General features: G+C 32.1%; 3 protein-coding genes across 3 annotated transcripts; 1 reads left to right on the forward strand and 2 right to left on the reverse strand.

Annotated features, from left to right (window-relative positions):
- The first annotated feature begins 5,665 nt into the window (after window positions 1-5,665).
- LOC120081471 (omega-3 fatty acid desaturase, chloroplastic) lies at window positions 5,666-8,548 on the forward strand. Its single transcript, XM_039036359.1, has 8 exons — window positions 5,666-6,524; window positions 6,641-6,730; window positions 6,846-6,912; window positions 7,004-7,096; window positions 7,197-7,382; window positions 7,515-7,595; window positions 7,694-7,831; window positions 7,931-8,548. Exons 1-8 carry the CDS (start codon window positions 6,010-6,012, stop codon window positions 8,096-8,098), a joined length of 1,338 nt encoding a protein of 445 aa, XP_038892287.1. The 5' UTR covers window positions 5,666-6,009; the 3' UTR covers window positions 8,099-8,548.
- A 483-nt stretch (window positions 8,549-9,031) lies between these two features.
- Window positions 9,032-11,816, reverse strand: LOC120081472 (N-(5'-phosphoribosyl)anthranilate isomerase 1, chloroplastic-like). Its single transcript, XM_039036360.1, has 6 exons — window positions 11,658-11,816; window positions 11,427-11,573; window positions 10,952-11,017; window positions 10,400-10,764; window positions 10,163-10,326; window positions 9,032-9,486 (listed from the first exon to the last, which is right to left on the reverse strand). Exons 2-6 carry the CDS (start codon window positions 11,434-11,436, stop codon window positions 9,261-9,263), a joined length of 831 nt encoding a protein of 276 aa, XP_038892288.1. The 5' UTR covers window positions 11,437-11,573; window positions 11,658-11,816; the 3' UTR covers window positions 9,032-9,260.
- A 23,827-nt stretch (window positions 11,817-35,643) lies between these two features.
- On the reverse strand, window positions 35,644-38,564 carry LOC120081351 (zinc finger CCCH domain-containing protein 29). Its single transcript, XM_039036139.1, has 2 exons — window positions 38,406-38,564; window positions 35,644-38,062 (listed from the first exon to the last, which is right to left on the reverse strand). Exon 2 carries the CDS (start codon window positions 38,051-38,053, stop codon window positions 35,993-35,995), a length of 2,061 nt encoding a protein of 686 aa, XP_038892067.1. The 5' UTR covers window positions 38,054-38,062; window positions 38,406-38,564; the 3' UTR covers window positions 35,644-35,992.
- Window positions 38,565-72,089: the final 33,525 nt, after the last annotated feature.

Genomic DNA, 72,089 nt, shown 5'->3' on the forward strand with positions numbered 1-72,089 from the left:
AAATGTTTTTATTTTTAGTTCTATGTTTTTAAATCTATGTTTGTTTTCTTCCAATTTTCTTGTCAAGAAATTTTTTATTAGTTTTTTAGAAAATGTGAATTCTTAATCAATATTTTTAATTTACGAAACTTGGCTTGATTTTTGAAAAAATTAGTAGGAAAGTTGTTAAAATATACTAGCATGTATCAGAGGTTTCTTAACAATATACCTTTGATGAATTCTCCCATCCCAACTTCAAGCCGCTCTTCACATAATTCCAGCTCCAATTCAGGAGATCTTTTCTACTATTCTCAACCTTGAATTTTAGTGGTAGAACTCCAATTAGAGTGAATTTGTGAAGGGTGTTAGTATGGGTTTTCGGTGAAGATAATTTCTACCGCAGTCTTCTAAAGAACTCATAAAATTTGCATGCAAGCACTAAAACTCAGATCAATGCCAGCAGCAACTTCATGAAGAAGTGAGATTTGTGTGTAAATTTGGGAGGAACACCTCTTACTTGGTGTAAATGTGGGAAAAACCTATTCAAATCAAGTTTTCATATTTTTGTATTTTCAATTTCAAATTTTAATTAATACCAAAATTAAATAAAATTTTATTTAATTAATTAAATCTAAAACATCAAAATTCAATTTCCTAAATTGAATTGAAATTGAAAACTAATTTGATTTTTATTTAATTAAATAAATAATTTAATATCAAATATTAAATTACTCATACACCCAATTTTAATCCTTAATCTTATTTATGTAATTAATATTTAAATCATTATTATAAACTCTCCTATTTCATTTAATTTCAATAAATTAAACGTTAATTATATCAATCAAACCCTAATTTGAATTTTGAACTTTCAAATTTAAACCCTAATTTCAATTTGAACATTTTCAAACTGAAATTCAATTTGAACAATTCAAATTGATATCATTCCAAATTCACTCAATTTATTAATTCGAGGTATTCATGTTTTACAAGCTAGTAGAGGGACCTTATGGACCTACAGCTCCAACGATTTAAGATTAATTGGCTAAAACTCTTTGACCAAATTAATCAGTATTCGTTAATTATCAAGTCACACCACTATCACTCGATAGTTGCACTCTCCTCACTATAGATATATTTGTATCTACTTGATTTAACCATAATTAGTAAGTCGACCCTTCATAGGTTGTTCGTAATAACGGCTGAGTCAATGCGCTGTTTTACCCCCGATATTACATCTTGCTCCTTAAGTTCGGTTGATTCTCTAATGAACAATTGGTTTGTGATCCAATCACTAAATCAGATCTCTCTTGGGCCAATGAGAGGGTGAGGTCCCTTGTTCAAGACCTAGATTCAGTACTTAAGAGAACAATCTTTCTTCTATCCCTAAATCGGGTAGGCGTGAATTCCTTATTGCACCCTATGTCCCCAGCTATGTACCTGGTCTTACCTCTGAAATGGGAGGCTTATTGAGCTGGTGCTGTTGAGTCATCCCTCACCTATGCAAATCTAAGGATAATCCTAAATAAATAGGAATTCATAGTTAGCTCAGAATTAAGATCGAGTTACCTAGGTCATCCAAACGCAATAGTCAGTCTTAAATAGTAAACAATGTTATAAAGTAAGAGTGACTTATTTTTTGGTAGAGTGACTTATTTCTTGGTCCGATCTTACACAAACTTATTGCATAGGATGCCCCTACTCCTCATGTCAATACATGAATGAATCAGGATAACTTCGTTTGTAGCACCTTCACACTAAATTGTAACAACTACATAGTAGGTTGCATCCGATAGTGTTACTAGAATAAGACACCCAACCCTATTTATATATTATAGACCGTTTTGGCTATTTACTCGAACTTGATCCATCTTTATGTCTCTACATAAAGTTTAAATATTCTAATAATAGTCTTGGATTTAGTTTAGTGGATTTAGGCTTTACAAATGCAATTTATTGACTCAATAACAACTTTATTGAAGAAATGTTGAATAACATCTTTATTGATTATAGAATATGTTTAACTTTACCAACTGCGAGTTTTAGGACATACAACCTAACAAAAGTAAATTACACAGTAAAAAAATTTAGAGGTGAAGATAGTGTTCATTATCTTAATTTTAAAAAATCAAATGACTATTAAATATTAATAGGATCTTAAGATATAAGTAATACTTGGGTGAATATTGAGCTGCACCCATCTTTTTTGCAACTATTCACATTAACTACTCAACAGAAAAAAAAGAAAAATATTTGAAAAAAAGGAAATGGTAAATTGTTGTTGAAAAATTGAGTAAACAAAACAACAAAAAAAAAATGATGCATCCATTTTTTTTTTTTTCTAAAATACTATATCATTTATTTAAAGGTTTAGAAATTCAAATCCAACCTAGAAGGTAAAGTGTTAAAGGTGTGGGGACAAAAATGAACTTACAAAAGAGAATTTGTTATGGGGTGAATTAAGACAAAAGTCATTCAACCCAATCCACGACATACGAGAGCGTGAGCGCTAAAAGGTGGAAGTCCAGGGCTCTCGAGCAAAAGAGAAACCTAACCCTAAAAAAAAGAGATAGTGAAACTTCGAAAAAGTGTCCTATCGTGCAACTGACCCTGCTGATCCCCCTCACACAGATGATGCTTGTGTAAAAACTCCATCGCGGTATCAAACCATTCAATCATATAAATAAAGAGATACTTCATTGAAGTAATCGAATTTCTCAGCTGAAGTGCATCAACCCGTATGCCTTTGAATTCATTTTGGAACATATGAAAAATAGAGAAAAAACAAACAAAGGAAAAACATTCCATAAACAACATGTTCTTACAGGGATGAGAAGATTTACCTTGCGTACAACTATGAACAGTCACAAGCAAACACCAAGATACTATCAACGGGTCTTTCTTGTTACCTTATTATTCTTTAGACAAGAATCATGGTTTGTGGGAATCTTTAGAAAGGAAGAGATTTATAGAACAATGTTTCTGTAAAAATGTATAGAGCGAGAAAGAGATTTTTCATTTCATTATAGAGAGAAAACAATTATAGAGGACTTCTCCAAAAAAGAAAAAAAAAATTGGTCCAATATCACTTTGAAAAAACTCTCAATAACTTGATATTAAGAAAGGGAGTTTGGTTGGAGAGAGAGTTTCAATTGCCCTCCACTAACTCACACAAAACTTCCATGGGAGTTATTTTTAATAAATTTATTTAATATATATTAAATTAAATTTAATATATAATTAAATGAATATTAATTTAATAATTAATTATAATTATATTTAATTTAATTGGAATCATATTCAAACAACATCCTCTCACATAAGTATAGTTTTAATATGAATCTCTTTCATATTATCTTATAGTTTTTATATAAATCTCATTCATATAAAGAATATTTAAATATTATTCAAAATTAATCTCTCTCATATAATAAAGTATAAATTTGAATATAATTCAAAATTATTTTATTTATAATGTATCCACATACATTATATTAATTGTAAACTCATACAATAATTTTCCTATTTTAATTTGAAACATTCAAATTAACCCAAATGATTCTTGTTTTATCCTAGTAAGGGGACCTAATGAAATCTATAGATTAGAAATTGCAATGATATGAGATTAATTAATTAATTAAACTCTTTAATTAAATTAACCAACATTCATTACAGCATGTCACTCAATCTAAAGACCTATAACTACATTCTTCGCATGGTATAAATATATTTTGTATCCACGGATATAACTAATCTAACAGTAAGTCAACACTTTATGAATAGGATTGGCGACGGGGCCGGGCCGGGCCGGGACAGAGGAGGGTTCCTCGTCCCCATTCTCCATTTGGGGATTTTATCCCATCCCCGTCATCTGAAGGCGGGATCGGGGCGCGGCGATTTTCCGTCGGGAAACAAATCATGTAGGACCCATTCCCCATTTTCCCTTTTGTTTCCCATGGGGACTTATTTTTTTAAAAAAAATCCTAAAAATATATTTGGTTTGGGCTTGGACACTTTAGTTGGGCTTAGATTGGGCTAAATTAAAAACTAGAAAGGTAAAAGTTAAATACCTAATATATATATATATATATATATATAATATAATATATATATAATATATATTAAAAAACTAATTGGGGTAGGGATTACCCTCTTTTTATCCCCGCCCCGTCCCCGATTTAATCCCATCCCTAGTCAAACCTGGGTTGGGGTGGGTCTCCGGAGACTCGACCCCGTAGAGCATTTTGCCAACCCTATTCACGAATTGCTCGTTATTATATCTAACTCCTTGAGTACCACTAATCCCTCTAAAGAACAATCAACTTATAGTCCAACTATAAACTAAATCTCTCTTGGGCCATTGGGTGGGTGGGGTCTCATTGTGACCCGAAAATAGCACCCTTATAGAGAAATTCATCTACTTACCCTAAAGATGAGAATGAGTGAATTCCATCTTGTGTAGCTATGTTCCCAGCTCTCTCCTCGGACAAATCTCCAAAATGGTAAGCATATTGAGTCGGTGATACTGGTCATTCTTACATCAAAGGACTGCCCTCATAGACAAGAGCTCACTCAAGATTGAGGTCGGGTCACCTGTGGACATCCTATGAAATGTTCATCTCTTTAATTAACGGTGTTAGAAAGAGAAATTAATCATTTCGCGGTCCGATCTTATACAAACTCTCTGTAAAGATACCCCACTTGTATGTCTCCACATGAAAGATTAGGATCACACAGTTGGTATTACTTTACAACTCTTGTAATATTTACAAAGTGAGCTATATCTGTAGTGTCACCCGAATAAGACACCTAATGTTATCTATATACTACAGACTATTTAGGTTATTACTTAGACGTGATCCACTTGTATGTCGACCACATACATGTTTAAGTAACCTTGTATTTTAGTTTATTGAATCAAGTTAATGTAATCTAAATTTTGAATAAAATAACATCTTATTTTATTAAATAAATAATTCATATATAGTTTACAAACTACAAGATTTAAGGCATCAACCTCAACATTCACTCCATTAGATATGCAATATCACTCATCTTGACACCAATTAGATCCGTTATTAACTAAATTTTTAAAGTGCGTCGAGCTGAATACCATATAGGTATGGAGGATTCTATCTTGTAAGTTCACGTGCAGACTTAAAACACTGTTATGAGAATCTTGTATCGACAAAATTTATTAATAAATCTAAGAAAGTTGTCATGATCCAAACTAGCAAAATTGTCTTTTTCAAAGAAACAAGGCACAAAAACTAAACGAAATTGCACGTAAATGTACTAATCTTAGGACTCATTAAATTAATCAATCCTAAACCTATCATTAATGAGGAGATTAGAGCCTTTAAAAAAATAATAATAATGATAAGGAGATTAGAGGAGTGGTCGGACAAAAGGGAATCTTCCCTTTGAGCAGAGTCAATCAAATTCAAAACTAAATTGCCTAGACGTGTTCAAGCAAAAAAGATCATAATTCCAAATTCAACGATGTGAAAATTGACCTCAGACTACAAATCACAAAAACATGCGAATTTTTTTTAGAATTCTAAATTCCCACTTTCTACGTCTTCGATTTGACCACGTCACCTTCCTTCTCCCTTCGTTGATTTCCTCCAATTTCACTTAATTTTGGTGTTTATTTCAAGTTTTATAAGTGGGTATGGCGAATTATGAAATCTGAACCCTACCCATTTTCTTGGAATATCCAACAAGCGTCTAAAAAGTTGCTCTATAGACTGTGTAGACGGAGGAACAGTCATTGTTATGAATGGTGGATTATAAATAGACAGAAAAAGAGAGAGGGTGCCAAGTTAGAGGACAATCAACAAGAAACACAAGTTGGGTTTTATGGTTGTAAGTGAATGAGGAGATTTCTGGCTGTGTTATCTCATATCTGCTTCTGATTTCCTTTTATTTTAGGGTTTTGTTTATTACCCATATTTTCTTTTTCTTTATCTTAAGCTGTTAGAGCCTTGGAAACTTGAGGCTACTTGTTTTTTCTCATCTGGGTTTCTAATGGCGAGGTGGGTTTTATCTGAATGTGGTGTTAAACCACTCCCTAGGATCTATCCTCAGCCATCTAGGAACGGGATTGCTTCTAAAACTTTTATGGTTTCTGAGATTAGGCAGCCATTGTTGGCCTCTAAAGCTCATGTTCTTCGGTCTTCTTTGGGACTTTCTACTAGAGGGAAGAGTTGGGCATTGAATGTGAGTGCTCCTGTGAGAGTTGCTTCTATTGATGAGGATAATGAGAAGGAGAGAGTTGATGGGATTAATGGGGTTGAGGATGAGGGGGATTTCGACCCGGCTGCTGCTCCGCCGTTTCGGCTGGCCGATATTCGGGCTGCCATTCCGAAGCATTGTTGGGTTAAGGATCCTTGGAAATCAATGAGCTATGTTGTGAGGGATGTAGTTGTGGTGTTTGGATTGGCTGCTGTTGCTGCTTACTTCAACAATTGGGTTGTTTGGCCTCTTTACTGGTTTGCTCAAGGAACAATGTTTTGGGCTCTTTTTGTTCTTGGTCATGATTGGTAATTCTCTCTCTGTTGAAGCCATTGAATATCTTTACCTGCTTTTTGTCTTGGAATTCCTTTGCCTGATTTGTGTTTGCTTAATGGTTTTTTTGATTTGGTTGGTGAATGTGCAGTGGCCATGGAAGTTTCTCTAATGACCCAAAATTGAATAGTGTTGTTGGCCATATTCTTCATTCTTCAATCCTAGTTCCATATCATGGATGGTTAGTTTCTGATTGTCTTTCTGAATCTTGTTTGGTCAATTATTCTTCTCTGTAGCTTTTACTTTCTATGACAATATATACTGTAGTTTTATATCATGTTGTTTCTTAAACTCAGGAGAATTAGCCATAGAACTCATCACCAGAATCACGGCCATGTGGAAAATGATGAATCATGGCATCCTGTAAGTTCTTTGTTCTTTCCCTTCCGAAACAGAGAAATGATCATTTTGTTGAGTCTCATTCAATAGCAATATGTTCATGTCTGTTTTGCAGTTGTCTGAGAAGATTTATAGGAGTTTGGATAAAGCAACAAGAACACTAAGGTTCACTCTGCCATTCCCCATGCTTGCATACCCTGTGTATCTGGTTAGTGCACTCCGTTCTTTCGTCATCCTTCTGTATGAATCTTCAATGTTATGCCAATTTTTTTTATGGATTCTAATGAATCATGTTGGTGATATTACAGTGGAGTAGAAGTCCTGGAAAGAAGGGCTCTCATTTCGACCCTAACAGCGATTTGTTCGTACCAAGTGAGCGAAACGATATCATTACATCCACTGCTTGTTGGACTGCAATGCTTGCGCTGCTTGGATGTCTATCTGTAGTGATGGGTCCCCTCCAAATCCTCAAACTCTATGGCATTCCTTACCTGGTGAGTTTGGCTTTGATGACGAATTCACGCTGATTACTTCTTAGTTTTTCGTCCGACTGCTATGCTCGATTAACTTCTTTTTTCAGTACCATCGTTCTTTGGTGCACTGCTCTGAATGTTTTCCTTATGTAGATGTTTGTCATGTGGCTGGACGCGGTCACGTACTTGCATCATCACGGTCACGAAGATAAACTTCCTTGGTATCGTGGAGAGGTATGCCAATCAAATCTTTCCAAGTGTTTGGTGTGGAATTTCAAGAACAACACACCATAAAGTGATGTGTTTGACACAATTTTTTGATGATCAAACAGGAATGGAGTTACCTAAGAGGTGGATTAACGACTCTCGATCGCGATTACGGATGGATCAACAACATCCATCATGACATTGGAACTCATGTCATTCACCATCTCTTCCCTCAGATCCCACACTATCACTTAATAGAAGCAGTGAGTATCCTTCTCAGCCCTGCATCTAAAGTTCAAACTTATCTTTGTTCTGTAGATTTGAAATTCTCATCGCTAACAACTGCAATCTTATCGTCTTAGACCGAGGCAACAAAGCCGGTGCTCGGGAAGTATTATCGAGAACCAGAGAAATCTTGGCCTCTCCCATTTCACTTATTGGGAGTTCTTGTAAAAAGCCTGAGAAAAGATCACTTTGTGAGCGATTCTGGGGACATCGTATATTATCAGACCGACCCCGACCTGTCTTGATCAAATCAACAGGACCAATATCTGCTCATTGTCTTTCAACTAGTATACACCAAAATTCTTTGCGAATAGCTTGTGAGCCATTCAAGTTTAAAATATGATCAACTGCCGAGAAAACTTCAAGGGAGAAGCTGTTCATGACGATAGTATTCATGCTTTTAGGGTATTAGAGTTGCATATTATTATTATAGCCACATGAAAGAAAAATTTGGCATTGATTTTTGCTTGAAGTATGTTTAATAAACCATTAGTGAACCACAATGCTATCAATTTATATGGGAGGAGTCTATTTATTTTTGTAATTGTTCTAAAATTTGGGCTCCTCCCCAAGTTCAAGTCCCAATAGGCTTTGTTAAAATGGATGGGCAATTTCTTAATCACTGAAATGGCGAGGTCTGTGATGTGGTTTTGAAATACCAAGTAAATGCTACCTCCTCAAGTAGAAGCAGAAAATCAACTAAATGGAATGTTATGGCAATTGTTTTCAAAATAGTGCATCATAAATTAAGAAGAGTATTTAAATGCAACTTTTTAAGTTGTATTTAAGGGTATAATACTGATAATTGATACTTAAATGTTGATTTAGATACTATTTTGACTCCATATCTTTAACTTTTAAAATATCTATTGTACATGTTTAGTTTATATGTACTTTTAAAAAGTGTCCATTTTAGTTTCTATTTGCAAAATTTTTAATAAATCTTATGAAAATGAAATCTTATAATTAAAATGTATGCCCACATTTAAAAAATGAAAATAAAATAACTAAAATGATCACTTTTTTAAAGTATATGGACTAAAATGAACCAAAAATCAAAAGGTATTTAAACCATTTATGTTTAAATGGGTGATTGTCTGTCATTGGATGTGAAACATGGGATCATCACAATTTTTTTTAGAGTATTACATCATATTTGGATTTAAATACAACTCAAGAAGGAAATCCCCAAATTTTGATGTCATATTATTAAATGGAAACAAAAGGGAATGGATTATTAGCCATGTCGAATGAAATAAAGAAAGCAAAATAGAGTTGGCCTGTGGTTAGACAAAATGATTGTTATAAGACTAAATTACTCAACAGTTCCACATGAAACAAAATCAGTATTCTTTCTCTGGGATTAGTTAAGAAAATTGGATACTTTTGGATACTCAACTTTCTAGATCAATAGTTAACTGAATGAACAACCTTCAAAAAAGACTTGATTCGAATAAGATCCTTCTGTATCCCATCTGAGCCACAGATTCCACTGCTAACATCAACCCCTTGAGGCTTGAGAATAGATAAGGCTTCAGACACGTTTTCTGGATTGATGCCTCCAGCCAAGAGCCAGCCTTGTTTGCTTCTAATTATTGGTACCTCAAACTGGGCCCAGTTGAATCCCTTCCCACTGCATCCAACACAAAAATAATTAAATTATCCCATATCACATACAGGAAGAAGAAAAGCTTAATGGCTGCTGCTACGTAGTCAAAATCAACACTTTTTTTCAAGGTTTGATATGGATTTCTAGCTAATACAACACAAACACGTAGAATTAATTTCAGTAGCTTATGTAGTCGGTTTGTGGAAATAGGAGTCTCTACCTTGTTTATTTTGGTCTCGCTGTCATTTGTAGCTTGTTTTGTTTTGGTTGTATTTTCAAATATTATAATTTAGTTTTCAACATGGCATAAAATTTGATTACCCTCGTTCATAGTTTTTGTTATTTATTATTTTCATTTTTTTGAAACATTTTGTTGTTTGTCTTATATGGGACTATGCAAACTTGTGTGGAAAATTTATCCCCAAGAACTAACCCAAACATTTTAATGCGTAATGACAAACAAAACAAACATTAAAAACTCGAGATTATAATAAAATTTAGGCCAATTAAAATGTAAATTAATTGATTAAGACATATATTATTGATCAAAATATCAAAAGTTTAAATCTCTAAACCCACATGTTATTAAACTCAAAAGAAGGAAAAGTAACCTAAATAAATAAGCATTGTACACCAATTCAAAGGCATTGTACTAGATACCCAACCAAAACCAGCATATTGAGAGGGAATTGTGATGTACCTGCCACCTTTGGCACTGTCAACAAGAACCCAATCGACCAAAGAACAGTCCTCGGTGGAGATCTCATTTAGAAGACTTCCATCTTCATTTGCATTCAGAACATAAATAATTCTATAATCTTTGACTAGAAATGGCAATGCTGCCCGTGAACTGTCTCCATGAAGCTGTGAGAATCCAAATTTAAAGTATGAAAGTTATTTTTGTGGACAAGGTGATGAGAACAACAAAAAGATGTACCTGCACAAGTTCAAGGTCACATGTATCAGCGGCTCGTGATATTGTTTCAACATCGTCATCAACAAACACTCCAACTGGCTGTGCACCATTTTGTCTAGCAATTCTGGATATCTCCTTGGCAACTGAAAGTGAAACAGAACGTTTTGAGTTTGGCCAAATAATCATCCCAATGAAATCAGCACCAGATTCTGCTGCCATAGCAGCATCTCTCGCCGATGCAATACCGCACATCTTAACAAGAATCTTGTCCTTTCTATGATGTTCAAGGCTTGAATATACATTCTCTAGTTCAGAAATGCCACAAGTAATCTTTTTCCTTTGGCAGGGCCAGTTTCTCTCAATGTATGAACTGTCCCTATTCAAACCTACAAAGAAAGAAGGCTATGACCGAAAGTAAAACATTCTTCAACATCCATAAAAGCAATGTCGAAAAGACCAAGTACAAGGCAGAACAGTGATTCCGATATGAGTGAACGTTGTCATATTACGCTTATCCTATTGGGACCTTCAGACGTTGAATTACTGAAATAGATAAATGGAGCAAAGTAATACCATGAAACTGGTGCCTTCCACGCACATGTACAACTTTTGGCCAAAAGCAGCTTCCATTAGTTAAGCCTGGAATCGTGGAAAGAGATTATGATATCAGGGTTTTACACTATAAGGAAAGGAAAATTGTTTATGGAAAAAAATGGTGGGAAATCCCATGATCAAAGAATCAAATAGTTCACTTTTGAAAAGCAAAGAACATAACTAAAACAAAAAGAAAGAAAACAGCTCCACACCATGCTTTTGTTTATCTGGGAAAATCATTAATAGGCATGCATTTTTGTTTTCAACTCCATTTGATAGTAATGAATTAAATATGAACCCTTATAAGACCGCCATGGGGGGATAACTAAAGCGGCGGAGAAGCAGTGAGATGGCAATGCAAATCATTTAGGAAATTCGTCGAACAGTTGGTGGGCATACAGGGAAATGAAGGGGAAAATATCAAACAGTCTCGAATAAAATTGTAGAATCATACCTGCAATCATTTTTCTGCCCTCTTTTCTTTAGATTCTTATTTCTGATCACAAATTGTTTCAGATGAAGTTGAATTGCTAATGAGGAACAAATTTTGTTCAAAATTCTTGGCTTGTTTTTCCGATTAAATTATCCTTCAATGGGTAAACTGAAAAACAAAATTGGCAATTGAATTTTGAACAACCCTCGTTAAAATTAGTGAAATGGATTCTTGATGAGGTGAAAAAGTTACCTGATTTTCAGGCAAACCCATTTTGCAGCACGGAGCTATTCTCCTATTCTTGGTCAGCTGACGCCTCATTTCAAATATTTTTAATTACATTCATTTAACACCAAACACAAAAACAATATTACCGACAGCACACTTTTTTCTTTAGGGAAAATGGTAAAAAATAAACCTTTTTAAGCTTCATTTTTCTCCATCAGACTTTTTGAAAACACAATTTTGTTTCGGTCATTTCGATCAAAGATCGATTACTGAGATTTAAAAAATTAACTTTTTCATCCTATCCATTATTATGGACTTTCTCCAAGAAATTTCACCTAGTATTAAATTGAAATTTTATTACCTTTTAAATATTATATTACTTTTTAAAAATATTGTATAATATTTTCAAATCATATAGATATATTTTCAAATTTTCTCTTATCTTTATCAAATTTTATATCAAATCTTACATTTTTTTTTAAATCGTTTACCCAATTTTTATTTTCACAATTATCTGAATTTCCAATTTTTTAGATAGATTTACCAATTATCAAAATAAATTTTCCAAATGAATTTTAAATGATTACACTTATATTTTTAAATTTTGGAAAAGATCAATTTTTGTGAAAAATTAAGAGATTTGGAAAATACATGGATTCTTAGTGTTAATTCTGCTCAAGATTTTAATGAGAAAATCTAAATATATAGAATTTCAATGTTAATCATGTCCGAGATCTCATCGAGAAAGCCCAATTATATAAAATTTCATGTTATTTTCTACGAGATGAACACCGAAGTCCACATAATTTCACATTATATAATATTTCCAAATCTTATATCAACTCTTATCTCTTTCCAAATTTTCTCATATAATCTTTCCCAAATCTTATCCTATCTTTCAAATCTTAAGTCCAATTTATGTTTCCACAAATTTTCAAAATTAATTTACCAGTTATCTAAATGGATTTATCAATTTTTTTATTTTTTAAATTTCTCCAATTTGTACAATCTCTAGTAGTGTAATTTTTAAATTTTGGAAAGATAAAAAAGGTTAGGTAAGATTTGAAAAAATTATATGAATCTTGGAATCAATTGTTTGAATATAAGATGAACAAAAATTAATTTGTTAACTAAACTTCGGTGGTCAATCTTGATTGAGAGGGATAGAGAAAAAACCTAGTTTAACGAATTTTAAAAAATATGTTAGTTTGAAAAGTGAAACTTAAAAAGGGTTATCTTTTACCATTCTTTTTAGAGAGAGTTTTGAAATCACTGATTATCCATGTTGATAGAAATGTTGAGATTTCAATCTTACAATAATATCTAAAATATCGATAAAATGTTGATGTCAATAAATATTTATAAAAATATTAAAAATAATATTTAAATTAGTAAATAGATATTGGTTAAAACACCATTTTGGTTGGAAAATTGTACAAAATGATCTAAAAAACAAAAACTTTTTTGCGACGAACCTCTTTCTAAAAACTTATTTGTTATTGGCCCTTTTGGCATGGAAAATACCACTAATGTTAAATGATCTCTTCATTTGTTATCTCTTTTGCTCTTCCCTTAACAACGAAAAAACAAAAATTCAAGGTCATTAAAAACTAAATATTCTTTAACATTTTGCTTACTTTATAAGCATGGTTAGAAAGAACGCGAAAAATCGCATGAAAATAAGTGGCCATTTAGTTAAATTGGAGTATCGACAAAGATATGACAAAACAAGTTATTGTTTGTGCAGAAAAAATGTGCGACTGCTGACATCATTGTATGTGATTTCTTACATCAATATATGCGATCGCTAACATCAACGTACGTGATCATTTACATCAACATACGTGGTGGCTTAGTTTTTTTTTTTTTATCATACTTTTGTTGATACAACTTTGTTTTTACTAAATGACCATTCATTTCATACATTTTTTTGTATTCTTTCCAACCATGTACGTAAACGGAATAAAAACTTAAATAATATTTGACTTTATTTCTCCAAAAGTAAATTTTATCTAAGTTTAAATGTCATAGTTCCATTTATATTCATTATTTTTTAGCATTTTTATCAATTTATAAACATAATCAGAAATAAGATGAAAAAATGTATGAAAAGTGGTCATTTAGCTCAAACGGAGTTGAATTGACAAAGATAGCACACAAAAAAGAAAAAAAAAATGCAAAATGATCGCGCTCCTTGATGTAAGCGATCGCCTACCATGACTTCAGCAATTACCCACCGTGATGTATGCGATTGCCCACCATGACATCAGCAATCGCGACCTTCTCTGCATGCACAATAATTTTATTTTTGTCATATCTTTATCGATACAACTTCGTTTTAGCTAAATAACCACTTGTTTTCATACGTTTTTTTCATGTTGTTTCTGTTAAGCTTGTAAATTGAGAAAAATTCTAAATAATAATGAATATAAATGACACTATAACATTTAAACTTAGATAATATTTACTTTTGGAGTAATAAAGTCAAAGTTTTTTTAAGTTTTATTCAGTTTACATGCATGGTTGGAAAGAACATGAAAAACCATATGAAAACAAGTGACTATTTAGCAAAAACGGAGTTATATCGACTAAGATATGACCAAAAAAAAAAAAATTCAAAACGAAAACTGAGCGATCACGTATGCTGATGTAAGCGATTGCGTACACGATAGCATTGATCGCTTACGCTGATGTCATTGATCGCTTACGCTGATGTCATTGATCGCTTACACTGATGTTAATGATGGCATATACTGATGTAAGCGATCTTGTATGCTGATATTGGCGATCGCACAATTTTCCTGTTCAAACGATAATTTTGTTTTTTTCATATCTTTATCGATACAACTCTATTTTAACTAAATGACCACTCACTTTCATACGGTTTTCACGTTCTTTCTAACCATGCTTATAAAACAAGCAAAACGTTAAAGCATCTTTTGTTTTGAATGACTTTGAATTTTCATTTTTTTGTCGTTGGAAGAGAAAACAAAAGAGACATAGGTAACACAAGTGAAAGGGAAAGTTTCACAAAATAACTAAAAAACAAAAAACTTCTCTATGAATGACCTCTTCCTAAAAACTTATCAATAACTATTTTTTGCCCATATGAAATATCAATTTTACCCTCAATTTAAAAAACTCTTCAGACCGCACCATATTCGTGTTCTTTCTTTAATGATTTCTTCATCGATTCATTCAACACATATTCAATGCAACACCAACATTCCACCAAAGCATTGAATAACATTGATATCAAGAATGGAAGATCAATCTTAGTTTTGTATTTTTTGTCGAACTCCCCACGAAGTCCTCCCATTGTTCTTTCAGTGTTTCAGTCTGACATCCTCATTGTCAATCGCTTTCATCTTTGTTCATTTCATTGTGGCTTTAGGTATAGAGCATGATTCGTTTGTCAAATCTAGAAACGAAGAGAATGTAAGTGATATTCTAAAATATTTCTTGTTCTCTTTAATAATAAGTGTCGTTTAGTATTAAACGAAGACCATATAGTAATATATAGACGATCATTCATCACAATATAAACACTCGTTTAGTATTATATAAACAATCGTTTAATATTATATAAACGATCATTTAGTATAATGTAAACGATCGCTTATATAACATAAAAAAAATCGTTTAGTATAATGTAAACGATCGTTTATATAATATTAAACGATCGTTTAGTAATATATACACGATCATGTATACAGTACTAAGCAAACACTTATAAACAGTTAGACAATCTTTTAACAATTATTGGGTGATTTCTTAAAATTTGATAGGATATTGCTTAAAATTTGCTAATCCGATTGCATATCAATGACGCTACTTCACATCTTTGTACGATTTGGTGGGGAATGAGACCAGTCTGGTAACAATTATGTTGGAGGTTATATGAAAGGTCTGAAGGTCAAAAATGATATAATGGTTTGTGAATTGGTGAGTATTATGCACTAATGATTGAATATCGAACTAAATATGTTTGATATACATCAAATGTTGTTACAATTTATTGGTCCCAGCTCCCCTGATTGACATAATTGATAATGAAGACCTTAGTTTTTTTTCTTTCAAGGTAGTGATGCATCCTAGATGTTGTTATTTGTATCAGTTACACTTTGCGAAGGGTCATGGAGTACACATAGAGAATAAGTACTAGCAGTACAATCCAACGAATCAACCCATTCCAACCAGTCAAAACTTTGGATTTGCAACCATGTTAACACGCAATATTCCCACAATGTCTTCACTGGATGATCATATTGAGCCATGTAACTTGGGGGGATGATCGAAGTGAAACTTGGTTTGGTCACAATAATGAACCCATATGTACTCCATAGTTCGATACTGACCATGAATATGGACAATCTTCAGGACCACAAGCTTCTTCAACACCTTACATTCATGTTCCAACCCACCTACTCTCATCCCATTAGTGGTGATGCCTTCGATTCAAATGCATTCCATAATTCCAGCCCAACCATTTTTAGATATACCCAGACCATCAGAGGGCCCATCGTATGACAATCTCATCACAATACCTCATGATTGTCTAAAGAACGAGGATATAAAGGTCGGTCGGATTTTCTTTTCGAAATATGACTTGTCAGTTAAATTATCAATACTTGCAATAACAAAGAACTTCGAATATCGTGTAAAGAAGTCAACAAAGAGCTTGCTAACTGTATGGTTTCAGTGGAGGAATGTAAGTGGAGAGTCAGTGCAAATAAACTAAAAGAAAGTGATTCCTTCAAAGTGACGAAATATCCAAGTGAACATATTCTTGACAAGAGAATGGGTAATCATCAAAAAGCAAAAGAAAATGGGTTATTGGACACTTAATCAAGTCCAAATATGAACAAGGTGGTTGAACATACCACCCAAGGGATATAATTGAGGTTGTTCGACGAGATTTTGGAGTGAATATAAGTTACGGACGGGCTTATCGCGCTAGAGAGTATGGATTGGTGTTCGCACGAGGGTCACCGGAAGGATCATATGCTATTGTTAGGGCATATAGCGAGACACTTAAGCTTGCAAATCCAGGTATGATCTTTGAGGTTGAAGTAGAGGACTGACAATATTTTAAATACGTCTTCATGGCATTTGTTCCATGTATTAAGGGTTTCTTGAACTGCATCCGTCAAATAATCGTTGTTGATGGGACCCATTTGTATGAGAGTTAGAAAAGGTTTGTTGTTAATAGCAACGTGTATTGATGCCAATAACAATATATATCTTGTCGCCTTAAGTATTGTAGATGGTGAGAACGATACATCATAGACTTGGTTCATAACTCATTTGAAGGCTTTAGTAGGAGACATTCCAAATTTAGTGATTATATCAGACGTCACATCTCAATTGCAAAGGCTATCTCAAGTATATTCCCTGATGCATTTCATGCTCTATGTATATACCATATTCGAAACAGTTTGATGGATAGATTTAAGAACAAAGACATAATCCCACATTTCTACCTAGCGGTGAAAGCTTGTAGAATTTTTGAGTTTCATATGTCTTGGGCTAAGCTCCATCAATATCCTGGGGTGATGGCCTATCTTGAGAAGATTGAATTATAATGGTGGGGCAAGGGTTTATCAATACCATTGTAGGTATGACAAGATGACGACAAGTATAGTTGAATGCCTTAATGGAGTGTTGAAAGATGCACGAGAACTATCAATCATGAAGCTATTGGAGAATATCCGTGAGTGGCTATAAGGTTGGATCTATGTCCGACCTACACATGCAATGGCATTCACAAGCATTGTAACTAATTATGCAATGAGTATTCTTAAAGAATCAGAACTGATGTCTAGAACATATCGTGTTTCCTCGATGGACATGCATATAATTAATGTGGACGATGGATATTTGTAGGGAGGGAGGGGTTTGGTTGATCTTCGTGCACTGACATGTACTTGTATGGAGTTCAATTGTATGGAGATCTCATGCTCCCATGCAATATCTTCCGACAACCTTTAGGAACATTAATGTTCAAACATTATGTGCAAAATGGTTTACAGTTGAGTGTGTGCTTGCTATTTATGTAGAATCAATCTTCCTTGTTAAACATAGGCAAGAATAGAATAGAAGATCAAATTTTGAATACTTCAAAATTCTGCCACCACGAAAGGTACCAAGTGTGGGTCAATGTCAAACCATTAGGATACCTTCTACTGAAGAGGGCGCGACGACAAATCCACAGGTGTACACGATGTGGTCAGAGAGCTCATAACAAGAAAACGTACAAACAAATATTAATAACACCTGACACTGGCCCATCTAGGATTAATGATATATAATTTATGGGCGATCGTTTACTTGTTTATGTACGATCGTTTAATTATAAAGTGTGTGATCGTTTACTTATTTGTGGGCAATTGTTTACTTGTTTGTGTCGTTTACTTCAATCATTTGTGGACAATCGTTTAGTTATTAATGGGTGATAGTTTAGTTATTTATGGGCAATTATTTAGTTATTTATTGACGATTGTTTAGTTATTTGTGGACGATCGTTCATTTATATATTTTTTTTCTAGTTTTTTATTGTACTTTTTCTAATATTATTCAGTTGAACATCTATACATTCAAAATTCAATTCAAGAAATTCAGTTATAGATGACCATATATATTGATCAGCCCACAATTGGGCAACGTATTGTTTCCTAAACAATGCCATATTGTTTTGTTCTAAGCTATCCTTATTCATACCCGTTACAATATATTCTACATGTTGGGGATGATGCCCTAAAGTCTCGTGTCCTATAGTTTGTAAACACATTTTGTATGAACACTTGTGATGTATAATATATGATATTTACTTCACTTCTTGACTTTGCACATTGGATGTTTTATTTGCTTTACCACAAAACAATAAACTAAAATCCCTAGTTATCATTATGTAACTTAAGCATGTATGTGGTGACATACAAGTGGATCATGTCTTAAGTGATAACCAAAATAGTCTATAGTATATGGATATAGGAGGGAAACCTTATCCTGGTAACGCTACGGATGTGGCCCACTTTGTGGAATAGTTACAAGTGTTGTGACTTACTATAGATGGTATGATCCTGATCATTCATGTGGGGACGTGCGAGCGGGGGCACCCTATACAAAGAGTTTGTATAAGACCTGACCACAAAGTGCTAATGTCTCGTTATATATCGTCATTTATGATAGAGACTTCATTTCACTAGGATGACCGTAGGTAACATAACCTCAATCTTGAGTGAGTTGGGAACTCCTGTCATTGAGGGCGATCCTTTGATTTACATGGGTGCGAGTGGCCAATTCGCCAACTCAAACCTATCACTTTGGGGATTTGTCTGATTTGGGAGCTGGGAACTCAGCTACAGAAAATGGAATTCACTCATTCCTCGAAGCATGGGTAAGTAGATAGATTTCTTTGTTAAGGGCTGATCCCAGGGCTTGAACGATGTGTCGCCACACACCTTCTCATGGGCCGAGAGGTGTTCATACATAATAGGACTATGTTGTATTGTTCATTAGAGGGATCAGTAGTACTTAAGGAGAAAGATGTAACTACAGGAGCAAAATGGTAAATTGGCCCAGCTGTACTTACGAGCATCTGTGAAGGGTTATCGTACTCATGATTGGTTATATCCGATGGACACATAAATATATCTGTGGTAAGAAGAGTTCAACTATCGGTCTTTAGTGGAATGTCTGGCAGTTAACGGATAGTGAATCTCGTGGCTAAATAGTTTAGTCAGCTATTTACGTACCGTTAGAGCTTCGAGCCATAGGTCCATAAGGTCCCATTGGTAGCTTGGATTCAAGTTGGGAATCAATTTTTTGGGTCAGTTTGAAATGTTCAAAATTGACAAGAGGGAGTTCGATTATATATGATATAATTGAACTGATTAATTATATATGATATGATTGACTAAATATATGAGATACATTAATTTGGAGGAAATTGGATATAAATGTGATTTGTATCAAGTAGGGGAGAAAACACTATGGTTGATATATGATGTAACACCCCACACATTTTTTTAGTAATAATGTAATTTCAGTAACTTTATTATTTGGAATTTTAGTAATTGTTATTAGTTGAAGGGCATTTTTGGAGTTTTGGGCTTCAAGTATAAGTGCAGGAATTTAATTGTTGGCGTGAAATTATTCAATTTGAAAATTAATGGCAGGAATTAATTTTCTTTTGAAAATGAAAGAAATTTAATAGTATAAAATGGAATAAGGAAAGGAATTAAATATAATTATACTTATTTCCTTTTTAAGTTTATTATTATTATTTTTAAAAACCCACATTTCCCTTTCTTCCTCACGCATCCGCCGACACCTGTCTCTTATACACATCTAGATGTGTATAAGAGACAGGCCCAAAGCTGCCGCGTCAGTTTCTTCTTCATGACCTCCGTCCACCACTGCTCAAGCGTCGTTCGCTTTTTCCATCACTGGATCTATCGATTTAGGTAAGATTTCTGCCGTTTGGGTTATTTTCAGTTGATTCTTGAATAATCATTTACTTTTGGCATCAATTGGTTGATACCCATTGTGTTTCAACTTTGGGTTCAAGTTTGTGAAGATATTGAGGTGTTGTTTAGTGAAGTTGGAGTTTATTTTAGCGAGTTTTGGTAAGTTTTATGCTTTGATTACCCTCTTGTGGATTAGTTTTGGTTGTTGAGAAATTTTGGTAAAGTCATTTGGAAGTGATTTTTTTTTTATGAAGCTACATATGGATAATTTATTTGAGACATTGGTAGTGAAGTATGTATTTGATTCAAGCTTTAATCATGTAAGCCTAATTTCAAATTATGATTAGGGGGTTAATTCAAGAATTTCATTCAAGATGAAGAAGAGTTTGGTTTGCTAATTATTTGGACTTAAAATTGGAGGTTTGGAAGGTGAATTCAAATTGGACCACACCTTAGGTAAGGTTATCTGGAAATATTTTGTAATATTTGGTGTTTGGAATTTGGCCATATTAATTTTAAAGCTTGGTTTATGTTTAGGCTTGATTAAGGAATCAAGAATTTCACAAAGATTCAATTGCTTTTTGGGTCGACCTAATATCAAGGTAAGTAATCTTACTACTGGAACTGCCCACGGGCCAGACATTAGATGTATGCTAGCATGATAAATGAATGTTATGGCAAAATGACAGCATGATAGACTGATAGTATAATATGACCAAAGTATGTTCTGGCACGAGATCTGAAATATTTATTTGTGCACATAGACACTTAAATGCTAGTATGAGATGGTATGTGATTCCATATGGATGTATTTGATTGGATGATGTTGAGGTATACGTGTATGTTGTAGAGCCATGATGTTGAGGTATATGTGTATGTTGTAGAGCCATAATGTTGAGGTATATATGTATGTTGTAGAGCCATAATGTTGAGGTATATATGTATGTCATAGATTCATATAGTGATAAATACGATGTTGAGACTGTGCAAGTGTCCTTACTGATTAGTTAGATGCCCATTACATTTTGTGTTTCCTTTGGGATTCATGAGTTTGTGTTTCCTTCGAGATTCACCAGTTTGTGTTTCCTTCGGGATTCACCAGTTTGTGTCTCCTTCGGGATTCACCAGTTTATGTCTCTTTTAGGATACACCATCTTGTGTCTCATTCGGGATTCACCAGTTTGTGTCTCCTTCGGGATACACCAATTTGTGTCTCCTTCGGGATCCACCAGAGGTAGTGGGCATACTTAACTATAGTAGGATAGAACTCAGTCTCCTTTTTGTTTCATGTGTATATGTGTCCCATGAGGACTAGAGCAGTTTATATGTTTCACTAGAGGTGGGTATCTAGAGGACATAAATGCCTAGCCTGACCCCAGTAGTGGGGTTACTTACTGAGTATTTTATACTCATTTTTTCTCATGTTGTTGTTTTAGGTAAGGATAGAGATGCACCGGCGATGGACAAGCGCAATTCGTGATCGAGCCACTGGGATTAGTTTTTACGCTTCTGCTAGAGTTCTTTTCATGTTTCTCTCAACTTTTAGTTTTGATGTTTAAAACTTATTTTTAAGAATCTTTTTTCAGATTTATTTATTATCCTTTATGATTTATGGGTACCCTCCTATTGTTTTAATATTTGAATTTAATGAAAGTCTTTTGAACTTACCTTATCTAATTAGCTTTTATTTCGCCATAACAAATTGTCGTTTTGAGTTCCATGCATACATGTATTTAGTAACGATCTAACTTAAGTCCTAGGGGGTCAAGTCGTTACATATGATATCAAACTATAGGTTATAAATATAATATGATTATGTTTATTATTTTATTATTTGGACGGTTATAGGATAATTGCCCGAAGTTTTCTTCGCAACCATGCGTTAGTGGGAGTACAATTCGGTTTTCGTAACTAAAGAATAAAATGAAAATTGTTTTCATTTTAGAAACACACGCTAAAATTGTTCACGAGGTATTTGCAATCGATTAGTTTACTAAATGACTGTTCACCCCATGCGCTCTTTCCTAAAAGATCGCCCACCTTTTCCTAAGCGATCGCTTAACGCCTGACTAAACGATCATATAGATGATTGCCTAGCTTTTCCTACATGATTGTATACCTCACCTACACGATCAAGCATCTTGACTATATGATAGTTTTTATCTTCTCCCACTTGCTTGATTGTTGTACATGACAGCTTTTCCTCCTCACCTCTACTAAATCTGAACAAAGCCCACACTTTGGATTCTCACTCTGAGAATATTGAGGGCTCAAAGTAGTGGTGTCGTCCCCATCTCCTGCTATTTATGCGAAGCCGTTCGTGGTAGATGACCAGAGTGGTACTGAACGATTACTTGCTGGTCTAGCAAGAGCAATAGGAGTTTTTTTGTGGAGAGAGTGAGTCTTGCCGAGAAGAAAGTCTTCAACTGGTATGTTTACTCGTTCTCTTGTCATTTATCCTTGAAGCATGCCAGTAATTTAGTGTTGTTAATGAAGGAAATCGGATCTCGAGATTTTCATGAGCAGCGGAACAAGACTATTCCAAATTACAATCATGAATCAACAAAGACATTTATAGTTGACTTCAAACAACGGTTATGCGATTATATAGAAAAATTACAGCATGAACAATAGAAATGCATAGAAAGCAAACTCTATGCACATAGGCAGAAACGTCTCCACGCTCCGTTGTGCACTCTGATCACTCGAACAATAGCAACCACGAACGCCCGATCTACACGATCGCAACACCGCAGGAACATAGCATGAACACTTCACGCTCGTTTTCAACGATCTCCTCGGTCACGAACTCTTCCCCAACACAAACGACCTCTACAGCACTACGAACGACATCCAGAAAACCTCGATGGTGTGAGAATCCAAAAGGTGGGCTTTGTTCGGACTTGATATGAGGTAGACGAACGGAGGAAACAATGATCGCGACACGACTGGGAAAGTGAGAGATGGCGGAGATATATTGTATAGGTTGATGTCCAATCGTTTAGATAAAGCTATGTGATCGTCTAGCAAAAGCTATGCGATCGTTTTGTCTATCGTTTAGCTCGGTCTGTCGCCTACAGACACTACACAATCGTGTACCTTGGGCCAACAATCGTCTAGCAAAGCTATGCGATCATTTAGTAAATACTGCACGATCGTTTAGCTCGCATCTGCACAATCGTTTAGCTCGCCCGGTCGTCGTTTAGTAAATCCGAATTACTTGATGACTAACGTGAGTTTCCTTTGTGCGGAGAGAAAACTCAAAATCCTTTTCAATCGTTTTGTAAAAAAGTATTTTTTTTTTTAACAAAAAAAAATAGGAAACCATTTTCTTTTAAACTCACGGTTACCATGATCCAATAACCACCCACTACTTTAGTTATTTAAAAGAAAAAGATTTCAATTATCCAATAATTAATATTATTATAAATATAAATGATAACCAACTTATCATACTATATTTATAACCTATAATTTTAATATTTCATCTCATGAAACATATACACCATAGTTCTTTTTCTATTCCATGGTACTTAATGTAAATCTCATTTACATTAGTCCTCCACTAAATGTATCTTATACATCATACTGATTATATCATATATAATTAAAACACCTCTTATCAATTTGTACATTTCAAATCAACACCAAAAATTGATCCTTAACAGAATCCAAGCTACCAAGGGGATCTCATGGACATGTAGCTCTGAAGCTCCAACGGTATGTGAATAACTGACTAAACTCTTTAGTCACGGGATCCACCATCCGTTAACTGCCAGGCACTCCACTAAAGACCGACAACTGAACTCTCCTTACTACAGATATATTATGTGTCCATCTTAACCAATCAGCAGTGCGACAACCCTTCACAGATCACTCGTAAGTACAGTTGGGCCAATAACCGTTATGCCCCTGTAGTTACATATGTCTCCTTAAGTACCACTGATCCCTCTAATGAACATAAGTCATAATCCTACTATGACTGAGTCTTCTCTTCCAAAGAGAAGTTGTGGCCACTATATTCAAGCCCGGAATCAGCCCTTAAGAGAGCAATCTCTCTACTTATCCCTGCTTCGGGAAAAGAGTGAATTCCATTTTGTAGATTGAGTTCCCAGCTCCCAAATCAGACAAGTCCCCAAAAAGGTAGGCATGTTGAGTTGGCAATATGCCACTCTCACCCATACTAATCAAAGGATCGCCCTCAAAGGCAGGAGTTCCCAAAACATTCAGGATTGAGGTCGTGTCACCTATGGTCGTTTAGGTGAGATGCAAGTCTCTATTATCAACATCGTTATATACAGAGTCTAATCATCTCGTGGTTCAGGTCTTATACAAACTCTTTGTATAGGACACCCTCGCTCCACGTCTCCACATGAATGGTCAGGATCTACCATCTATAGTAGTTTACAATACTTGCAAACCTCTACAAAACTGGCCGTATCCGTAGTGTCACCAGGATCACGTATCCCACCTTAATCCTTATACTACAAATCGATTTAGATTATCACTTAAGGCATGATCCACTTGTATATCACATATACATGCTTAAGTTTATATAAGATAACCAAAGAGCTTTGTTTATTGGATATGAGTAAATGCCAGAATTAAATAACATTTATTTATTCATTGAACAATGTGTATCTTTATAAAACAACGAGACGCTGGAAGAATTAGGACACAAATCCCAACAGTTAATGCATATCTGTATGTGTGAATGTATATGTGGAAATTTTGTCACAATGAATTGAAAAGATTTACTTCCGCTCATAGGTATTCTTGTATAAAAGTTCCTTCACTACAAACTGAGCACAAAAGATGTCACAATTAAGAGACTTGCCCTGTTGGAATGTTTTCTTCGATCTCTTCATTTTCCATGAGCCGTACTTGAATTTTCTATGTCGCTTTTCATATCTGACGAAAATCAACATTGAATATATTGATTTCGCCACTAGCTAAAAATAACCATCAATTATGTTGCTACCGATGTAGTTAGACATGGAGTTAAATACATAGATAGTGCACATTTTAGATTGATGGCAAGCATGAGCCAGTGTTGTTTGATGTTGATTGGCCCAAATTTGAAGTTAACTTCAGTCTATGCCAGTTTGTATTCTTCATGTTGTCCAAACACATAGTCAATAAAGTAAGAAGAGCTTGCCCAAAACCTCATATGTGCTTCCTAATCCAACCAGTCTGCCACTTTTCCATCGTCCATTTCCACACCTTCTGGCCGGATCTTAGAAGCAATTCCTTCTGGCTCCATAATTTCATCTTGGGGAAAAGAAAGACATAAATATAAAGTTGAATGAAGGGTAATTTCAACGACAATGTGAAATTTTACATACCGTTGAAGCTCGAATTAACCACTTTGAATCGATACTTGCATATATTAGATTTTGACTGCAACTTATGATGCACGTGTATTAATAGGAGATCCATATTTTGATCTAAAAAAAGAACAATATAAGTATAAATCAGAATTTAATACAAACCACATCGCTTAGGTTTTTTTAAATGATCATTTGATAATTTCTATACGAACAATATGACCACTTAGAATTTTCTAAACAATCGCCTAGGTTTTCTTAAATGATCATTTGGTAATTTTTATATGATCATTCAGAATTTTCTAAACAATCGTTGGGGAATTTCTATACGATCGATTAGGTTTTCTAAATGATCATTTGGTAATTTCTATACGATCGTTAAGATTATTCTTAGCAATCGTTTAAAATTTTCTAAACGATCGTATAGAATTTTTCTAAGTGAACATTAAGGAATTACTACACGATTATAAATAATATTAGAAATACTCCTATCCCCAATCACCCATGTGTTCTGTTCAAGCGTTTTGAAGAACTCCTTGGTTCGGAATGTATATACCTCTATTCGCTCATCATTTTTAGTTTTTGGATGAGATTTACATTTTTTTTATGCATTCCACCTAACATTCGAGATTGGGAACAACGGGTCATAGGAACTAAAGATCCTCATGGGAGAGTCAGGTTTAGCGACCAAGGGGTTGGGATTGATAACACTTGTAGTTGGTTTCAATTCCATTGCAAATGTTTGTGGTTGGAGATTCATTTATATGTGGTTGAGCTTCTTGATAAGATTTTGAAGGTGATTGAGGTTGAGGATCACTTGAAGGATGTGGTTAAGGATCACTTGAGGTGGTGGATGATCACTTGAAGGATGAAGATCATCTGAAGGAGGTTGAGCTTCTTGATATTCTCCCTCTTTGTTACCAACCATATGTGACTTCCCCCCTTTTCACATCCTCATGTGAAAACTTGGTTGGTTTCTACCTTTTCCAACGCTTGGGGAAGTCATTTTTCTCTTACATTTAAATTATAAATAAGAGACAATATAATGTTAAGATAATTAATTCATACAACGACCTTACCTTGATTTCTATGGCCTCTTTTTGAGTTGCACTTTTCATAGGTTGAATTCAAATCAATGTGGCTCTTAAGATTGAACGGTTGTATCAAGAGTTTAAGTATTTTATCGACTATTACTTCTTCAGTCTTCTTGTGTTCAACAACCACACATTGATCACTGATAACTTGAGATTTGGACTACTCATCATGGGAGGTTCCTTCATTATTATTATTATTACCATCATCACAAGGAGTCCCTTTATTATCCTGAACAAATCACACAAAATATATAATGAATGAAGTGATTATACATGATAATCTAAACAATTGTTTAGGATTATCCAAACCATCATTTAAGATTTTCTAAATGATCAATTAGAATTATTCAAATGATCGTTTAAGATTTTTTAAACGATCGTTTAGGATTATCTAACGATCATTTAGGATTATCAAACGATCGCTTAGGATTTTCTAAACGATCAATCAGGATGATTTAAATACATACCCCATTCAGACGTTGGACTAGCAACTTTATTTCTTTCAGTTGTTGGCTCATCAGATGATGCTGGATAGTAAAGGTATCACCCGTTTGACGGGCTATGGTAGTCAAGTTCACCAAATCTTTGCGAACTTCTTTAATTTCCTCCCTAAGAAATTTGTAGGATTTGGAATGACGATGTTCTAAGGACTTATGTTGCCTATTTAACGAGTCGTCTTGTCTCCTCTTATCCTTCTCATGGTTAGTTTGAACTGGCCTACATGGTTTTGGTTCTATGGAATGATGCTTAGTTACAGGTTGATATGCATGAGGTTCATCTGACAGACGATGTTCGTGCTCCCTAACATGCTGGTCAAATCTATTGTGCCCTCCAAATGACTTATGAATGTCGAGAGAGTGTTCATACCCCTCAACCTCCTCAATCCTTCTTTCTTCAATATCATGAATCACATCAAGTCCTTCCAGTCGGTCCTCTTTATACCTTATCTTCTCTATGCTCCATACAAGTCTCGTCACAACAATAGTCTATACATAAGTGAATGAGCAAGTTAGAATGTATGAAACTATGATAGATGCCAAGATTTACTAAGCGGTCCATTACTTACTTTTTTTTGTTGAAAAAAATTCTTACTCAACGATTTATAAGATAGAGCACGAGAACAAGTCCATCTAAGAATTCCAGGATTGTAATCTTGTTAACTTTGGTGGCTATGAACTTATTTGATGTGGATAGAATTTCGTAAGCCCAAACCTACAATATGGGAGCTTTGTTACACATACATATCACACAGATTCAATGTAGATTAAAGTGAACTGGAAATGAAAGTACATACCTCGACTACAAGTGCAAATATCTTTATACATTAATATGAGGCATGATGAGCATTTTCTGATTCCTTTGTCTCATGTACCTCTTACTTCTCATGCATGATAGTCTTCATGCTATTCAATATACACTTAAAAAAGGCAAACAACCAATCATAATGTCTAAAGATTTCAGGGTCATCAACAATCCCAAATGTCTTCGCATCGGATTGAGTTTTCTTGTCTTTTCCAATCATCATCGTTTCGATGAATAATGTCAATGCAACCTTGACGGGCGTTTTCATCATTTGTAAAAGTGAACTTCTCGAATGTAGTCTCCGCATTCTTGCAAGAACTATCCTTATCATTTGAGTCCTTTGGTCCAAGAATGAGTTGTCGCAGTCTCTCACCACTTGTTTCTCTTTCTACTATTTTCTTGGTCAACCACAACGTAGTTATCAAATTAAAATTGTCTTGGGAGAATGTTACTTTCTTTCTCAATATGTTGAATGATATAACTTCTAGGTCACATCCGTTACCTCTCTTAACAAAAAATAGTGAAAAAGTTACCCATTAAATACAAGATCTGTCCAATAGTGGACCAAAGACTGTTTTCCTATACATTCTCCTCTCTTTTTCTGTCAATTTATTCTTAATCGTCGACGTAGTTTTGTGGACTTGGTAAGAAATTGTAGTAAGAAAATATTTCTCAGTAGGGACAACCATCTTAGCAATCTATAACAAACGTATACATTACCACAATAAGTGTACGATCGTCTGAAAAATAAAAAGATCGCCTAGAAAAACTAAAGGATCGTATAACAAAAACAAAAAGATTGCATAACAAAAACCTAAACGATCGCATAACAATGAACTAAAAGATCACATAACAAAGAACTAAACTATTGCGTAACAAAAACTAAACGATCACACATATTTATCTAAACAATCATTTAAGTTTCTCTAACTGATAGAGATGTCTACGAGGCGGGACCGGGATAGGGAAGGCTTCCACATCCCCATCCCTATCTCCATCCCCACCTCCCTACTTCATTCTCCATCCCCGCGAAATTTTCCGCATGGATCGGGGCGGGGATTCTCCACGGGGAATTCGCGGGGATTGGTTCCCTACAGGAAAAATTTCCTCGTTTGCTTTTTTTAATATATTCATTTTTAGCAATTTTGTTTTCTCAACCAAATAAAATTATATATATTAAATATGTTATTTCCAATAAATTTTTCATTCAAAGAAAATAGTATAAAAATTTATTATAAAAATAATACTATTATATGTGTACAAATATAATTTAATCCTATAATTTCTAAAAGTTAAAATTTAACTATTACGATATTATGGTCAAGCTTTCCATTTAAATACTATAATATTTATGGCGTAAGGTAGAAAGCCTTAAATGTTAAAACAATCTAGAAATGCATTAAAGTACGAAAATGTTGAAATGAAAATTAGAAGATAACTAACTTTTTATATCACAATTTTTATAAAAAGTATATAGATAAAATAATAATAATAATAATAATAATAATAATAATAATAATAATTATTATNATATAATCCCTGTCCCCGTCCCTGTTTAGCCAATGGGAAAAAAATCATCCTCGCTCCCTCCCCCATTCCTCGTCTAATCGGAGATTCCTCGACCCGTTCGGGGCGAGTCTCCGCGGGATAAATGGACATCCCTGCTAACTGATTTTTTAGAAAATACTAAACGCTCACCTAGGATTATCTAAATGATCGATTATGAATGAATACACGATCATTTAACAACAGTTGAGAGATCATTTAACAAAAGATAGATGCGAACCCTAAATTGTGTGAACCCTAAACTGTGAAAGCCCGAATATCAACATGCATTCAAGGAGAAGATTCACATACCTTTCAGATCACGAAGATGGTGGAAAAAGTGCAGAAACGATCGGTGATAAGGTGACCAAATGCTCGGATGAAGATGGGAGACGACGAGAGAAAATGAGAAAAACCTGAGAGCAAAATCGCACAATGAGAGAGGTAAGCGAAAAGTATGAACGATCCTTCATAAAGTATTCGTAAAGGCGTTTGAAGAGTTTTTAAAATTGGAGGTAAAATTGATATTTCACATGGGCAAAAGATCAGTCATAGATAAGTTTTTAGGAAGAGATCATTCCTAGAAAAATTTTTGGCTTTTGGGTCATTTTGTGAAATTTATCCTAGTGAAGAAAGCATTTAATATTGAAGGTAAAAGTGGTATTTCACATACCGAAAGAGTCCATAACAAACAAGTTTTTAGAAACAGGACACCCATAGAAAAGTTTTTGCTTTTTGGATCATTTTGTACAATTTTCCATTTTGGTCCCCATGCATTAAAGTTATTTTAATTTTAGTCCTTATATTTTCAATTTTCCAATTTTAGTCCTATACTTTCAATAAATATTAAATTTAGTCCCTCAAAATTAATTTTACTAAAGTTTATTAATTATTAATAATAAGTTTTATGCAAGAAAATAAAATCTGTGAATATGTTTACAAAATTTATAGTAAAAATGCTATAAGTAATACAAAGTTCTTTTTTTAATTAAAAAAATCAACAATAAACTAGTACTGTGGATTAAATTTAAGATTTATTAAAAGTACAAGAACTAAAATTGGACAATTGAAAGTACATAGACTAAAATTGAACAAATTTCAAAATATGGGGACCAAAATAATATTTTAATGATAGATATTTCACCAAAAAACAAATTAAAATGTTTATTACTCATTCTCTATTCATATTGTGACATTTTGGTGTTTTTGTGTTTCATGAATTACTTTTTACAATATAATGAAAATGTAGATTCATTTTTTATGTCGATGTCGAATTGATGAAAATGTAAAAATATCAATAAAAATTTAATACCCGCACCTATTACTATTATATCTCGTGGGGTGAAAGATCAAACTATCCATCTTCAAAATGGAAATCGGTGTATCATTGAGCTGGTTTGGATTGACTTATACCACTTGCATCACATGTAGTTTGTCATTAAATCTTTTTCTAATTTGTAATTATTGAACTTTTATACCGTACCTGGATATTAGATCATAACACATTAAAAAAAATATCAAAGGGATATACGTCACATTTTCACCCTAAGCTTTTCATTTCATGAAATTATATCTTAAATTTTAATGAGCCTTAATATGTATAATGCATAATCAAGGAGTTTTTTTCCCTTTAAATTCACATTAAAGTTAATATGTAAGTTTATGGTTGAATTTAATGAAACTAAAGGCTTAAGGTGGAAATTTAAGTTCCTCATTTATTCATAATTTTTATTTATTTCATCAAAACTAAAACCTAAACTTTAATAAATAATTAAATTAGGTGTTTTGAGGCAATTAGATTATATATAAAAATAATTGTGGCAACCTCAACATTATACCTATAGTGACAATTAGATTTCTTTTGACTCTATTGAGACAAGCTTACCATCAAAGAAATTGAATTATATCTATGACAATAAGCATCAAAGTGCTAACACACCTACTCAACTTTAATCTAAAAACTTTAATTAGAGAAAAAAGGTTTAAGAAAAATTAATTTACAATGCAAAGTTCTCTTCAAATAGGTTATAATATATGTACTTAGCAACCTAACAATTACATCATAGAATATGATTGTATTTGAATTTCGAAAGTAAGTATAATTTATGTCTACATCACCACAAACAATAGAATCTGGTGAATTTTAAGGGTAAATATAATTCTATGTATAGAATATGCTTAAAGCACAAATTTTTTTAAAATTTCAAAAAATAATAATAATAATAATAATCATGGGGAAAAAGTACTTTGAAGAAGTTCACTATAACTCTAATGATTTTTCTTCCCAAAGAAAAAAGTAACATATTTGATAAAATAAGTAGCATTTGAAAAAGCATCCTCCCAAATGCAAAAAGAAAGAAAGAAAGAAATGAGCCAAAAGAGTTTTCCCAATTTCAAAATCATGACAAACACTTTTGTTTTGTTCCATTACTTTATTTTCTTTTTTCACAAAGTAATCATGAACAATACTTTTGAGTATATTAAAAAAGGGCAAAATGAGGAAAAACCACTCCAATTGTCATTATCTAAAGCTTTAATAATTCTATTTAGAAATTTTCCAATTAATTTTTCAAATTATTAAAGTTGAATGACTCTTAACATAGACCAAAGAAATTTATAAACCCATTTCATGTGAAATACATAATAACAAAATTGAAATCATATTTTAAATCATTATTAAAAAGCAATATGGATAGAATCCAATAGTATAAGATTATATAAGTTCAAGTGGCTTGGAATAAATATTGTATGTTAGATTTGAAAAGCATAGTATATTAAGCTTTCCTACAAGAATAATGGTGGGGAAAAAATGTTATTTATTAATTAAAATATAATTGTTATAAAGAAATCAAAACTAGAGTTGCCTATATATTATTCAAACAATTTCATTCAAATAGATTGAATCAATGTAAGTTCTCATGAACAATCCCATAGAGAAATGATTGGCAACAAGTTTAGTATTTCTTTAATAGCACACAAAGAAGGTTGAAATTCAAAGGGGATATTGACGTGTGTTGTCTTTTACGAATCGAATTGACATACACTAAAAGAAATAAAATTCAAACAAACTGTTATCTTTTGTAAATCGGTAAACAATAAAAAAAATCTTAACGAGTTGTGAGACTTAAAAATAAATTAAGTAAATGAACTCGGAACAAATAATTAAAGAGCTAGATGTAGCAATATTCATTTGTGCATTATTGCATATATGGATTTTGTTAATCTTTGTATGTTTATTACTAATTGATAAGTTACGTGACAAATTAAAACATTTGAATCAAAGTATATCAATTATTATTATTATTGTTGTTAATGACATGTCTGAGAGTGATTCATTAAAATTACTTTTATTATTTTCAAAATCACCTTAGAAATGTTTTGAATTATTCAAAAATAAAAAAGAAAAAAAAAACCATCATTATGTGAAATAGTTAAAATCACAATGATTACCTCCCTAATCTAAACAGTAACACCATTGTTGTTTAAATCCAATTAGATCTTAAACAGACGGTTGATTCCTATGGTATCGTTTGGTAATGATTTTGTTTTCCGAATTTATATTTATTTTCTCTTAAATTTAACACTGCGATTCTCACTATTATTGAAAAAAATACTTGAACTCTTAGACAAATTATAAAAAGAAAAAAAAAATTGACAACTACTATTTTTGGTTTCAAATTTGGTTTTGAAAAATTTAGCAGCTAATAAATAACCAAACAAAGAAATTTATAGGCGAAAGAAATGTTTATAAGCTTTATTTTAAAAGACAAAAAGAAAAAAAAACAAATAGTTGCCAAACTATTTGGTAACAACTTCGTTATGTTCATATACTTTCAAAAAAAAAAAAAAAAAAACTTTCTAATCCCTTCATATTCTTCTTATTTAAAATTTTCTATCCATTTGGTAACAACTTTGTTATTTGTTATTTGTTTTTGAAATTTATACTTATTTTCTCTTTTTTTTTTAATTATTATTTTCATCTTTGCTAAAAAAACCACTCGAATTCATAGTCAAAATTTAAAAACGAAAATGAGTTTTTGAAAGCTATTTTTTTTTTTTTTTAAAAAACATGAATGGGAAGCAAATAACAAAACATAAAAACTTATGGATGTGAGTAGTGTTTATATGCTTAGTTTTAAAAAAAATCAAATAGTTATCAAATGGATCCATAAAAACTAAAGTCAACATTTCGTGTAGCTACTAAAAAAATAACCAAAAGCATAAAAGTCAAAATAACATTTAAACATTTTAATTACATATTAATTTATTCAAAATACTTCTAAACTTTGGAGCGAGCTTCAATTATATCCATTGACTTTTAAAAGTTTCATTTTACCTTTGTACTTTGAAGGGTTTTAAAAGTAAATCCCATAGAGAGTTGTTTTTTCTCATTGGAATATGATGAAAATTGACACAATTACAAATGTCTAAAAATTGGAAAAACCATACGTGACATTATTTATAACATCATTTACATAAATTAATTAACCTAATAGTTGTGTAAAAATTGGTTCTATTAGTGACTTTAACGATATCTTTTGAAATGAAATAAATAGTAATAATGATATTAATCTTCTACATAAGTTAAATAATATCACATACAACTTCTAATTTTTAAACATCAACTGTCAGATGATGAACCTGGTGTTCAGATGGCCGATGACCAGCACTATTCGAAACCAATGGAAGATTAGTTGGTGGTTGTAATGGGAATGGGAGGTTGAATGAGACACGAAAAAACCTTAATATAAATCAGGGTTATAGAAATCATCCCGTTGGTTTCTTGCATTTTGGTGCAGCCAATTGACCAATGAGTAGATTTATAAATAAACAAAACTAAAGCCAACCAAGCTTAGCGAAAAACCGACTGAACAACTTCGTTTTAATTGGTTTTGGTCGATCGATTTGGTTTTTTGGTCCGCAATGTCCATCCCATTGTCACATCAACTTTCATATTTTATTTAGCAAAAAGTAATTTTTTCGATCAATTTGATAGTTTAAGGATATTTTTTTAAAAAAAATTAAGAAATTGAAGAACAAAAATAAAACTTTTGAAAGTTCAAGTAATATTTTGATATAATTTAACTTTAATTATTGAAAGGGTCTCCAAATCTGACGGTTGTGGAACCCTTTGGTCAGAAAGTTAGATAAAAGGAGGAAACTTCAAAGAAAAATCTCTCCTTTTTCTCAATCTCTTGCTAATGCTACCCATCAAAAGATTTTGGATTAGAAAAAATCTCATGGGCGGCTTTGAAAAGAATAAATGAGGTTAAAAAAGTCAATATGCAATGGGCCCACCAACCCAATTCGACAACCTCAATTCTGTCCCAATCCTGAACAATATGAACAATACACATTTTTTTTTTTTTTTTTTTTTAAATATTAACAACAAAGGCTTTTGGTTTGCTGTCTCTCTTCTGTTTCTGTCTGTGCCTGTCTGGCTCTGCCTGCCCTTCATTTTTCTTTCCATCTTCCCCATCCTCCATTATCATCATCTTCCCTTCTATAATATAGTTTTCTAGGTAGAAAAGTCGGATCGGAGTTCTAACTTAGCAGTAATTAACATCTACTTCTCTTGAAATAGATAATTCAAATTTCAAAAGTTTAAATCTCTCTACCTCCATTTATTATATTAAAAGTAAGAAGCTTGAATTTAGGCTCTACACTAGAAATCGAAAGAAATCCCTATTTGTTGCACTAAAAGTAAGGAAGTTCAAATTTAAGCTCTACACTTGATGTCGAAATAAATCACGGAAATTCAAATCCTTCTACCCCTATTTGTTATACTAAAAGTAAGAAAGTTTGAATTTAAGCTCTACACTTGAAGTAGAAGTTCTAAACCCTCTATACTTCTTTATTGTACTAAAAGTAAGAAGGCTCGAGTTTAGGTTCTATAGAGAAAAGAATACTTCGACCCATTATCTGAAATATATTTGCAACGAAACGAAACCAACCAAACCTATAAATCAAACAACCTCTCAATAATACTACTTTGACTGAACAAAAACCAAAATTGAGTTGAAAACCGACCTGAAAAAATCTAGCTGAAGCAAGCATATGATTACTCATTCAGTTGGATGATCCCATTCCTAACAAGCTGTTGGATGGAATCTAAAGAGAAGGATTCCCTGGCCTTTACATCTCAAAAGAATATGTTCTAATGCATAACTTTTAAACCACCAAGGGTCTTGTTTAAGCAGAAAAGTTAAAAGAGTAATGAAAGTATATAGATCCCTTTTGCACAAGAAAATCTAAAAGAAGAATGCAGAGCTATTGGAAACATTGTCTTTCTTATTAATATACTAAAGTGAAAATGATACATATTCATCTTATATCAGCCCCAAAATGGAGAAAAAAATTAACAAATATAATATAATACAATGAAAAGAATACAAAGATATATTACTGATCTGATCATCAGATAGATTGTTACTGATCTGTCTGAAGATTGATCGACCCCATACCGAAACTTGAGGGCATTTTTTGACGTAGAATTGCCTCTAGAACAATTCTCTTTTTACTACTACCTTTAAACTTTAGTTTCTGTAATCAAATATTGAATGAAATGTGAAGAACTTGATATTGTTAGCATAATGAAGAGAGATTTTGGCAAGTGTTGCTTATGCAACTATCTGCTCCTGCTCTGCATACAACTGCTGCTCCATCCAGGACGGGAGCATCTCATTGATTTCTCTTTTGAGGTTGTATGGACGCTTCTCGGCACCGAACAGCCCGAAGCTTTCAGAGGGCACATCTTTGACCAAGGAGTTAACCCAAGAGACATCAGGTTCCTCTACTGGTGGGGTGAACGTGGGAGTTCCCATGCCATTGTTTCGGATCCCAAAGGAAGCAGATTTTTTGAGTTTGTTGAGATCGTTGCCATGTATTCCCCAGTCTAGTTTTCCGTCGGGTGAGTTCCAATCTGAGAGATGGGAAGACATTGTAGCTGCAGAATTTGCAGCTCCAGTGTACCCGGGAAGACGGGACACTGCAGCTCGATCGATGAAACTCTGGCTTCGTTTTGCAAAGGCTGCAGACCTTGAGTTCATCACTGCAGCTGCCACTGCACTTGATGAGTCAAAGCCAAAAGAGGAGGGTTTCTTTACAGGTGAGGATGATAGGTTAGTTGGGTAACTTGCCCGGAGTTGGTTTATGTTTTGGCGCATCTGCAGCCCAGTCGGAGATTGAACTTGAGCTGAGATTGGCGTTTTAAGTGAAGCGCCTTGCAACTGAGACAATAAGGAAGAATCTAATGATCCAAACAAGTCATCGAGGTTTGCTGGCTTCAACTCTGTACTCCTGCTTACATCTGCACTCCAGTAAGAAGGAGAGGAGAGTCGGGTTATCTCGTCAATCAACTGTTGTTGATGTTGTAATTGGCTCGCGTTCTTTTCTAACCCGAGCAATTCCATATCTAAATCCAAATCTCTTGCACTCAAGGTGGCCTTTAATCGACTACCAGGGAGCTGCAGAGCAGGAGGGGTAAGGTTAATCTTGTTCTGCCACAAGTTCCCATTTTTAGGGGAAGACACTGATGCCAAGGGAGACATAGGAGGTGTCGAGGTAGTTGGCAACGACAACGATGATGAACCAAGAGCCAATGGGCTCATGGTAGACATATCTGCGGCACTGCTCGAAAGAGACCTAGGTGAGGGCATGCCTGAGCCTGTTGATGCATATACAGGGCGCAACTCATCAGGTTTGTGAGCAAAGAAACAGACTTTCCTTGTGCAGCCAGTCTCATCCTTACAAAGCCGGGTTCGGTATTGAGCAGGGTGGAGCCAAGACTCAAAAACACCATGTGCATACTCACAGGAATCTCCCTTAGGACAAGCCCCCTTCCGGAATTCAGGGCATGGAACACAACTATATGGGTACTTCCTGGGGTCTCTACGCCTAGCGTTCTCACCAGGATGAACAAAAGGGCACTCAGTCCAATCGTGTGAATATGCCCTGGAACAAGGCTTCACTTTGAAAGTATACATCCTGAAATCATCGGTACCGTATATCCCGCTGTTGATGTCGGGCAGCGATACATCAACTGGATACTCTTTCTTGTCACTTCCTTCTTTTGTAGACTGGGAAGCTGTGATCTTTTGCTGGTCTTCTTCAAGGTAAAGACTCAGATCACCTTCCCCAGCCATACCATCTCCTCTCAACAACATCTCCATAGCCTTTCTTCCTGAATTGAACACCATCCTGCAAGCTGAAACAATCAAATCAACAGGTTTTCTCCCGTACGCGTCGACACAATCGACATCAGCAGATCCGTCGAGCAAGAGCTTGATGGTCTCAAGGGAAGAACAAGAGCCACCAGCAGTGGCACAGTGAAGGGCAGTGGTCAAGTCTGAACCACAAGCCCTGTTGACATCAACCTTGCCTGTCTCAATTAAGTACTTCACAACCTTGGAGCTTCCAAACATGGCAGCAATCATCAGTGGAGTTCTTTCTTCAAAACCCATCTTCTTTGACCCAATTCCTCTTCCATACCAGCAGCTTGGCTCATCAACATCCAAATCCTTTTCTTCAACCTCTCTCTTGAACCCTTCTACATCATCAGAGGCTGATAGTTCAAGCAAGATTGAATTCGCAGAGAATAAAGCTCCATCACTAAGCTTCAGAAACCTAGCTTCCATGGCGGAATTCGAGGAAGCAACTTTATTCTTAGAGCCACTGCACATATCCAGCTCCTGAAAGATTTCAACCACAATAATCAGAAACATATACAAATCAAACGTTTAAAAGATGGGTTTCTAAGCAAAAATCGTTTCCTAAACGCAATCGATCTTTATTTCAAAAAATTTCATCCACCGACATGACTTTCTAAACAACTTCTAGAGAGACCCAAAAGAAGAACAAACATGAAAAAAAACACTCAAACCACCCAAATCCACCAACAGAAACTCAAAAATTAACACAACCCCAGATCGATTCAAGCCAAACCCATGTGAGAAGACACAAAGAAAAAGCAAAAACATATGGATTCAACAGGAGTAGAACATAAACATGAAAAAATCGAAAGAACGTTCCTACCTGGAAATAAATTGAAGGAAGAAACAGGTTCAATGATTGAAAAGACTCGTCGACAAAGAGAGAAATCGAGAAGGCCTCGATTGGAGGGTGAATTTGAGATGCTAAGAATGGAAGAAATGGGGGTTTTATTCAGCTGATTTAAGGGTAAAAAGAAAGAAAGGGGCAAGAAGGTGCGACTATTCTTCGTAGCGGCTTCACAGTCAAAGTCAAAGCAGAGTGAAAGGCAAAGGAAGGGAAAAGGCCCCACTTTTCGCTACCCAAATTCGACCCAAATCGCGGTTGCTTCGTCATGGCAAAGAAATCCAAATGAAACCCAAATGAAATTCAAAATGAAGATGAAATTTAGAAAGCAAAATATGATTTTTTTCTCTCTTTTGTGGGAGATGAAAGAGATTCGTTGACGCGTCGAGAGTGTTGTGGATCAGTCATTTGGGTGGGTGACAGAATATATCCGACTCAGTCTTCCACTCATCGGATTTTGTCTTTTTTCTGGTGTGAATTCAATTTTATGTAATTAAGAAACCACGTTTCTAAAGTAGGATGGTTGTTGTAATTATATCTTCAATTTTTTTTAAAACTCAAATATTGAATGTAATATCTCGAGTTTAAGAATAATATATGAATTAATTGAGATTACATTCAAATAAAAGAGATCTTGAGAATATAAAAGTATAATTAAGAAAACTAAAAGTTATTATCCATACCAATAAGATACATTTTTTTCGATTGTTCAATCATAAGAACTCACAAGGAACACATAATCAGATTGCAGAAAAATGTCGGGACCATTAAGTACCCAATCTAGATTTTGAATGTTGGAATTGAGGTGTTACCATCAAACTTATTTAAGTGTTACAATTGGACTTTTAAACTTATAATAGTTGCAGAAATTAATTCTTCAAATGATAAAAATTGAACTCTTAAACTTATACAATAATCACAATTTCTACAATTGTGTAAATTTGGGAATCTAACTTTAACACTTGTATACACTTGAGGACTAAATTTTTATAGTTGAAAGTTTATGTGGTATAATTACAACCACCACCATATTTTAATGATGGTTTTTACAATTTACTCAAAAATTATTTTGTAATTAGGAATCGAGCATCTAAGTTAATAACATAAATTTAGAGCTAAACTTTTAATAACTAAAACTAGTTGTGTTAGGATGAACTTTAAGTATTTTTTATGTATTTTTCTCAGTGGAGAAGACTGGTGTAACATTGTTTGACCAGAGAAAGCAATTCCCTACGTGTTCTTAAAAAATTAGGAGCCTTCTCTTCTTATGGGGATTAGAGCACTAACACGATATTTCTTTAACATGTTTAAATGTTTATTTTTTTTTCAACTACGATATAAACATGGAATAATTTAATAATAATAATATAAAGGCTTTTTGACATTTAATTTTTGTTTTTGACGTTTATATATTCTTTCCAAAGTTTCAATATTATTATTGTCAAAACTACTATTAGAATAGATTTTTTTTAAAAAAATTAGATAAAAATTAAAATTTGAAACAAATGTGGGGTGTTTGAGTCTTAATTATTGTTATAGCTATTGTTGTATCGATTTAAGAATGGTATTGAAAACTTTTAAAGAATATAGGCATCTTTAAAGAAAAAAAGTTAGTGTGTAGGTAAATCCATAAAAAACAAAAGGGTGTATAGGCATTGTTCTATAAACATTTTGCTTCTCAATTTTCAAACTTTTAGAACTGTTTGAATTGTTGAGTTGGTTATGTAGTCTATGAGTTTATAATAATTTGTATTTAAAGTGTAGACTATTTTAGTCTGAATATAAAATAGTGAATATAAAATAGTAAATAATGTAATAAAGATGGAGAGATGATAGGTAAGAAATAGCAAACAATTTAACAAATGGGGATTTCAAATAGGATTACTGTAGTTAATTGTGAGTTGTAATAGTTGAAAACATCATCTATCATAATTATAGGCCCAAACACTGAGTGAACTATAATAACTCACTTGGCTCAATTGAAGTTGGAAGCCCAAACAGCCCCTTAATTCATGTTATTGATATCATTAATAAAATAACATGTTAATTAAATAAATATTTGAGTCGAGATTCGCCTTGCACCAATTTAGTTATGACAATGGTTGGACTCTATGTAAAGGATATACTTTAACCTAAGTTAGTCCCTTGCCCAATTTGAGGGTTGACTCGATGTCTTGTCCTCTCAAAAGACAACCTACTATCCTAGGCCAATTAAAAGTAAATAATATGTAAAAAAAATTTAGATAAAAATAAAACAACTCATGCTATTGCAGTTTTGACATGCCGATTTGACTGAGTTCATATGTCATTAATCATGTCACCTCCACTCGTCATCTTCAATAAAAAGCTATGTAGAAGACAAATGTGCTACATGGGTGACGAGACTTTGGTTAAATGACTAAAAAGTATGTGAGTTACGTTGGTGCAAAAATCTATTGAGAAAATGTTGATTAGGTGCAAGGTGCAAGTACAAATTACCTAAGTACAAGTAACTAATGAAAATTATTTCAATTATCGTAACGCAAGAGACTTTTTCAAAATTTAGTAATCAAAGAATTACTTGGATAATGATTTGTGCAAGTAAGACAACCATGAAAAACATGAAACTTAATCAAATTTCAATCCTAAGAACATTAGTTAGGATTTTCCACTGCATTTTACCTTATGTTATGAATCAAAATGGTCTCCTATTCAACTTTGATTCATGTACGTTTAAGGAGCATTTGATGTGTGATAAAAGCAGAGAGTTGAGTTGAGTTGAGTAGGTAATTATTATCTGGAGAGTTAAATTGTCTGTATTTGTTGTGGAAAGTCGAGTTGAGTTGGTAATTATTGTCTGTGTTTGGTGTGCAGAGTTGAGATGAGTTGAGTTTGGAAGTAATTCTTTTTGTAAATGAGATTAATTCTTTTTATTTTTATTTTTTTGTTTTGCTTTGCTATTATTGATTAATTTTCAACTATACTCCTATTTTCTCAACTATTTTATGACATAAATTGGAAAATCTCAATTTGTGATTTATGTCAAGATAGGTAGATCCATGGATTACGACCAATGAAAACGGCATAGAATTTGTGTTTTCTCATTTACCTATATTTTCAAAATAGGAGCAGTCAATATTAGTGATCAACATTGAAATGAATGGCTTTTTGGGAGTTAGGATGCAGAGATTATAATTGTTATGGTATAAGAGTTCTCATGCAGTCCTTTACTACCTATAAAAAAATAAATTGTGCAACTAGATATTCTAGTTGACAAATTATAAGTGTCTCTACATAATTGTGAAACAAGTCTACATAAGTATTATAATAGTTAGATCTTTGGATATATCTAAAATTTATTATAATAGTCTACAATTTAAGCATAATCTAATGTTGGTTTGTAATGATAGTTTTGGGACTTCCTTAATAACATTACCTAGAACAACTTTGTGTAATTAATATAATAAATATCACCTAAAAATGTAATATATATATATATATTAAAACAAGACACTACTTCCATATTATAAAACAATTTAGACAATGTGATTTTAGTCAAAATTTAAGGGTTAGAATTTTGGAAAAAGTCATAGAGTGGAAAAAAATATATACGAAAATACCAAAGTACCTCAATTATAGGAGGACTCTTGTCATCTCACACCCAAAAAATGAAAATAAAAATAAATTATTTTCAAAAGCAAAATTTTTTCTCATATTAGAAATTAATGATTGAAAATTTGAAAAATTGATTCTTCTTAAAAGCAATTTTAGGACTTGTTAAAGAGTAATTTTAACAACTTTTTCATTTTATTCCTATGTTTTTTATGTTGAAAAAGTTCTAACTTTCGTTACTATGCTTATTCCTATGATTATACTTTTTTTGTCGTGGAATTTATGTCCTGTTAGAAAATATTACACGTGATTTTCCTTCAAAATTGGTCTCCATTCATTCTTATTTTTTTTTGTATTTACATATATTTTAATGAAGATGAATTTTATGCATTTACAGCTATTCTTTATATAAATAAAAATAATTTTATTTTATTCTATACATATTTGAAGTGTACTTTTTAATTTCATAAAAGATTGTCAGATAAAATAAAATGAATATGGAGTGCACCAAATTAAAATTATAAACTAAATTGAAATTTGGAGATTGAAAATTAAAACAAACCTCAAAATATTTACAACAAATCAAAATCCACAACTAAACAATCCTCAGCAAATTCAACATACAAGTGAAAAATACAAAACCATAATACATTACAACTAAACAGTCTCGAACAAGTTCAACAAATAATAGACTATAATGAAGATCATTCCGAACGTAAAACTTATGAACCTCAAACTAGTTACGAAAGGTATGTTCGATTAGTTTGGGCCCTACGCGGAAGAAAAAGAAGTCTAATTAGACCATAGGGTATATCAATATGATTGAAGTAGAAATAAAATATAAGGAAAGAAGGAAGCATACCTTATATGGATGGAATAAGTTGAAGTTAGCGATGGAAGACAAATAAAATATATTGCAATAGCCAAACAACACATATGAGAAAGTAAAACTATTTAAGAAACAATTGAAATAAAAAGGTTAGAGCAAGGACATACCAACACAATTTACCAGAGGAGTCTGTGGAGAAGTCTAAAAAAAATATGAGAATGGATTGGGATATAAGTAGAGGATACAATAAAAATGGTTGGTGAGGAAAGTTAGGTACACTTAAGTGCACCTAACCTCAATAAGTTCAAACAGTAAATACAGTAAATCCATAATAAAGAGAGTCAACTCAGAAATAAATAAATTAGGTCAATATTAGTTTGATGGTTGAGCTAAAAATGAACATAAATACAGCATAATATTTCACACATGAAAGGACATAATAATAAAGATCAAAAGGCCTCAGGATTTGATATAACTATTTCATTGGAACAAATCCAACTCCAAGCAAATAAAATAAATAGTTTCAACACTTATAAAATTGAAGTCAAATTTAAATGTATGAAAATTGAATTTAGTTTAATACTGAAAATAAATTCAATGGAATGAAAAAAAATCCATTCATCAGATGTAGAATAGAAAATGGATTGAATATGTATGGAGGAAGAACTTACAAAGCAGTCAACGAAACAGAGATGCATTCCTTTTTTAATCTAAATATCAAATCAAATAAGAAATCATACTAAAAAATATGAAACTGCAGATTTTTGGAACAAATCATCATCGACCTTTAGGGGAAAAAAGATAGAAAACAGACTTTTGTTGGGGTGGATTTACCACCCACCAAGCTCCAATGACATGGTTAGTATCCCCTACCAAGAATTCACTCGCCGTCCAATTTTGATGGAAAAGCATAAGAAAAATGGCAAGGGAAGGATACATGTTTTAATATTTAAGTGGCAAGAGGAAATCTGGAAGAAAAAAGTATGGAAGACAGTAAAGAAACAGAATAGATATTAGCTGGGGAAGGAAGAACAGAGATGAAGTAAATACTATATAAATGGATAAAAGAATATAACCCATTCGAGTAAGTGGAAATAAAAGTGGAAACAAATTGTAAGAAACGAAGAACAAATTATAGGAGTAAACCCTAGTTAGTCACAAACATACAAGCCAAAAAGATGCTGAAATGGAACAGAAGCTAAATCAGAACAGTCGAGAATCGGACAAAGTGCAGAGCCAACAAGAGTCGGAAAATCGAACATGTAAGGAAGAGAAACGCAAGGAAAAAAAAACTAGATCTACTCTAAAAAGATGCCAAAAATTGAACGGAAAGAAAATCGAAAAAAAAAATAGATCTAAACAAAAAAAAAAAATATAGATCTACTATAAAATCATTCATATATACTAAAAAAGTAGTTAGATCTACCAAAATATCATTAAATCTAATAGAAAATCGTTCGTATCTACCCGAACTAAAGAAAAATAGACATACAAAGAAACCAAAAAAAAGAAACGCATTGTTGAGCAAGAAATTTGAATATGGAATGAAGTCTAAGTGGAGGGAAAATGAAGAGACGAGATGAAGAAGATAAACTGAACAGTAAAAGAAGAGAGAAGATGAGAAAGAGAGATAGAGAGGTGAGTAATAAAAAACATGACGAGAAGAGAGGGGGAAAGGGGGAAGTAATTAAAACACTGCAAATGAGGAGTGAAACGATGGGAGAAAAGGGGTAAGTAAAACGATGGGTTTAAAACCCACCATTTTCATTTAAGCAGCCATCAAATACGGGTGGGCTTTTTAAACCCACCCAACCCAATTCTATGGAACTATCAAACAACCCCTTAGAGTCTAAGCAATTTAAACCTATATTTTTAAGGTTAGTTTTGATTTGAATAATTGAACATGAAATCTATTTGATCCTATAGGTGTGTCTTATTTCTAAGGTCAAATATGAAGTCTTATTTCTGAGCTCATTCTCTTATATTTTCTTTACAAAAATACTGTCATATTGCTTGAACCTTTCAACATCAAATGTAACTCAACACTTTATGTACCAATTTAAGTGACCAATTTAAATTATCTTTTATTATTTAAATTCAGTAGAGTGAAATAACATATAAGATAAATGAACACTAACATAAACATAACTTAAAAGCTTTATAAGCTAACTCATTCTTCAAGGACATCCATCAAAAATAAATTCTTTAGAAAATCTTGCTCTAAATAAGATAAACAAATGCTCATTGATGTGAAACTCATCGGTACAAAACAATGGAAAGTTGAAATGAAATGACAAGACTTAAGAAAAAAAATAATCAAAGATAAAGAAATATGGAAAAACAATGAATACCTTCTTCGAGGAGTCAATAACATTCGAGGAGTTCCTCTCCAGCTCAATTTAATTTAACTATTTTGAAGGAAAATTGAGCTCTACAATATCCTGATACACGAGTAAGAGATTGGATTAATGAACTAACTTCGAAAGAATTTTCATTCTTGAAGTTAGGGGTTGACTTTCTTAAATGGGTATGTGAATTCCTCCAAGGGTTGATCTCCTCGCTTGGAGCATTATAAATGATATCGGAGAGGAACTTCTCTCGGTGAGATGTGGTTCGGGGACAAACTAAGAGGAATTAAAGTTGGTGGATATGTAATGCTCGAGTTTAAGAGGAGACGTGAATGAATCAAGATCACATCTAAATGAGAGGGATCTAGAGAATATGAAAGCATAATTAAAAAAGAGTTAGAAGAATCTATAGTTATTACTATACAAACAAGATACATCTTCTTTTTCGATGTCTCAATCATAGGAATTCAAAGTTATGCATGTTTAGCCTTGAGCAATTCTATGTTGTGACTCACAAAGCTTGCTTCTCATGTATGAAGACATTGTTTATCGTTGATTTGGCTTGAAGACAACCCCCATGGATGGATTAGTTGGTGATTGTCGTTCTTCTTAATTTTCTCATTTCTTTGTATACTCAAAAGAAAAAAAATTATGTTGGGTGACATCCTGAGAATTTTTCTAGCTAATGACGACGACAAAGCATGTTGGAATAACTCGTGTTGGTTTGTATGTGAATAGTTTTCACTCTTAGAAATAGTTCAAGACAAGCATATAGCGTGATCTGGGTCACAAAATAAAATGACTAAATTATAAGTTTAATTAGTTCCTAGACAAAGAAGTTTCAAATTCACTTTTCAAAGTTGAGACTAAACTTATAATTTAAATTAACCCAATAAAATCTCAACGCCATTTATTAGTGAATTCACACTACAAATGACAAGTGTACAATTAATAGAGTAGTAAAAGAAATTAAAAAGAAGATTTAATTACTAATTTGGTCCAATTTACTTTTCGTATACGTTCATCTTAGTCTTAGTACATTTAAATTTTTATTCATTTTAGTTCTTGACTTCGTATACTTTTAAAAAGTAGGTTCAATTCACGTACTCTTTAAAACTGCCTGCATTAATTTTTGTTTGTGAAACTTTAATACAAACTTTATATGTGTACATTTTATCCAATTTAATGAATAAAGTGTGTCATGCTAAAATTTCAATCAAAAGACGTGAGATAAAAAGTGAGAATTATAAAGTAACAAGAGGTCACTTTTTAAAGCCACAAAGATCAAAATAAACGTTTCAAAATGTATATAATAAAATTAACAAAAATTAAAAATATAGAAACGTTTTGAAAGTACAGAGCCAAAGTTATGCTTAATGTGTTATTTTTATAATTCGGGAAACATGCAACAATAAAGGATATTGTGTTTTTCTAAAAAAAGAAGCATTTACTAATGAACATAGTTTTTGGTTCTTATAACTCAAAATTTTGCTCTCTTTAAATCTTCTTGTTGTTGGACAGTGGGGAGATTTTGCATGTTGGAAACAAATGTCTCCTATGAATTGAAGATTATTGAGGAGATTTTGCATGTTTTTTTTTTTGAAAATTTATCAATGTCTTTAATGGTTGTATTAATTAAAATCATAAACTCACGTAAGTATATCAATTAATATCCTAACATATTAATTATTTCAATTAAAAGTTAAAATAATTATGTGTGAATCAATTTAGACCACTTATTAAGATTACATTTGAAAGTTGTTTATATATGCATCACTACAAAAAGAAGGGACTCTCCCGACGCATAAAACAACCGTCAGAAAATACGTTGTTGAGAGAGAGAATGTCTCTCGATGACATAAGAGTGCCATTAGGAGTGCTTAATAACTCCCGAAGCGGTATGTGCCTCGTCGACAATTCGTAAGAACTCCCGATGCCTCAAAAGCAGGCGTCGGGAGTTTGACAAAACTCCCGATGCCTCACCATGCCTGTCGAGAGTTGGGAACGGAGGTCAATCTGAATGGGTCGAACTCCCCACGAATTATTTAATTCGTCAGGAGTTGTGTAGGAACTCCCGACGGTTATGATAGCTAGTTGGGAGTTTCGATTAAAATCCCCAAATTGGAACCCCCAACTTCATATCTACTTTCTTCTTCTTTTTTTCTAACCCTAGCACGCAACAGAATAGAAACCCCCAAATCGAACCAGCTGATTTTGGCCATCGTCCGTCCATTGTTGTTCGTCCTTCAATCATTTGTTCGTTCATTAAACCAGCCGTTCGTCGTCCAAATCGAACAAGCTAGCCATTCGTCCACGTTGTTCGTCGTCCAAATTGAACCAGTCCTTCATCCGTCGTCTGTCGCCATTCTTCCATCGTCTGTTGTTCATCGTCCGTTTCCGTTTGTCCATCGTTTGTTGTTCATCGTCCATCGTCCATTCATCCTTCAATCTTCAAGTTTGTTGGTCGTCGTTCATTGAAAACTACTTTTGTTGAGTTAAACTTTGACTCTTAGAGTTGTTCGTTGCATATATTATATTTTATATCCTTAGTATTACATTCCATATCTATCATAATGGATAGTTAGTACCATAAATTTCACATGATTAGGAAATTGTTTTCAATTAACTTTTGATAATTCATTATGATTGTATGGACATAAGAGTTAAAACTTTGGTAATGAATGAATTGATTCCTTTGCAAGAACAAAAAGTAAGTAAATAAATAAATAAATTGATTTCTACATGAAGAGTTTTGTAAATTAATTTAGCATTAATCTCCTTTTAGCAGTGAATTTGATGAATAAGTGGTTGTGCTTTTGACCCTCCCCCAATTTCTATTGCCATGTTATTGTCCTATAGCTTTGTTGATAAGGTGTTTGTGACTTCTATTAAGATTTATTTCGATGTTAATTAATGAGTTTTATTTAGTTTACTTGTTGAGAATTATTAACCATTAATGACAATGACATTTTCAGTTTAGATTGATATATATGTAACTTTTTATTTATTTATTATTATTTTTTATAAGACATAACTTTGCTCAAAGATAGTAAGGCTTGGCTACATTTTATCTTGAATGAAAAGATGATGTGATGAGATTTTATTCCTCATTCTCTTTATTCATGAACCACCATCTATTAACCCTAGCACAATTTGATCTTTATACTATTCAGTATCTAAATAATACAGGTTATTATATTAGATTACAAGTTGGTCAGAAAATGTTTATTTTTAAGGATGAATAAAAAAGGGATCAAACTTAGGAATAAGTTATCAGTGGAATATAGAAAGGAGTATCATAGTTTTTAGATGTGATGAAGTTTCATGGTAATGATTCTAGACGAATAAGATGTCCATGCAAGAATTCTATGAATTAAATGTGGGGAAAATTAGATATTGTGGAGAAACATCTATTACATATGGAATATCTCTCTCATACTATGAATGAGTATATCATAGGGAGCCAGTCTAGAAGTTTTAAAAATTATACAACTCATTCAATACACAACGTTAAAGCAAATAATATAGAAGGTAATGTCGTTGAAGAAGAATGAAATGTTGAATCTTATAAACGATCTACAAGTTCCAATTGAAAACGAAGACGCAAATGAAGAAGGGATTGAGAGAACTTGTCCTCTAATGGTCAAGAAAGAGATATCATGAACTTATTTGAGGTTTTAATGACCGAAGCACATAATGAACTATACTCTAGTTTTTCACAATTTTCGTCCTTGAACTTTTTAATGAAGTTGATGCATATCAGAGTTTTCAATGGCTAAAGTAACAAATTGTTTGGCATGCTGCTAGAATTGTTAAAAGCAATGTTTCTAGCCGACACCACTATACCTACATCCTTTTATGAAGCTAAGCGAAAATTGCGTGACTTAGGCCTAGGTTATGAGCCTATTCATGCGTGCAAATATGATTGTGTATTATACTGGAAAAAATTTACAGATTTGCAATAATGCCCCATTTGTGGTGAGTCTCGGTACAAAGTTAATGATGGCAAAGGTAAAAAAATACCACATAAGGTATTACGTCATTTTCCATTAATACCGATATTAAAGCAATTGTTTGTATCAGAAGAAGACTCTTCTGACATGATATGATGTTGTAGGATTGTAGGATTTTCTTTGTTTTGTCGGATTTGTAGGATTCATCTTTTGATTTTTATTTTCTTGTAGGATGCTATTTGGAGATGATGTTGGAAATGTTGTTGGAGATGCTGTGTTGGAGTCATTGTTTTCATATTCTTTCTTTTATGTATTTGTGAAGACATATTTCTTTTGTAAACCATTTTGCCAACTTTCTCTATTTTGTGTAATAAAGAATACTATGAACTTTGTTTGTTTGTTTTGTTTATTTGTTATGTGAATATTTTTGAGTTGCTTAATAATGTTATATAGGTTATTCAGATCAAATTAAAAAAAATAAAAAAATGACTCTCCCGACGAAAAATATTGGGAGTGTCTATATCTCCCGACGACTGGTAAGTCTTTGAGAGTTTAAATTTAGATTTTAAATTTTTGAAATTAAACTCCCAGGTCATTGGGAGCTCGAAGCACTCCCAACGATGTTTATACATGCTTTAGGAGTGATAGCATGTATTTTTGCATCGAGAATTGTATTCCTGATGGACATATCTCGACCAAACTCCAATGATAGTTCTGTTGTCTGGAGTGGGTCTCCTGACGCGTCTTTTACCATTTCACGGTGATTTGAAGCGTCGAAAAATGGGTGTTTTCTTGTAGTGCATTTAATTTTTACACATTGTAAACTTTTTCAAATGTCGAATTAATAAAATGGGTGATTAGAACTAATGCATGAATGATTTTAAATGAAATCTTAATCGAAAATATAAATTTATTTGCTTATGGAAGTTTAAGGTTTTAATCGATAAAATTCCAAGTTTTACACAATATTTATCCAAACAAAATATAATGAAGGGCGTAAATTGAATATAGTTAAGAAAGCTCGGAGTTTAAATTCATATAATTATTTATTGAATGTTTAAATTGATACAACCTCCAAAGTTTAGAGGTGTAAATTGATATTTTCTCTTTGTTATTTAGAAGATTTTGCATGTGTTTTCTTAAGAAAGAAGGAATGGAGACTATTACCCTATTTTTATTATTTTTTCTCATTGTTTTCTGTTTTTGTTTTACTATCTAGAATCATGGTATTAAGTCTCCTTTGTTAATCACTTAGTTTTTTTTTTTTTAGTATAATGGTTGAATTCTTAGCCAACTTCAAAAAATAAAAACAATTTTTTGAAAGTTTTTTTTTTTTTAGTTTTCATAATTTGGCTTGGTTTTTTAAACCAATGATGAAAAGTAGATAACAAATGAAGAAATTTGGAGGTGGAACTAGTGACCATAGGCTTAATTTTCAAAAACAAAAATAAAAAATAAAATAGTTACTAAATGAGGCTTAAATATTTGTGGACATGGGACATTTTCACATTTTTATAGATTTGACATCCAAATAAAAGGTAAATTGACATTTCCATGAAATCCATAAAACATAAAAAGGAAAAAAGAAAGAAAAGAAATCCCTAACATAATGTAAATATAATTATATAAATAACAACCATTTTAACCGATTTAAAAATTATAAAATATTTATTTATTAATTTAAATAATTTCTTTGATTTTTTATAACTTTTCCCACCATATCCATTCAACATCATTATTTTATCAATATTTCACGGCATGTGTAAAATTAAAATCGTTAATATCAACATTTTAAACTTTGCTTAAAACGTGAACAAACCTTTAAAAAAAATTAAAGACTAAAATGAAAATGTTCTAAAATCGCAAGAATTTAAAATGTTTACATTAGTTTTTAGATTAATGAACATGACATACATTTGGCTTTGACTAAACGTTTATTTTGAAACAATCATGAACCTAGCCTTACCAAACAATTTTAACATATTTGAACTCTTAGACTAATTTAAAAATTGTTCATTATTATAATATGAACCCTTCATATTTTTAGATCTCTCAAACAATAATTTTTTTAACCATTCGTAAGAAGGGAGGGTGAACGTTTTTTTTTCCTAAACTTTTTTCCATTGAATATTATATGTTAATTAAAATATCATTTTTGATTTCTATATTTTGAAATTTGTTCAATTTTAGTTTTTATATTTTTAATTATCAAATTTAATTTCAGTTCATGTAGTACTTTAAACAAATCTTAAATGTGGTTCATTGAAGTTAATTTTTATATAAAATAAATAAATAACAATAATAATAATTCTCATGTAAGATAATAGAATATATAAAGATGTTTCCAAAAGTTAGGGTGAAAATGTCAATAAGTAAAATTTAAATAAAAACACAATAATAACTAGTAATAGAGACTAAATTTAAGATTTATATTGAAAGGGGGGTTTTCAAAAAAAAAAGAAAACTATTTACACAAAATAATAAAATTTTAATCTTCTTTGATAGAGACCGGTAGAAGTCCATAAGCGTCTATCAGTGATAAAAACTGATAGAAGTTAATCACTGATAGACGAGAAGTCTATTGATGTCTATCAGTATTTTTTTTGTTATTTCTGTAAATAGTTTGATATTTTTTCTATTTGTGATAATTTCTCTTGAAAGTACATACACTAAAATTTGCAATCTAAAAGTATAAGGACTACCCGTTGAATAAGTCTAAAAATACAATGACCAAAATGATATTTTAACCAATATTATATTAAAAATCCACAACAAGATGATGCATTATCTTAATTGAATTTTTCATCTAATTACCCTAAAAAAATTTCTCAATAATTCTTGTCTTTGTGCCAGTTTTAGGATAATATAGAGAATAAGAGCTTGGGAATCCTTACAAAAATTAAATATCAATAATAAATACATTGGAAGAGTATATCTATTTTAGGTTCCCTAGATTATCCCACCAAAGGAATGTTTGAAAATGAATATGGACACATCATTGGTTTGAATATGGTTCCTAAATTAGTGTATGCTATAAAATGTCTCACGTGCAATTCAAATAGCCCTCTTTATTGTATAACTATTATTTTGCTATATATAAAGATTGACTCTTCTTTGTAGCCCATCATAAGTTAAATGTAGATTGAGAAGATATCAAATGTGAGGCTCAAACAAAATATATATCTCGATTATGACTGAAACCCTAAATTAATAATTATATTTATTTATTTCTAAACTTTTACCAATGAATCAATTTTAATACTTTATTAGTGAATTAGATATATTATCACTTGATTTTATTTAAGATTAACACATTATCACCTAAATAAAATTAGGTTTCTTAAAAAATCTCACTAAAATAGCAAGAAAAATTATCACACTTCTTTCAAATGATGTAACTGAAAATTAAGTAGAGGAGACGAGTTTGAACAAATTTCATGAAAAATAAATAAAATCATTACTATTTATGAGATTTTCACTTTTCTCCCCAATTTATAGAGATATGCGAGTTTGCATGAGATTTCTAGAAAAATGTGTTTTGTGGAGTTGAATTTGTGTTTATGTAGATTTGTGTAGACATGGTTCAATCTTTTATATTTGATCATCTGATTCTCTCTATTGAATGCATACATTTGGATTTGAAGAGGCGAACATGTGAATGTTTTTTAAATTAAAGTCTTGGAAGAATGTGTGTATCTTTAGAGGACTTAAGAAGAATGTTTGTATCTTTAGAGGACTTGTGTCTTCAAAGAGCGTTTCAGTTTTAGGAGTTTAGAAAGTCTTCTAATTGTTGGAAAAATTCTCTCTAAGTTATTTGGAGTCTTAAATTTCTAAATCACTCAAATGTTTCTCTATTTATACCGTTTTCATTAGAGGTGACAAAATTCCCCACGAGGTCAGAATTGAGTCGGGGAATCCCGGTTTGACTGGGGACAGGAGTCAAATTGGGGATTTAAATCGAGTCCCTAGTCAGGGACCCCACCCCGTCCCTGAACCCGATCCCCATCCTTGTCCCAATTTTTTTNCTGAAACGGTATGTTTCATTTTTTTTTTTTTAATTTTAAAAATCTAATATAATAAATTTAATTTGTATTAATTTATAATAACAAAATATGCATGTTTAATTTAAACAACTAGATGTAACAATAATTCTAATTTGAGTTGTTTTTAAACATAGAAAAATGAATCAAAATATTTACAAAATATAACAAAATTTTATAACTATGAATGATAGATGCTGATTCTATCAATATCTATTAGTGATATTGATAGACACTTATAGAAGTCTATCAGTGTCTATCAACTTTTATCATTGGTAGTTCTAAAATTTTACTATATCTTGTAAATATTTTCAACAATTTTACCATTTGAAATAATTTTCCTACTAATTTTCTAAATAAAATTTACAATTTCAATATAAATATTAAATTTAGGTAATTTTAAATAATAAAAATAATAAAATAAAAAGTGAGAATTTTTTCCCGCGGAGACCTGAATCCTCGAACGGGGATTCCCGACCCCGATCCTGACTCCCAAAACAGGGAATGTGGCAGAGACGGAGATTAAAAATTCCCACTGGAAAGGGGATGGGGAATGCATCCTCACCCTGCCTCGACCCTGGTGCCATCCCTAGTTCTCATGAGGTCATGTGGGTTTGGACTTGGTTTGTCCATGGACCCAGTTAAGTGAATTTGAGCTTTGTTAATATTTGGGCCAAATTAAGTCTATTTTTTTAGCTCAATTGAACTAGATCCAAATATTAATACTAAATTGGATCGAATTAATTTATTTGATCCAACGGTCATGACAAAAATAGGTCGTCTCATCAAGATATGTCAACTTTTGTCTTCAATTTTAATTTGAGACGCACGTCAACTTTTAATCAACCCCAAATTTAATCATTTGTAGTTTTTATCATTAATTTAAAAAATGACGTGTTGATTTGTGATTGGTCGAAATTTTCTTATTTAACAATATCTTATTCACTCAACTATACTTGAAATTCTCCGTAACTATCTAGGATAGCTAACAAGAACTTTTATCTTTCATTAAGTTATTTTTTTCTCTAGAGGAAGTATTTATATTGTTAACTAGTCTCTAAACAATAATTTTCCAAATGAAAATTATTAATATTCTTTCTTAATAATTTAAAGGATCCAGTTTTTTTTCCCCCTTAAATGGAGATTTGAGGTAGACCTCCAAAGAAAGTTATCATCCTTATGAGAGGAAGAAGAGGAGATTATTTAAGGCCCTCTTTTTTTAGGTCAAAGGAATGATGTCAAGTGGGCATATTGTCACTTATGCCCCTGACAAGTACTCATTATTAAATTATTAATTCAGAGACTTATTCTAAGTATATTTATTGATCCTCTTATAACTTTTCATTCTCTTTATAATTTGAAAAAAATTAGATTTGGTCTCTCAATTATAGAATAATTTTCAATGTTCTCCTTTTGACTTCTAAATAACCTATTTATGTAATATATTTTTGAAAATTGAAGCATTCATTTCTATTATTTTTTTAAAAGAACTAAAATGTCCTTTCTAGCTATTTTTTTTTAAAAAAATATTCACACTTGATCTATGATATATAACAAGTATAATAATAACTTTAAATAAACTTGATTTAATATTTTTCTTATAATTATTAGGACTGCAAGAAATAGTTATAGTCAACTAATAATGACTCAATTTTAAAATATTGGGTTGAATTAAATAAAGTTCACATTTAGAGTTTGAAAATTTTCATGTTCACTTTTTCATTAGAAAGAAAAGTTTGGATATATAATTCACTTTATTTTATATATGGATGAGATATCTAAATATAGAAGAGAGATTAAGCTTTTGTAGTCTTTCACCATTGAAGAATGTATTTTAGAAAAGTCAAAATAAAAATATTTTAATTTGACTAGTATTTTTTAATTGTGTAATTAATTTATAATAAAAAATATTAATTTCTATTGATTAATTATAAATTATCGAATAATTATTATTTGATATCTATCAATTGAAGCATGAATAAAGACACCAACTACTATATTCGACTCTTTTAGATCCAATTTGATAACCATATGATTTTTTATTTTTGGTTTTTGAAAATGAAGCCTATTTTTTCTATATTTTTACCAAACTTTGCATCTTTCTTAAGTAAAATAGTTCAATTTTTAGCTAAATTCCAAAAACAAATATAAGTTTTTAATAACTACTTTTTTTTTTTGTTTTCATTTGTAAGAAGTAGATAACAAAGTGAAAAAATTTAGAGGTAGAAGGAGTATTTATAGACTAAATTTTTTAAAACAAAACAATAAAAAGAGTAAAAAAATCAAATGATTGTTAAATAGGGTCTTAATATTTCAATATTTTATTTATTGAACTAAAAAAAAGTTATTATTGATATTTATTATCTATATCAAACTTAGCTACTTTTTACTATCATTAAATTATGATTGTGTCAAGTGAATCACATGCAATAGTTGTTCAAAAAAATAAAATAAGATTAAGAGGTTGTGTAATAACCAATTGGTTTTTTGTCTTCAACTTTTAGTTTTAAATATTTTAAAAAAATAGACTTGTTGTTTTATATTTTTATTTAGGACTGATTGCACAAATAACAATCAGACCCAAAATAATTAAAAATATAGAACAAGGATAAACATATTAGGGATATAATACAAAATTAGTATCGGATATCACTGATAGCAGCTATCAATGATAGCAAATGATAGTAGCTATCAGTGATAGCCACTGATAGTAGCTATTTATGATAACCACTGATAGCTACTATCAATTGCATTAATAGCTGCTATCAGTGATAGCTTTCAATTTGAGAACAACTTTAAAATAGTAATACTTGAAATATCACCTTTCAATTTGCTATCAGTTATCAATGGCTATCATTGATATTCTTTGATTAATTGTAATCAAACTTAAAATATTAACACTTAAGGCTATCAGTGGATATCAATCATAGACTTTTATAAGTAGTTATCGACTTTTGAAAAGAAACTATCATCTTTGAAATATTAACATTTAAAGCTATAAGTGATAGAAGTCTATCAATAAGAGATCTATAAGTGATTATCTCTAATATTTACTGACTCATATCGCCAATATCATTAATATCATTCATTTTATTGATATATACCTAAGTCATATCATTGATATACGAATATTACTGATAGTTATGACTATCATTGATAGCTTTAATAAGTGGTTATCACCGATAACTTTTAGCAGTAGCTATCAATGATAGACTTTCATCAAATAGAATTGACTTTTATATTATTAATATCATCGATATATAGATATCATCTAAGTTCTATCACTGATATCATCGATACACTACAAGAAATCGCACTTCTCCCGACGCCCCAAATCGTCGGGAAAGGGTGAAAATTGTAACAGAAGATCTTCTCCCGATAACAGATTCATCGTCGGGAGTTTGGTCGGGAAAAATTCGTCAGGAGAGGATCTCCCGACCCATAAAACAGGGCGTCGGGAGTTGTCGACTCTCGACGCCCTATTTTATGCGTCGACGGTTTGTTTTATTTTTTGGGAGTTATGGAGACTCCTAACGCACTATTCTATGCGTGAGGAGTTCCTTCATTGGTTGAATATTAGCTTTTAAATTTTTTAATTCATAATTTGTAATTTTTTTAAATTTGATCTGAATAACCTGTAAAACATCATTAACCAACTTAAATAGATTTACATAATAAATAAAACAAAGAAAACGAAGTCCATACTGTAACAAATATATGAAAAGTTACAAGATCTTACAATAAAACAAAGTCGATACTAAATAAAAGAAATTTGTTTTCAGAAATACATGGAAGAAATAAAATGAAAACAACGCTAATAAATACAGAAAAGAAAGCAAAACCTAAAACACAACATCTTGAATAATCGTCCAACCTCATCTCCGAATACTATCCTACAATAAAATAAAAAAATTCAAATGTCATAATCTTTAAACATCCACAACACGTTCAAACTTCATAAACAAAAACATTCACAAATGTCATAATCATCCAACCAAACTTCATAAATAAACAATCTAAACCAAACTCATAAACAGAAACATAAAACTCAAACTTTCTCTCCAAAACAATCTAAGCCAAACTCAACCCCTCCTCCCCCCTCCCAACAACAACACATTTGAACTTCATAAACATTCATAAACACACAAAAACTCTAAGTTCAATGACAAAACAAGTAAAACGAGTATAATCGAACTCTACCCACCCCCACAACATATTCAAACTTCATAAACAAGAATGAACACACATAAAACTCAAACTTTCTCTCTAAAACATTCTAAACCAAACTCGACCCACCTCTCACAACACATTCAAACTTCATAAACATTCATAAATACAAAAACTCCAAGTTCAATGACAAAACGAGCAAAACGAGTATAATCAAACTCTACCCACCTCCACGACATTCCCGACGCTTATAAACATAAAAAAACACACGAAAACCTACAAATTCAACTCCAAAATGATTATAACCAAACTCTACCTACCCCCACAACATATTCAAACTTCATAAAGAAGAATGAATACACATAAAACTCAAACTTTCTCCCTAAAACAATCTAAACCAAACTCGCCACATCACATTTGAACTTCATAAACATTCATAAACATTCATAAACATTCACAAACATTCATAAACACACATACACTCCAAGTTCAATGACAAAACAAGCAAAACGAGTATAATCAAACTCTACCCGCCTCCCATGACATTCCCGACGCTCATAAACATAGAAAAACACATGAAAACCTACAAGTTCAACTCCAAAACGATTATAACCGAACTCTACCCACCCCTACAACATATTCAAACTTCATAAAGTAGAACGAACACAAATAAAACTCAATATTTCTCCCCCAAAACAATCTAAACCAAACTCGACCCACCCCCCACAAAACATTCGAAATTCATAAACATTCATAAACACACAAAAACATCATAAACAAGAACGAACACATATAAAACTCAAACTTTCTCCCAAAAACAATCTAAACCAAACTCAACCCACCCCCACAACACATTCCAACTTCATAAACATTCATAAACATACAAAAACTACAAGTTCAACGACAAAACGAGAAAAAAAGTATAATCAAACTCTACCCACCCCCCACGACAAACATAAAAAAACACACAAAAACCTACAAATTCAACTCCAAAACGATTATAACCGAACTCTATCCACCCCCCACAAAAACGAAATCACGACATAACGACAAATTCAACTCCAAAACGATGATAAACACATAAAAACGACATAACGACAAAAAACACATCAAAATTCAGTTGTTTGGCTACTATAACTGCAGGATAGCCAATAATTCTTTATCATAAAGCTACTAAGACATAACTACTTTGCTACCATAATTGCAAGATAACAACATATTAGACAACTAAATAATGAAGTAATCATACCTAATTCGATAGGTCTCCTCTCTGTGATCGTATCATGTCTTCAATCATTTTTTTTATTTCTTCCATTTATCTTGCATGATCCTCTTTCATTTGTTTCTAAACGTCTTCAAGTTCCTTAATCCTCGACTGAGACTGTTCGAAATTGGCTCTCAATTCTCCCACCTCCCTCTCCGTTCCTTGAGTAGATGACGAACACGATGAGCTGCTACCCCTTCTTAACTTAGGTTTAGGGCCCAAACCTAGGCCTTTTGAATATCCAGGTCGTCTATCCAAAATCGTCTAATAAATTTCATCCCCTGTTAGTGGTTGAAAACCTTCTAGAGTGAGGTTGGATTGCAGTTCTAACATTTGATTTTGGACATATTAATTATATGTGAGTGACTAAAGTTAGAAATAAAAAACAACGCAAAAGTAAAACAAAAAAATGTTATATGTGCATTTTCAGCTACCTCGTTCACGAACTTGCCACCTTGAGAGTGTTTCCCTAAATAGGTCGACAAGTCCTATTTCTCGACCATCCTTTGCCTGCAACTTTGCTTTAATTTGTAGGAACGACTTCGATCCGCTTACGTGGTCGAATGATAATTTCTCTTTATTCTTCTGTTCGTCTCCGAAATTTCCTACATTTCAACAAAAAAAAAAAAAAAAATACTCTATAATAGTAAATGCAGTAAATGATATATGCTCTAAATTATTCTAACCTAAAACGCTTCACTCTCGAAGCGGTCACACAAAAAATACCAATCTTCTAGTCTATTTTTAACCTAGCTAGGCAAGTTGGCACATGCTTGCTGAGGATCTCCACATTTCCTGTAATGTCTGTGCAAATCTGCTCTAAATTTTTTGAAGGAGTTTTGATTTTTATGTTCTATAAAATGGTTAAGTCGTTGATTGGATAGATCAAGCATGAAATGAGGCTACAAAAGAATAAAGGAAGAATTAACATATATGATGTTCATGACTCTTAGTCTACTATTGACTCTAAAAGAATAAACTTATAACTTGCCAACAATTGACTCTTAGGCAATTCTATAAACTTGTTTGGATCTTCAGCAAAAGTACGACATTGTATTGAAAATGCAGATCTCACGGCGACACCAATCGTATTACTAAATCGTACCGAATGTTGAGAAATCGGCTTCGTCTCCCCCTAATTTATCACGATTGTAATTCTGCCATGTTTTTGGACGTATTTTTCCAACTCAATGTTCCGTGAATGCTCGCGATACCTTCGAGTGGATACTGAGCTACTATCTGAGGAATAATAAATTTAAAACAGTTTACGATGTATTTCAGTTAACAGAATATATTTCAAAATATACTAACCTGAAGTGTCACCCATAGAAGATCTCATTGTGCCTAGATATATCACTTGCTCCTGGAATTCTTCATCAACTTCTATTGCCTATTAGGGGTTGATATCGTATCTATACAAACACAAAAAAGACAAAACAGTATTAAATTAATATGAAATACGTGTAAACAGAGAAAGAGAATTGAGTAGATACATGATTACTCATCATTGTCATCTAAATCAAATTATTCATCAGCACTTGAATTGTTATTGGGAGATAATTGTTCATCATCATCGTTTATGAAGTCATCATCGCCATGTCGAATAATTGGTCTTTCCAAAACTATAGGATCAACATCGACTCTGCATAAAGTAATCTCTTCAATGATATCATCCACTCGGATTCCATCAACAATTTTTAGTAAATCTAGTTGAGCATTTTCAACATCATCCACTTCCGGTACATCCCATGTTCGCTTATTTTGGACTACTTGAACAACTTTCCAATTACTACTATATTTTATGTCATCAATGTAAAAAACTTGTTGTGCTTGGATAGTAAAGATGAAAAGCTCATCGACATACCAAAAACGTGATGTATTGATCGATTTGTATCCAAAATCCACATGTGTCATATTACTTTTGTTGTTATCCGTGTCAATCCATCTACACTTGAACAAAAAAACACGTCTTCTGTTCGCATATTGGAAATCTAATACTTCGTCTACAACACCGTAGAAATTGTTATCCACACTTCCCTTCCCATTAATCTCCTCGGCCACTAGAACTCCACTATTTTGTGTAGCTCGACGATTATCACGCTCTACAGTGTGAAATCATACCCCAATAACAATGCATTCATTGTAAGAGCGCACCTCAGACGAAGGTCCCATTGCAAGTGAAAAGAAATCATCAGAGATATCTTCTCTCTCGCACCGTTGTAGAACTTGATAATTAATTATACATTAAAAATTACTATAGAAAATGAATCATTTCTCAACTTCTAATACTATGTATACTTGAGATTTGAACCAATCGAAAAATTTGTGTTGATGTCCTATATATAAGTCAGAGGCGCTTTGAGCTTCACAACGAATTAACCTCAAGTGTTGCCTAGAATATTGATCATTTGAAAGTTATATCAAAGGATTTATCTTAGAACTTAGAAATTTATAAAGTTTGAAACGTACTTGTGATAGTCTGTTATTTCTTTACAATTGTTGAGAATGTACCAATGTGCGATACACTTTTCCTCCACTAATAGTGTCTGTAAAGTTAACGCCCCTAATGGTCGTATCCTCTGCCTAAATAATTCAAATTCATCAAATATCTCATGATCGAGAATGTTATCATCATTTCGTTCATCTCTATTGAATCTCGTTTCAATCCCACTTAGATATCACAAGCAGAAGTTCCATGATTCATTCATTGCATATGCTTCCACTGTAGACCCCTCAGAACGTACTTTGTTCCGTACAAATTGTTTTAATGTTCGTAAAAGTCTTTCAATAGGATACATCTAACTGTAACTAACTGGACCCACCACCTTGGTTTTATATGGTAGATAAATAACAAGGTGTACCATTACATAGAAGAAGGCAGGCGGAAATATTTTCTCTAACTTACAAAGTATGACTATGATGTCTGCTTGTAGTCTGTTCAAATCACTTACACGTATTGTTTTTACGCATAAGTCGCGAAAGAATGTAAACAATTCAATAATAGCAGTGGATACGTTCTTTGGTAGGTATGCTCCAATACCAATATGAAGTAGTCTATGAAGCAACACATGACAGTCGTATATTTTCAGCCCCTATATTTTTCCATCTTTATCATTCACACATCGTGATATGTTAAACAAAATCGATCTGAAAATTTCACTGATTTTAAATACCTACAAAACGAAATCTGTTCACTATTAGTTAATATGTACGCTGCATGTGGTTTTACAAATCCGTTATCTACCTATATCAAGTATAGGTCCTTTCTTATCTTTAAATGTGTACGCTGCATGTGGTTTGAAAACCAAAGTGTTTTTAGGCGTATAGATTTCTTCCTTCATTAAGTTATTTGAATTAACAAAGGTGAACACTTATGATATATCATTTTACTTATACATGTGTCAATATTGTTGGGATTGGTGTCTTAATTCTCCTGGAGTTTTGTAGTTTGTAAACATTGTACACATTGTTATGAATAAAATAAGAGTTATTTTATTTTGCATTTACTCACATCCAATAAACAAAGCTCTATGGTTATTGTATGTAAACTTAAGCATGCATATGAGATATACAAGTGGATCATGTGTTAAGTGATAACCTAAAAAGGTATGCAGTATAAGGATTAAGGAGGGATACCTGATCCTAGCGACACTATAGATACGACCCGCTTTGTAGAGGTTTACAAGTGTTGCGAACTACTATAGATAGTTGATCCTGACCATTCATGTGGAGACATGCGAGCGAGTGTGTCCTATACAAAGAGTTTGTATAAGACCAGGTCACGAGATGATTCATCTCTTTATATAACGCTGTTGATACTTGAGACTTACATCTCACCTAAATGACTATAGGTGACATGACCTTAATCCTAAGTGTTTTGAGAATTCCTACCTTTGAGGGCAGTTCTTTGATTAGTATGGGTGAGAGTGGCCAAATTGCCATCTCAACAAGCTTACCTTTTTGAGGATTTGTCTGATTGGGGAGCTGAAAACTCAGTTACACAAGAAAAAATTCACTCATTCCCCGAAGCAGGGGTAAGTAGATAGATTGCTCCCTTAAGGGATGATTACGGGTCTTGAACATAGTAGCCACAACTTCTCTTTGGAAGAGAGGACTCAGTCATAGTAGGACTATGACTTATGTTCATTAGAAGGATCAGTGGCACTTAAGGAGTTAGATGTAACTACAGGGGCAAAACGGTAAATTGGTCCAGCTATACTTACAAGCGATTTGTGAAGGGTTATTGCACTGTTGATTGGTTGATATAGACACAAAATATATCTGTAATGAGAAGAGTGCAGCTGTCGATCTTTAGTGGAGTGCCCGGTAGTTAACGGATGGTGGATCCCGTGACTAAAAAGTTTAGTCAGTTATTCACGTACCGTTGGAGCTTCAATCTACAGGTCCATAAGGTTCCCTTGGTAGCTCAATGGATTGAAGTTGAGAATCAGTTCTTGGGGTTGATTTGAAATGTTCAAATTGACAAGAGGAAATTCAATTATATATGATATAATTGGTATGATGTATGAGATACATCAAATGGAGGATTAATGTAAATATGATTTACATTAAGTACTATAAGAAAGAAAAAGAACTTGGTTTATATGTTTCATGAGATAAAATATTAAAACTATAGGTTATAAATATATTATGGTAAGTTGGTTATCATATTTATTTATAATAATATTAATTATTTGATAATTATCTCTTTTTCTCTAATAACCAAGTGAGTGGGAGGTTATTTGTGGTTTTATGGTAACCGTGAGATAAAAGGAAAAATGTTTTCCTAAAAATGGAAGTTACTTGATTAAGAAAGAATCTCATGGTAAAGCTATCAAGTGAAATTGTTTCACTAAGCGATAGCATTAGAGAGACTAAATGATCGTGGAGTTTAACTATACGATAGTTCATTCAGCTGGTTGTAGCTAAATGATCGCATGGTATTGTATATACGATAGGCTGCCATCTTCTACACGATTGAGCACATCGTCTATATGATAGACTGTGTCATCTCCCACTTGCTCAATCGTCTACACGATTGTTGTTCCTCCAGTCCCTTCCTTTAACCAAGATCATACAGAGCCCATAACTCTTGGATTCTCACACTAAGAATACCAAGGTAACCATTGTGGTGGTGTTCTCACTCAACTTGATTGATATCGAGGTTCTGGAGGCTGTTCGTTAGGTTTGTGATCGTTGAGTTCGCTGTGTTCGTGTTTGTTGTGATCGTGCTGTTGTTCCGGTCATTGTGTTCGAGGCCTGAGGTGCTGTTCTTGGATGCATTGGAGTGATCGAGGGAGTTTGAAGAATGAGTCATCAAAGGTATATTCTATCCCTTAATTATCTTATCAACATGTTGTAATTTCTAGTTGTTGCATGACTTGTTAGTTTTCGCTTTTTGTACTATAATTGTGTATGTGCAATATCGAATGGAATTTGGAACGATCCTTCCACTGCTTATAGAAATCCTCATGTCTGATTTCCTTCAAATATCTCACAAACATCATACTAAATTTGAAATATATTTTTAATTAGTTTTAGTCAAGCAAGTCACTAAATCCCTAACTTAAGAATTAAAAGGAAAAAAAAAAGACTCAATCCACCAAATTGCAGAAATTGTAACATCCATAATCCGCAATTCACAAAAATATCCACAATCCACAATCCATAATTCACAATAACATCCATAATATCATCCATATTTCACAATTCACAATAACATCCACAATCCACTAAATTGCAGAAATTGTAACGTAATGAAATGGATAAATATCAATTACTGCAATAAGGAAGGAAAAAACCCATATGCTAGAAATATTAAATTTAATTTAAAGAACAACAAATGAGATGGATGCTAAATGACAATAAATCAAAGCAATAGTAATCGGATTTCAAAGATTAATCGGATTTCAAATTCATGAGAAATTAAACAATGATTTGAATTTGCAAAATAAGAGAAAGGAAATGAAAAGGATGTGAGTGAACCTGTTGAAAGCTTGCGAAGGACACCGGAGCGGCAGACGACAAGAAATGGAATGATGAAGACAAGGAAATGAACAATGAAGGAAATAGAGAAGAGATGCGAAGAGAAGGGATTTTTAGTTTGGGTTAATGGGGAAGAAGGGGAAGGGAAAGAGAAGCGGGGGGTGGCAGTGCGAAGGGGGAAGGGGAAGAAATCTGCGACGAAGGGGGAAGGGGAAGGAAGAAGGCAGTGGCGAAGGGAGAAGGGGAAAGGGAAGAAGGCGGTGGCGGCGCAAAGGGGAAGGGGAAGGGGAAAGGGCGTCGGTGGCTAGGTTTAAAAATTTGAGTAATGGAGAAGAAGGGAATGGGAAGGGAAGATCTGATTTTTACCAGATGGGATCTCCCGACGCCGCTCGACGGGCGTCGGAGATCCGTTGGGATTTCCTTGAACTTTCGATGAGTAAAAAAGGCATCGAGAGATGCCTCTATCTCTTTACGCGCTTCTTTACTCGTCAGGGAGTTCCTAGGAACTCCTGATGGGCCTTTACATCGTTAGGAACTCCTGACGGTCTATTACGTCTTTGGGAGAGACCCTATCTCCCGATGACTGATTTAGGCGTCGGGGGAGCTCCTTTTTCTTGTAGTAATATCAATTATATCATAGTTATTGGTAATAATTTCTATCATTGATAATATGCTATCACAGATAACTTCTGTCATTCCTTTTTATCATCAAATAACATGTCATAATTGATAGCATCTATCACTGATAACATGCTATTAATGATAACTTCTAGGCATTCAACTTATACTTTAGTTTGAGATTCAACTTTATTAATTAAATTCACTAAGTTGGCTATCAATAATAGACTTTTATAAGTAGATATTAATTGTTGAAAAAATCATCAAATATTAAGCTGTTAATGATAAAAAAATATATTAATGACTATCATTGATAGAGTTTCATTAGTAACTATCAAATTTGAAAGGCTAACACTCAAAGCTATCTATGGCTATAATTGAGAAAGTTTTATCATGATTATCAATAATAGACTTTTATCACTAATAGACTTCTACCACTGATAACTACCTAAATTTGATATCACTAATATATGTATATGATTGATATCTATCTAAGTTCTATTACTAATATCACTAATATTTGTTATTATTAATGCACAAATAAACAAATATTTCAATTTGAGCCCTTTATTTTGGGTCATTTATGCCCTTTTTTCATGTTTATTTCTGATAGACATCATAGTCTTAAAGTCCTATAAAAAGAAAAAAAAACTACTGACCTATTTGATATCATTTAATTTCTCAATTTTTGAGAAATAAACTTGTTTAATAACCATTCTCGTTTCTTATTTCAAACTTTTAAGAAATGTTTCTAAAAATGGTGCAAATTTGTGGACTAAAAAAAGTAGTTTCTTTCCAACTCATTTTCATTTGATATTTATATTTAATATTTTGTTATAATAATAAAATTTGATGATTGACTTGTTGGGATTAAGTCACTTATGAATTGGATATTTTCGACTCTTGGGTACAAATCTCAGCCTCGTAATTCTTATTAAAAGAAAAAAAAAAGAGAAGTAAATATCGGGTAAAGAAAAAAAATTAAAAAAAGAAAGAAAGAAAGAGAGGAAGCAAAAACTGGAGAAAGGAAAGAAAATTAAAAAAAAAAAAGAGGAAGAAGCAAAAATCGGAGAAAGAAAAGAAAATAAAAAATATAAAAAAGGAAGGGAAGAAGAAAAAATCGGAGAAATGAATGAAAAAAAAAAGAAAAAAGAAAAGGAAGAAGAAAAAACTGGAGGAAGAAAAGAAAATAAAAAAGAAAAAAAGGAAAACAAACAGAAATGAAAGAAAATAAAAAAAAGGAAAAAAAATGAAAGAAGCAAAAACAAAAGAAAATAAAGAAAATAAAAATAAAAAAGGAAAGAAGAAAGTGTGCAATAAGACAAGACAAGGGAGAGCGAAAATGATAATTAGAAAAAATTCAAAGGTTGACTAATCATATGAAAATATTTTAAATAGGTGATGTAATTTTAGATTTTTTTTTCCTTATTTTACTATTATTACAAATATATTTTTATTTATTAGAGTTAAGAAAAATAACCACTAGTCCATTTAAAGTCCATTAGCTCGGAAAGAAAACCCTAGGTATTTAAAACTCATTTGTCTTTAACGAACACACATTCATTGTCTCTCCACATCTTCCTTCACCTCCATTCATCTTCATAGATATTCATTTATCCTACGGGGATATATCCTAAAAAGGATAGAGAATATCCAATTGGACGAAAAATGGGTGAGGAAGTGGGGAGAAGTTTTTCCATGTTGACTAAATGGAGACGAGGACGACCCCACCCCAATTCCCAAAATATGATAATATACTATACTAAAATGCTTCAACAATTAGTTTTTTTTTTTTTTTTTTTTTTTTTTTTTTTTTAATTTTCATCTCAATGTTCGTATACTTTCATACATATTTTTAAATATTTAATATTTATTACTTTTAAGACCATGAATGTTGTAATATTTAAATTGAAGTGATAAATATTTAATATTTTTTTGCTTATTTTTGTATTTTATTTGAGCTGTATGGTTGGGATAGCATGCAGGGACAAAAACTCGATTCTTAACCTTATAGAATTGACTTGAACCAAATTAGGGCGCCTCAGTTAAAAATCGACACCGAATAGATTTGGTTTTGGCTAGTTCCAAGGTGCTGAAAACCAATCTATTCAGTTCGATTCTTGATTTTGCTCAAAACGGAACCGAATCGAACTATGCTCACCCTTAATTATATGTAACAACCACAAGGATTTGGAGCTGAAATCTCCTTTGACAAACTTAGATTTATTTTCTCTAGAAAAGTATTTAAATTATTATTATTATTAAGGTTGTTTTCAAATAAAGGAAAATGACCTAATTTGTTTACTAATATAGCAAAATGTGTGTCTATTAGTGACTATCACTAACACTGAAAGTTGTTTATTAGTGTTTAACTGATAAACAATGATATTTTGCTATATTTGAAAATATTTCCAATAGTTTTGTCATTTAAAAAAATTACCTTTTATTATTATTATTATTATTATTACAATAATAGGAGAGAATTGAACCTCTAACTCTCAATAGTATGTTCTATGTCAATTAAATTATGCTTATTTTGGCAAAAAGTATTTAAATTATCGACTAATCTTAAATAATTAAATTCTAAAAAAAAAAAAATTGATTTTTAATAATTACAAACTAAAATTCAAAGACTAAGGCCCCCGTTTGGTAACCATTTGGTTCTTTGTTTTTGTTTTTTTAAAATTAAGTCTATATATACTACTTTTACCTCCAAATTTCTTTCTCTGTCAATGGTTTAACACTAGAAGAAATTCGGGTTTCAATGTCAGTTGAAAATAGTATTATCGGATGTATTATGTCGGTTGAAAAAAATGGATCTTCAATGTCGATTTTAAATCGACATTGAAGATGGCCTACAATATCGGTTTAAAACCGATATTGAAGGCCTCCCATTATTATTTTTCTTATTTTATCAAAATTTTCATTTCCCTCTCGCAAGACCTAAATTTCATTTCTCTCAGCTCTGTCATTTTACCAAAACTCAAACTCAAACCCTCGATCGGCTGGTCTCACCTACCCAAACAAACTACTTGATATTTGTGAATGAGAGAAATGATGGCTTTGGTGTGAGTATTCTATGAAAGTCTGGTTCTGGTATTGTGATTCTTGTTTGTGGATAAATTCATAGGTGAAAGATAAATATTGATGAGTTTATGTAACGGATTGGAAATATTGATTCTTATTTGTGGATAAATTCATAGGTGGAAGATAAATACTGATGAGCTCGCCATGCAATTTTTTTATACTCTTTAATATAAAACAATGACAGACATTTCCTAACCCAACACGAGACATATAATGTTGTTTTTAACTTATTTGACCAAAAAAATGGCAACGGGATTAAAAAAAAGGGATAGATTCGGGCTTCAATGTCGGTTAAGAATTAAAAAAATAGTCTTTAATGTCGGTTGCAACCGACATTGAAGGCTGCAATATTGGTGTTACTGAATGCCTTTAATGTCGGTTTAAAACCGACATTAAAGGAAATCAACATTAAAGACCTTTAATAATACTATCTTTAATGTCGGTTGCCAACCGACATTATAGTCCTTTATTGTCAGTTTAAAACTGACATTGAAGCTCGAATTTCTTCTAGTATAAAAAACCAAATCAAAATTTAAAAACTAACAAAAAGTAGCTTTTAAAAAATTATTTTTGTTTTTGGAATTTGGTTAAGAATTCAACCATTGTACTTAAGAAAGATGCAAATTATTGTAAGAAATGGATAGGAAATAGGCTTATTTTTAAAAACTAAAACCAAAAAACTAAATGGTTATCAAACGAGACCTAAGTTGTTATATTTTCTTAAAAAGTTAAGAGATATTGTTTTTAATTATTTTCTTGGTTTAAATACACTTTGATTTTGTACTTTTTCAATTTTGGTTTTGTCAATTTGGTTCCTATACTTTTAAAATGATCATTTTGGTATTTGTATTTTCAATTTTGGTTCATTTTAGTTCTTATACTTTTTAAAAGTGACCCTTTGAACCCTGAAAAATGAAATGAAAATGAATGAAACAAAATGGTAACTTTTTAGAAACAGTACAATGACCAATATTGACATTTTGAAAGTATGGACCAAAATGAATCAATTTTTTTTAATATTAAAGTAAATGATCAAAATGAATATTTTAAAAGTCGAGAGTGGAAAATAAACCAAAATTAAGAAAAACAAGGATCAAAGTGTTGTATTTAAACCTATTTTTTCCAACTCTAACTTTAATTCCATTTTAAATGGGAATTTAAAGTGAATCACAAAATTTTATTTTGTCATATAAGAAGAGAAAAGAGTTTGTAGAACACTTTTTCTTCTAGGTCAAAAGGGATGGACACAAGGTGGCATATTGACACTTATGCCCCTAACAAAGATTCATGACTTTCAATCCCTCAATTATTATCATTTTCAGAAAACTTATTTTGAGTATATTAATCAACCTTATCCTAACTTTTCGTTTTCTAATTTATAATATGTTAAGACTTAGTTTTAGTCTCTTCAATCATGGATCCACTTTCAAGTTTCTACTTTTTGACTTTCAAATGTTGCACTGTATAATATATTTGAGTTGTTCATTTTTTAAAAATATTTCTAGCTAAATCTTTAATAGAAAAATTCAACCCTTGAACCATGAGAAATAACCAAGTGCTATAATAACTTTTGATAGAATTGACCAAATATTTTTTATTTTGTAGACATCAAGGTGACAAGCTAACAAAAGGAAAATGAAATAGAAATGGATTTAATTTATATATAAGATCAAATAATGATATTTCAAATTAAAAAAAAAAAACCGACCATTTTAAAGGTTTTTATATCTAAAGTTTGGAATTCTTTCATATCACTCGGTCATAAAAAAGAAAAAAAATATATAAATATTATAATAATAAATAGATGCCTATGGTTTAGTATCCTAAAAACCATGTATCATCCTTTATGTTGTTCATGTGCCTTATAAATATTCATGCTTAGTGTTCATGTAAATCTACATTCTACTTTCCACTTTACTTATAAATATTGGCATTTGATGGATCTTAAAATTACACACATTGGACAAATTCAATACAAATTGAAGAAAGTGGAGAAATTTGAGAATTTTCTCATTTCTTATTTTGTTTTATTTATATATTGTGTTTTATTTATTTAATATTTATTTATTTTGATATTATATTATATTATATTTTATTGTCATATGTGTTCCATTGTGCTTCTCAAATTCAAAATTATATATATATGAGTTATTCATTTTATTTGTTAGAGAATGAGATATCTGTGTCTTTTGAAGAACTAGCTTTAGTAGGTTTGGTCATGAAAAAATTTAGGTTAAGATATCCTAAATTTTAAATTGTAGCTCTCTCTCACTCATCTCTCTCTTTTATCTCTATTTTAGATTAGAAAAAAAATTAGATTGAGATATATTTATATGAGTATATGTAAAATGTCAATTGGATTAGATTCATTTCGACGGATAGAAAGAAATTATTATATATAAATAAAAATTTACAGGTAGAATTACAAAATAGTAAGAAATTATGTTTCTTTACAAATATAATAGTAATGTTGTGAAATTGAGGAGCACAACAAGCACGACAGATATGGAGAAAATATAATATAATAATAAAATAAAATAACTAAAATTATAAAATAACTAAAACTATGAAAATTTAATAATATGAAAATTTATGTGGATTAACCCACCAATGTGTGTGATTTTAAGATCTACTAAATGCCATTATTTATAGGCAAACTGACAAGTAGGATGTGGTCTTACATGAACATCAAACATGAATAACTACAAGACATATGGACAATATGAAGGTTAACACATGGCTTTTAGGACACTAAACAATGGACATTTATTTATTTTTATAATATTTATAATAATCGCCCTATATATATATATATATATATGAAATCTGCCTCGTTAAAACCTTATTAGGAAGAACTCAATGGAGAAAACCCTAGTGAAGGAAAAATAGTACATATTTCATATAATATATATTCCTAAAAGAATACAATATATTTTACTCCCCCTCATGAAAACTTTACTTAATATCTCTGAGTCGCCGCATTCCAATGTTGTATACCAATTTTTCAAAAGTTGCAGCTGGTAATACATTTGTAAATAAGTCTACTAGGTTATCGTTCGAACAAATTTATTATATAGTGATGTCGTTGTTTTCTTCAAGATCATGAGTGTAGAAAAGCTTTGGTTAAATATGCTTTGTTCTATCTCTTTTAATATATCATCCTTTGATTTGGGTAATGTAAGCTGTGTTGTCTTCGTATAATATTGTTAGAAGATTTTTATTAGAAGACAAGTCACATGTTTCACGAATGTACTAAGTCATTGATCTTAGTCATATACATTCTCGACTAGTCTCGTGAATTACAAGAATTTAAGCATGATTTGAGGAAGTGGCCGTTATGGTCTGTTTCACCAATTGCCATGATATAGCAATTCTTCTACATGTGAACAAGTAATCTGTTTGAGATCTAACTTTGTGTGGATCAAATAAATATCCAGAATCTGCATAATTAACTAGGTCAAAATTTGATTATTCGATTAAAACAAACCCATATCGATTGTTCCTTGGAGATAACAGAGTATATGCTTAATTCTGTTCCAATGTCTTTTTGTAGGAGAATAACTATATCTAGCTAATAAATTTACTAAAAATGCAATATCTGGTCTATTATTAGCAAGATCCATAAGTACACCAATTGCACTAAGATATGATATTTCAAGACCAAAAAACTCTTCATTATCGTCTTGAGTTGAAATATATCTTTATTTATATCCAATGGGCAAACTTCCATTGGAATATTTAACGGATGTGTTTTGTCTATATAAAATCTTTTCAAACTTTT

This window comes from Benincasa hispida, chromosome 7 (genome assembly GCF_009727055.1).
Source record: "Benincasa hispida cultivar B227 chromosome 7, ASM972705v1, whole genome shotgun sequence".
Taxonomy (NCBI): Eukaryota; Viridiplantae; Streptophyta; class Magnoliopsida; order Cucurbitales; family Cucurbitaceae; genus Benincasa; species Benincasa hispida.

Excerpts from the sequence above, each read along its gene's own strand:
- LOC120081471 (XM_039036359.1), top strand. The coding sequence starts at position 6,010 with ATGGCGAGGTGGGTTTTATCTGAATGTGGTGTTAAACCACTCCCTAGG. Across the intron at positions 6,913-7,003 it reads ATGATGAATCATGGCATCCT|TTGTCTGAGAAGATTTATAG; the intron begins GTAAGTTCTTTG and ends TCTGTTTTGCAG. Across the intron at positions 7,383-7,514 it reads TCTATGGCATTCCTTACCTG|ATGTTTGTCATGTGGCTGGA; the intron begins GTGAGTTTGGCT and ends TTCCTTATGTAG.
- LOC120081472 (XM_039036360.1), bottom strand. Across the intron at positions 10,765-10,951 it reads TGGAAGGCACCAGTTTCATG|GTTTGAATAGGGACAGTTCA; the intron begins GTATTACTTTGC and ends CTTTCTTTGTAG. Across the intron at positions 10,327-10,399 it reads GTGACCTTGAACTTGTGCAG|CTTCATGGAGACAGTTCACG; the intron begins GTACATCTTTTT and ends GGATTCTCACAG.
- LOC120081351 (XM_039036139.1), bottom strand. The coding sequence starts at position 38,053 with ATGTGCAGTGGCTCTAAGAATAAAGTTGCTTCCTCGAATTCCGCCATG.